Source organism: Chanos chanos, chromosome 10, assembly GCF_902362185.1.
Source record: "Chanos chanos chromosome 10, fChaCha1.1, whole genome shotgun sequence".
Classification (NCBI taxonomy): Eukaryota; Metazoa; Chordata; class Actinopteri; order Gonorynchiformes; family Chanidae; genus Chanos; species Chanos chanos.
The window spans coordinates 35,642,062-35,714,150 of NC_044504.1; the positions used below are offsets into that span (position 1 = coordinate 35,642,062).

A 72,089-nucleotide genomic window follows, 5' to 3' on the forward strand; every position below is an offset into this window, starting at 1 on the left:
CCCCCGCCCCCCCCCCATCCCCCCCCGCAACCCCAGGGGGACACAGCTGCAGTACTTAGTCTGGGACAGGACGGTGGTGAGACTCCGTGATGACAGAAGGCCTTTGAATGTGAAAGACTGCTGAGATAAAAAAAGACTAAATATTACTTTAGGAAAGTAAAAGAACGCTGCCTTCATCGTTTGCTGTTTCCATTCCTTTGTGAGACATCCGTCTGTTTCACGTAGATTATCCGTGATCTATGGCGGGAGTTGATTTCGCAGGTTTGATTTCATTCAGAGCGGAACATTTTATTCACTCTCATGGATGACTGTGAATTTCACCATGGAGACGCCTGTGGGCTAATGCCACAAAACATTCTAACAATGTGCACTATGAACTTTTCACACAGGTTTTGTGTTCCTTTAAACTGAACAAGCCATAAATGTAACATGTATTTATGATATGTTTAATGATGTAGCTCTTGGGTCACTTGGCATCATTTAAATGTGCAAACAGCGCGCTTGTAAGGAGACTGTATGTGTGTGTGTTCGTGTGTGTGTGTGTGTGTATGTTTTCATGTACGTTTTCAAATTGATATGTTTTAACATTCACAAACTTGAGGACTCACAGAAAATGTTAGTAGGGAAAAAGAGAAAATCTGTGTAAGATTATTATTGACCTCTCATTTTACATATAACCGTAAACAGCTGTCTGTCTGGATGTGAGTGGGTAAATCAGATTTGTAATGGAACATGTAGTGCATATGAAACGTTTAGTTTTGGACCTCTTCAAAACTGAAATGAAATCAAAATCCAAGACTATTTTAGCGACTAAAACGATCTGTCAGGAGTGTGGCAACAAAGTTTATTTATTCAGTTTATTTAATGTCATTTCCAGATGAAGAGATAGGTCAGTACATTTAGACAGGTCTTCAGCAAGACTGGAGTGCCTCCAATGTAAGACCATGAGTTAAGCTGTGTGTGTGTTTGTGTTTGTGTGTATGTGTCTGTGTATCTGTGTGTGTGTGTGTGCGTGCGTTAATGCGTGTGTGAGGAGGCTTCCGCTCACATGGTGCCAAATACCCATCTTAAAGAAGATGTTTGTTTTTGAAAGCTGATGTATTATATTTGTAACTGGTCTTCACCCTGTTCATGTCAGAGTAACTGTTTAATATTTACCAATGTTTCCATCCCTCATGTGGATGATCTCTGGCGTTTTAGTCAGAACTGTATGTGTAAACAATAAAGCTGGAAGTATGTTGACATATGTTATTGTTCCTTTATGAGTTTTGATTCGTGAAAGGATGAAGAACTGTGTGAGGTTCCGTGATGTGGTTATGTGTACAACACGAAGGTTCTGATTCTCCTGGGTTTCTGAGACAGTGACAGGGTTCATTTAATCTGCTACTTTGTGATAAATGTTACCCAACAATCGGTACCCTTCATGTATATGATATAACAGTTTCTGTAGTAAACTCTCTGATGTTAAAGTTGTTTTAACTCACTACATATTATTTTCACAATGTCATAGGAAATAGTGGCAGCAAAGGAAAGCATTCATTTTAAACATACAGCTGTAAAAAAGAGAAGACACTAGCAGTCTTTTCTCGTGGGCGAAAAATATCATTGATAGCAAAGTGATAGATAAAATTGAATGTTTAATGGTAATCTAGTCTCTCTCTGTGGTGAAGTGTGGTGTGGTGTGGCATTATTTAGACATGCTGATATAATTTACTCATAGGGGAAGAAGGTGGAGAAACGAAAACAGACACACACAACGTTTTCTCACTTAACCGTGGCCCTCACAGGCAGCTCCTGAACTAATGCTGCAGTCGGTGAGATTGAGAGAGGAGGGCTGGATGGGAAGACAAAGGGAGAAGGCTCCCCACTAACAAAAAAGACATGGAAACGTACAGACACTAGAGATCGTTTTCAAAGTTCATACAAAAGTTTAGCAAGTGTGACTGGAAGGAAAGCCACGTATTTTAATTGTAGGACACCTCTCTTTAGTCTGGGTGTCCGTGGGGCCTTTGTTTAAAAAGGATTTTCTGGATCGAGAAAACCGCCTTTCACGTTGCTTAGAATACCAATGTGGTTTGGCAGTGTAACACAATATACTGAAGATTATAAGGAAAGTAATGACCAAAACCACAAGCAAGCCAAGAAACTCTTGTAAAGTAAGCTAACGACCTATGAAATACACGACAAGGTGAGGGAGCCCAAAAATATTCTCAGGATGTAAACGACAATATTGTATAATCCCATATGCAAAGGGCGTGGCTTGTCCTCTATGTAGAACTTCCTTTCATCCAATCCAATGTCAAGGAGCAGGGGTAAGCCCATTCCTCAGGCAGTATATCTGTCCTGACAGGCGACTTCCTTTCCACATCAAACGACGGATCGCGTGAATTTCCGATCTTGCTGCACCTTGGGACTCTGAGACTTTGACTGAAATGGCTGAGTCCAAGGATTTCATTGTTGAAATTGATCTCTTGCTGTTCGCTTTGTTCAACGGGTTTCTGTGTGGAACAAGTATCTTCATGAATTCACTGTTTATTTTCTGGGTTTTTGTTCCACAGCATGGGCACAAAGGACTGAAACAGCCTCTTAAAATTTTACTGGGATCAGTTATAGGGTTCACCATAGCTCTTCAAATCGTTATATTGCTGGCTATTCTGGAAAAATTTGCTCCCTGTTTACTTTTTTACTATGCTTTGTATTTATTGAGAGGTTTCACTACTGAAACCAGCATGACATCCACCGTTTGGCTGAACGTGTTCTACTGCAGCCAGATTGTTCCTGCTCATAGCGCTTTCTTCATCTGGATGAAGAACAACATCAAAATGGTCATATACTGTATCTGGATCCTTGACAAAATCTATCTCCTTTCTGAATTTGTGGGAACGGCCGTCATGTATGGAACTGGTGTTCAGAGAGAGATAAATGATACAGCGATGCTTTACGATGCTACTGACCAAGGTCAGGATGAAAATGATTTTACGTTGACCGTATGGTTTTGGTTGGAAGTTGCCTATTTCACCCTTTGTTTGTGTCTAATGTCTGCATCAAGTTTTGCCACTGTGCGCTACCTCCAACATCACATGAAGAGCATGAAGACAAGTGGCAGTTCTTTCTCCTCTCCTCGTCTACGGAGTCAGATGAGAGTAACCATCACCGGCATCATACAGGGCGTCCTCTATTTTTCATGCTCTTGTGTTATCTTTCTTAAAGATATCCTTAGATACAATTTCTCTTACATTTTTGATGAGAACAACTATTACCTGTATACCGTTACTACTTTGTACAGTTTTGGAACAACCCTTAACCTTGGTTTTGGTCAGTCACTCTTCAGACACAGGGCAAAGGATCTTTGGCAAAAAACGCTGCAACATCTTCGGTCTCTGCACTCATAGTTTTTTTTTTTTTTATTCCAAATACAAAAAAAAGAAAAAGAAATTGTGCTTCTCTCTGTTGTAGACCTGTCTGAAGGATTTTGTTTTTCCTTGCTATGTGGTCTTTCCAGAGCCAAGACATGATCTCAGGCTCCTCTTTATAATGATCCATTGATCAGGTCTTAAGCAGACAGCTCCAGAGTCAACTCGTGTGCAGGAGCAGGATTCACAGTTTGAGATCCAAGTTTTATTTCTCTTACCGCCTGCGGAGAGGCAGACTGTAGTCCAAGGAAATGTAATTGACCATGTTCCATTGGGAGAGCGTGTTAACAAGGGTCACTTACCCTCCTCGTTGCTGAACGGTAGTTGTGCTAATGGTTCGGCGCCATTTAACTGCGGGTTAGAGTTGGCAAATAGCTCTGTTCCTCAAACGCGTTACATTAGTTGCTAATACTTTGCAACTCTACTGTGGAAAAATGGTGCTGTCGGAGGGAACGCGGGTTAACCTTGCTCACCTTGCCTGAGATGCCTGCCAAGCTGTGGGAGGTCTATAATAACATGAATAACATTCCAAAATCGGATGCGTCCACCACTGCCTACCAAGTCCCTTTTTACATCTTACGTTACACATGATTGAAACATCGGTTCCATTACCGGCATGTCATCATCTGTCTGACCGAACGTGTTCTGCTACATCCAGACAGTTCTTTTCAATCACATTCTTCTAATTCAGACAAACAGTAATATTAAAATCACCTGTAAGCCGATTTGTCTCTGTTCAACGTGCTGGAGTAATTCAGTGGGCTATTCAGTTATCATTTATCATCTACTGGTTTAAGACTTGAGATGGTATGCATCAGCAAATGTAGAATATGTATGTTAGTTGAAAACACAATGGGACTGTGTACTGTATGTATAATTTTTGTGTCTAGCTGTTCCACTGTACACTACTAATACACTACCAACTTATGCATGACTTCCACAAATCTTATGCCTGTCTCTCCCCACTCTGATTCCATGTTAGCTGCGTCTTTGTAATAGTTTTGATTTAAGTGGATGTCTTCCTGATTCGTTAGTACCTTTACATCGATTACAAATCTCTGTGCCACTCAAACACTTGTTGTTGAAGAGCTTTACCGTCATTTTCAGCACATCAGTAGATTTGAAACATGCCATGGGGTCATGAGGTTTTTTTTTCCAGTGTGCATTGTAAATGGGATCTGAAGAAAGGGAATCACATGCCTTGTTTAGATACGAAATCACACTGAATGCAATTTGTTTTCATATCTTATGCTGTTTCTTATCTTATGCTGTAACTTTCTTCATCTCGTAGAAATGCAGCCTGATAGCTCTCGTTAATGTATATGCACTTAAACCAAAAACAGAAATAGTTTTCTAGAGTAGAAACTTTATCAGAAATAGCTTTCTAATGACTAATGATGTTTCCTAAATCACCATGTTAAATATGTCATGGATGATGAAAGTGAAGCACTAATAAAACATGGGCTATTATCAATTAAATGTGTGGCTGTTTTTTTATTACTACGTCAAAAAAAAAAAAAAAAGAAGTCATGACTCATATTTTACTGTGTGAGCAACTTCTTAGCTGCAGCCTTTGTAAGTGTGTGGAGCTTTGACAAATGACTTCATACTGTATAGATTACATTCAGTCGAGCCACAGTGAGTAAGCAGGACAAATTATTTTGGCAGGATTTGTGAGTTTTACTGGCCTCCACCTTTACATTGCAATTAGAGTCAGACAGCGTTAGACAGAACACATTTCTGGTGCTACTGTTCCTGTGAATTTCCAGATGAGGGAAATGCCTGATTCACAGCACCCAGGAGAACTTTGCTTTTGAGATGTTTCATTTTCACATCGGCATCACTGAAACAGACTCTTAAAGTTTCACTGGCATCAATTGTCAGGTTTACCACCATTCTTCAAGTTGTTATTCTTCCAGTCCTTGTAGAAAAAAAAATGTTTATTTTCTTGCTATAAATTACATTTAATGGGGGTATTTATTACTGAAACAAGAATGATCTCCATTGTTTGGCCATACACAGTCTTCTGCAGTCCTGTTCAGTGTTTCTTCTTCGTTTAGATAAAGAGGAATTCCAGGGGGGTTATATGGCCATCTTTAATCATCAGGAAACTTCATTTTTCCCTGAATGTCTAGCAAGGACTTTAACTAATGCATATTTTTGCATATTCTAAAAAGTATCTGGAGCAGAAACTGGAGCACTGCAGACACACAGTGGATTGTAATGGCTTTGACACTGGCAATGAGGTTTAGGTCAACTATATTTTTATACTTTGCAAAGTTCTGACAATGTCAGTGTTGACAAAGTCAGTGTTTTGACAAGGTTTTGACAGTCATCTCTGCTTATGACTGTGCTCCTAAAATGCTTTCTCCACAGGCTATGTGTGAATGTTTTTGAATAAATGTGGTATTATTAGTGTAGCATTTAGACATGTGGTAATTAGGTTTTTGACTCAGAACAATGCAAGTTCTCTAGTTTGTCTTCTCACAGTTTTATTTTAAAACCATTTCAACAAACAAACAAACAAACAAACAAACAAACAAGCAAGCAGTGCTCATCTTTCAGTAATGCTGCATTAATATAGAGCATGTTGAGGGATGTTGCTGAGTGGAAACAAATACATTACAAGGATCAGTTGTTTTCTTCACCGCTGGTTTAAATATTTGTCCCTCTGTTTATTTGCAAAATAAAGTCGTATTCAAATGTACTCTGACTTGCTGTGGTACTCAGAGAAACATTCATAGAACAGAGCAGAATAGCATACTCTGCTTAGCTGACTCGTTTGTTCCTGCCCACCAGTAATTCTTCACTTGGCTGAAAAGAATCTGTAAGATTTGAATGAAATATCTTGATCTTGTTGTCTTTACAGCAATTTTAATGCGAATTATTTAAATTTTGTAAGGGTTTGATATTCACATGACACTTAACACAAGTCTGATTGTAAACTATAGATCCTTTGTTGTTTTTAGTTGATGTAAGACCCTACAATGAAAGAAAAAAAGTGACACCAAAAAAGGTTAATGCTCAAATTTTTTAAAAGGGGCGTCACAGAATGAAGGAGATTTTGGATGCACGTGCAGGTTTCTCAGTGTTATTAGAAATAAACAGCCATGACGGGCTGAGCCCGAGCCCTGTGACCTGGGACTGGAGACCCAGAGACAGGCAGAGCCTCTACGGTGACCGGACCAGAGGCATCACCAGTGTCCCCATGGTGACTGGGTCCAGAGGCATCACCAGTGTCCCCATGGTGACTGGACCAGAGGCATCACCAGTGTCCCCATGGTGACCGGACCAGAGGCATCACCAGTGTCCCCATGGTGACTGGACCAGAGGCATCACCAGTGTCCCCATGGTGACTGGACCAGAGGCATCACCAGTGTCCCCATGGTGACCGGACCAGAGGCATCACCAGTGTCCCCATGGTGACTGGACCAGAGGCATCACCAGTGTCCCCATGGTGACTGGGTCCAGAGGCATCACCAGTGTCCCCATGGTGACTGGGTCCAGAGGCATCACCAGTGTCCCCATGGTGACTGGGTCCAGAGGCATCACCAGTGTCCCCATGGTGACTGGGTCCAGAGGCATCACCAGTGTCCCCATGGTGACTGGGTCCAGAGGTGGGACCCCCGCTGCAAGAAAATTCCCCACCAAATCTGAAGCCCCTGCCATGAGAGAGGCTGCTGCTTCGACCGGATCCAGAGCTGGAGTCCCTGCCACAACTGGAATCCTTAGGAGAGCAGGACCAGGAACTGGATCTGAATCCAGAGCCCCTGAGATGGTGGGAACAGTTACCCGGAGAACTGAAGTGGCAGGTAGGACCAATGAATGGTTAGATGTTAAGTGGGCAGAGGGCGCAACCATGACAGGAATCAAATCCCACTCATCCAGTTCCCAGGGTTTGACTCCTCTCCTATGCCCTTGTGGTGGCAGAGTTCTCCCGGTCCACCTTGACTTCTCCACTGTCACCTCTATCTGGGGGTTCAAAGGTTGCACAGAACTGGAATATTAGCTTGTTGTAGTGCCTCCCCCCTACCACTCTCTGCCACCAGTCAGCTGTCCATATCAATTCTTGTCCTTCTAGAAGATTGATAAACACTGCCACCTGGGGATTGTCACTGTGGATCCCCTCTTGTGTGAAGTGCAGGGAACCCTGAAATAGAAACTCCCAGCACTTCAAAGTTGATCCATCTTACCTTTCTGGTCGCTGGGTGAACCAAGGCCAATCTGCTGCATCCATGGAGAAGTATGGAATTCTGTCATGGACTGAAGGAAATTCTGGGTGCATGTGATTAGCACAGAATTTATCAAAACAAAACAAGATGAAACAAAAAACTTCTTGGAACTTACAGGTTTGGGATTCAGACTTAGGTATACATGACACACTGACAACACAATTTCATACAACTGAACAAGGGAAAACTAGGAGTATTTATAAAAAAACATGTAACTAATGATTGACTAAGATGGTTAACTAAGAAACCAGGAAGTGTATAAACAAACCTAACAGAATGACCAGCAGAGGGAGAGAGAGAGAACCAGGGCATGACAAGGGTACGGGCACATGGAACAGTAGAGGCCAGAGATTATGGGTTAGTTGTTACACTTACAGTTTCTCCAGTTAGGACATACTGTGCAAGTGCTTAATTGTGTCCGTGTCTCATTTACTGCATGAAATGGTAAATCCCTGTAGAAAAAAAAACAGTGCTCATTTCAACAAAAATCTGCTTTTAGTATATAATTGTTATGATATGTCTAATGCAGATTCTTGGTAGATTTTTTTAAAGCATACAATGTAATTGCACCAACTGATTTGTAGTTACAATTACAATTATCTTATACGAGTCATATCAACAGTCTTCGGGGCTATTTGTAATGGTGTTGAAAAGTGTTAATGTCACAGTATTCAATCACAAAGTGCACCAATACAAAGCAGTTTGTTATTAAAGATTAGTATAATTTGTGATACCAGCAGATTTGACACTCCAGTGTATCCAGTCGTGGAGGGGCAGGGGGTGTCTCTGAGGTGGTCTCTGAGGTGAAGAACACACCTCAGAAAGATATGGGGTAAACAGTCTCTGGACCTAAACAGGTCCATGCTAAAACACTGACAGACAAAACAGCAAAAATCATTCATTTAACATAATACCACAGTTTGGTAGAAAAGTAACACTGTGTTAGGTACGGTAACATTTTGAGGCAGTTTTAACTTCATGAGCGCTTTCAGTCATTATGGTCCTCATAGTATAGAGCAGAGCTATTTACAATTTAAATAAAAATGGAAGCTGGTTGCTTTTTATTGCTCATCATTTTCATAAGGCAAAACAAGGTAAATGTAGTGTTTCTGATTCTGGGCAAGAGAATATTTTGCCAACAGAGTGAATACATCCTGAAGAGAAACAGACTATGAGGCTTTCATGGATGCATAAATACATTTTTTTTCCCCTTTGGGATAGCCATAGTCCCACCAGGTCAACACGCAGTGCATGCTGGGAGCAGAGGACCACCGGGGTAACTCCTCCTTTCCCCTGATGGACTGCTGCAGCACCAGGGAGGACAGACAGGTAAGGACTGCAGGTATCAGGACAACTGCTGTAAGTGATTCAGTCAGGGAGTCCAGACTGAGGGTGTTCCAGCCCAACCATATTTTAAGAGTCAGACTAGATCTCTCAGTAATTACCCATAGTCACTCTTCAGGACCACACTGTATCCTTAAAACAAAACTGGAAAACCATGAATTCATGTGCTGTTGAATATGGGAATTTGAATGGGAATTGCATTATAGTTAAACAATGTACAAATCTGGGGACTGAGCTCTGCTGACTCTACAAAGATAAAACAGAATCATTACGGAGAACTTAGATGATGACAAGATGTGGAATGCAGTCGTCCGTTAGAGATCATATAAATTTGTAGTCTATATGATGCTGTAAGCACAATTATAAACTGCCAAAATGAGAAGCCAGTCAAGAAAAAGGGCATGGTAAATCTGTACAAGCATCAGTTCAACATCTCAGCAAGTGTGTAATGTTCTTATATTTCCATTATAGTGTCCATTCAGCCAATCCAAGACAGGGAGGTGGAGCAAGACCATTAATGTGCATTCATATAGACAGGTTATCACAAGAGAGAGTAATTAAAACGAAAATCCAACCTTACTGCAGTAACATCAAGCTAAGTTTAGTGGCTTCAGTGGAGGATTTCAGTGCTGAAATGAATCTCACAACATTTGCTAGCTTGAATGGTATCCTCACCACTACTGGAATGTTTGCGAACATTTTTTTTGCTTTCTGCATTCTCTTTCCAAGACAAGAACAAGAAGAACTGAAACAACCTCTAAAAGCCTTGCTTGGATCGGTTGTTGGGTGTACATCCATTCTTCAGATCCTTGTCTTTCTGAGAGTTCTGGATGATTTACTACCCCCTCTAAAACTTCACTACTCTGCCTATGCGCTGATGGGTTTTTCGGCTGCAGTCAGCATGACGTCCAGTGTTTGGCTGAACGTGTTCTACTACAGTCAGATTGTTCCTGCCCATCGCTCTTTCTTCATCTGGATGAAAAAGAACATAAAAATGGTTATTTTCTGTGCTTTAGTCATCAACAAAATTTACTTCTTCTTTGATGTGGTTACAACCTCATTCCAAATGTCCATCATACAAAATATTCAGGGTATGGACATAAATGCCACAGACATAAACCTAGAAGCCAGCCTCAGGCAACTGGATGCTCTGAAAGTGATATCAAATGTAAAGTTGTGGTTGGATTGTGTCTATAGCTTTCTTAGTCTATATGTAATGTCTGCATCAAGTTTTGCCACTGTGCGCTACCTACAACATCACATGAAGAGTATGAAGATGAGAGGCAATTCTTTCTCCTCTCCTCGTCTACGGAGTCAGATGAGAGTAACCATCACCGGCATCACACAGGGTCTGCTCTATTTCGCGACCATGCTGTGGATTTTAATCAGGGGCCTTTTTATCTTTTATTCCTCTGACCAGTTTGATCAGAATGACTACATTGTGTACACTGTAATTACGCTGTATTCTTTTGGAACTGCAGTGAATCTTGGTGTTGGTCAGTCACTCTTCAGACAAAGAGCAAATGCTTTTTGGTGCAAAACTGTGCAGGCTTTTCAGTCACTATGCCCATAGATTTAATCTCTTTTTCTGCATTCTAATTTCATTAAACACATCTATCTATCTATCTATCTATCTATCTATCTATCTATCTATCTATCTATCTATCTATCTATCTATCTATCTAAGAATCTATCTAAGAATCTATCTATCTATCTATCTATCTATCTATCTATCTATCTATCTATCTATCTATCTATCTATCTATCTATCTATCTATCTATCTATCAAACACATCTATCTATCTATCTACCCGGTGTCTTGTGCTCATGCACAATATCAGAAAATGTCCAGTGGGTGATTTGTTGTTGGTAACTCAAAACTGACATTTGAAATTCACAATGGACGTCACTGCATCATGTATGGTATTTTTATATGAAACATTTTCTCTCTGCTTCTGATCACTAATAACCAGGGGTAGAAAAAGTATGAGTAGAAGTACTGTTACTGAAAAAAAAGCACTTTAAGTAGAGTTAAAATGACAACCGTTTTTGTAAATTGTAAATCAGTGAGTATTTTACTCTTACCTAAGCATTCTTTAGGAGGAATACTTTAACTGTACTTACTGTACTTATTTTTTTTAGAAGCAGTACTTTTTCCATGCCTGCTAATAACCACCTGCCACATATGCCTCCTTAAGACCCTTGCTGTCTGTCTAAACTTGGTGCATTCATATGTGCCTACCCTACTTTATTTCCCATGTGCAGTTGTGATGCTGTGTGGAAACACATACATTACAAGGATCAGTTGTTTTTAATCACTGCTGGTTTAAATATTTGTCCCTCTGTTTATTTGCAAAATAAAGTCGTATTCAAATGTACTCTGACTTGCTGTAGTACTCAGAGAAACATTCATAGAACAGAGCAGAGTAGCATACCTTGCTTAGCTGACTCGTGTGTTCCTGCCCATTGGTAACTTGGTTGAAAAGAATCTGTAAGATTTGAATGAAATGTCTTGATCTTTGTCAAAATCCATTTTGTAAAGTAATTTTGTATTTGGACTGTTTGTGTGCTTTTTCCCAGAGTACACACGAGCACTACAACAACTGCACAACAACTGTCAGCTGCCCCTCAATTCTTGTTCTTCTAGAAGATTAATAAACTCTGCCATCTGGTTACTGTCACCATGGATCCCATCTTGTGTGAAGTTCAGGGAACACTGAAATACAAACTCCCAGCACTTCCAAGGCCAATCTGAGGCCAATCTGCTGCATCTATGGGAAAGTATGGAATTCTGTCATGGACTGAGGGAAATTCTGGATGCATGTGATTAGCTCAGAATTTATTAGAACAAAACAGGATGAAACAAAAAGCTTCTTGGAACTTACAGGTTTGAGATTCAGACTTAAGTATACATGATACATTGACGACACAAGTATAAACAAACCTAACAGAATAATATACTGCGCGAAATGGTAAATCCCTGTAGAAGAAAAATAGTGCTCATTTCAACAAAAATCTGCTTTTAGTATATAATTGTTATGATATTTTTAATACAGATTCTTAGCAGATTTTTTAAAGCATACAATGTAATTGCACCAACTGATTTGTAGTTATAATTACAATTACCGGTCTTAAACCAGTCATATCAACAGTCTTCGGGGCTATTTGTAATGGTGTTGATAAGTTTTAATGTCACAGTATTCAATACAAAGCAGTTTGTTATTAAAGATTAGTATAACTTGTGATAACAGCAGATTTGACACTCCAGTGTATCCAGTCGTGGAGGGGCAGGGGGTGTCTCTGAGGTGGTCTCTGAGGTGAAGAACACACCTCAGAAAGATATGGGGTAAACAGTCTCTGGACCTAAACAGGTCCATGCTAAAACACTGACAGACAAAACAGCAAAAATCATTCATTTAACATAATACCACAGTTTGGTAGAAAAGTAACACTGTGTTAGGTATGGTAACATTTTGAGGCAGTTTTAACTTCATGAGAGCTTTCAGTCATCACGGTCCTCGTAGTATTAAGCAGAGCTATTCACAATTTTAATAAAAAATGGAAGCTGATTGTTCAGTCTATCAAGTCAGCCTGTCTGCACACTCTCTGTCACTGCGCCTAAGATTCATCAGGATGTGCACCTTTTAACTCAATTTAACCATTTCTCTCTATACGCGCTGTCCAAATTGGTGCACTCTGCTAAGCCAGCCTCTTGCCTTCTTGACCACCTACCTGCTAAGCTTTACATACAGCTTTTCTGGGCCCTTGGCCCAAGAATGCTTAACCTTCCAAATATGTCACTTAAATCTGGCGCTTTCCCCTCCGCTTTTAAAACGGCTGTGATCAGGCCTCCACTTAAAAAACCAAACCTTCACCCTAAAGCCTTAAAAAATTATAGGCTGACCTTTAATCTCCCTTTTCCTTCAAAAATACTTGAAAAAAATTGTAGCTGCTCAGGTTATAGCCCACATGTCCTCTAACAGTCTGTTTGAAATGTTTCAGTCAGGCTTCAGGTGTTTTCATTCAACTTAGACCAAGCTTACTAGAGTAACTAACGATCTTTCATTTGCCATGGACACTGGTGCTACCTCTACTCTTCTTCTACTTGATCTGTGTGCAGCATTTAACATAGTCGTCACACCATATTGTTAAAGCGCCTGGAAAATTAAATTGGCATGTGTGGCCTGGCACTCTCTTGGTTTAAATCTTACCTCTCAGAGAGAAAGCAGTGTGTCCACTATAATGATGTGACCTCTGAGTACCGTGAGCTTAACTGTGGTGTTCCTCAGGAGTCGGTCCTTGGCCCTCTCCTATTCTCTATTTACATGCTCCCTCTTGGAGACATTATTCATAGTTACAACATTAACATCCACTGTTATGCTGATGATACTCAAATTTTCTTACCTATCAAGCACAATGACCGCTCTGAATTGGCTAACCCTGTCTTTGTGCTATTAAGGGTTGGATGTCTTCAAATTTCCTGATGCTTAACGCAGGCAAGACTGAAATGTTGGTCGTCGGTCCCCCTATGCATAAGCATCTTTTTAGTGATCTTACCCTAAATTTTGACAACTGCATAATCTCTCAAAACACTACAGCTAAAAACTTTCTTGTGATTTTTGACTCTAGTCTCTCGCTAGTCACTCATATCAAAAACACAACTAAAACTGCCTTTTACGATCTCTGTAATATTGCTAAAATTAGGCCCTCTCTAAGTATGGCTGATGCAGAAACCATTGTTCACGCATTTGTCACATCTCGTCTTGATTACTGCAATGTTTTGTACTCTGCTCTACTTGCCTCTAGTACCAAAAGTCTTCAGTTGGACCAGAATGCTGCTGCCAGAATCCTGACCAGAACAAGGAAGTTTGACCACTTTACAGCTGTCCTGGCTTCCCTTCAATGGCTCCCAATTCATGCCAGGGCAGACTTTAAGGCCGTCTTATGGACATATATAATTCTATATGGGCTTGCGCCGGCCTACCTATCTGACTTAATTACACCCTATAACCCCCCTCGTACCCTGCGCTCTCAAGATTCTGGACTATTTGTCGTTCCAAGAGTTAAAAAGAAGTCTGCTGGGTACTAAACCTTTTCCTACCACTCTCCCATCTTCTGGAATGGTTTACCTACAGAAATTAGGGAGGCACTCTCTTCATTCCCTTTAAAACAAAACTAAAAACATTTATTTTCTCAAACTCATGGATAATATCATTTTGATTTAACTTTGATGTGGACATGTAAAGTCCTTTGAGACTATAGATAGGGAAACTGAGCTCTAAATAAACTTGTATTATTATTATTATTATTATTACTTTTAGCGACATTCCCACTGAACTCTATACAGCTGACGTTAGACAGCTAACATCAGAAACATAGGAAAGGCAAGCATTCTTGAAACTGCTCTCCCTGTTCTGAGATCAGTTGTGTGTTTGTGTTCTACAGTGTTGGGTGGTAAAATGATTGAAACGGTCCACTGGTAGAGGTTGTCATCCACTAGACAATTTTCATAGCATTTTTACTGGACTGAACAAAACTAATACATGCAGAAAGGAAAGTCCAGGGTCCTACATCAAATGGTAAGCATTTTGAAGATTACCACAAAAATTGTGTATTGAGCATGGAAGGTTTTCCTGTAATGTATTTTTAAAGCATGCTTCTCCAGATATGTGCAGTGTGTAGTAAAGTTTAGTGTCAGTTAAAATAAATAAGTAAAGTGAAATGACTTTGATGATAAAAGTAAAATGACTTCTGCTTGCCTAAGTGAAAAACTCACCGCATGCCACTGCATTTTATTACTCATCATTTTCATAAGGCAAAACAAGGTAAATGTAGTGTTTCTGATTCTGGGCAAGAGAACATTTTTGCCAACAGCCCATACAGGCAATACATCCTGAAGAGAAACAGACTATGAGGTTTTCATGGATGCATAAATACATTTTTTTTCCCCTTTGGGATAGCCATAGTCCCACCAGGTCAACACGCAGTGCATGCTGGGAGCAGAGGACCACCGGGGTAACTGCTCCTTTCCCCTGATGGACTGCTGCAGCACCAGGGAGGACAGACAGGTAAGGACTGCAGGTATCAGGATAACTGCTGTAAGTGATTCAGTCAGGGAGTCCAGACTGAGGGTGTTCCAGCCCAACCATATTTTAAGAGTCAGACTAGATCTCTCAGTAATTACCCATAGTCACTCTTCAGGACCACACTGTATCCTTAAAACAAAACTGGAAAACCATGAATTCATGTGCTGTTGAATATGGGAATTTGAATGGGAATTGCATTATAGTTAAACAATGTACAAATCTGGGGACTGAGCTCTGCTGACTCTACAAAGATAAAACAGAATCATTACGGAGAACTTAGATGATGACAAGATGTGGAATGCAGTCGTCCGTTGGTAAATGGTAAATCTGTACAAGCATCAGTTCAACATCTCAGCAAGTGTGTAATGCTCTTATATTTCCATTATAGTGTCCATTCAGCCAATCCAAGACAGGGAGGTGGAGCAAGACCATTAATGTGCATTCATATAGACAGTTTATCACAAGAGAGAGTAATTAAAACGAAAATCCAACCTTACTGCAGTAACATCAAGCTAAGTTCAGTGGCTTCAGTGGAGGATTTCAGTGCTGAAATGAATCTCACAACATTTGCTAGCTTGAATGGTATCCTCACCACTACTGGAATGTTTGCGAACATTTTTTTTGCTTTCTGCATTCTCTTTCCAAGACAAGAACAAGAAGAACTGAAACAACCTCTAAAAGCCTTGCTTGGATCGGTTGTTGGGTGTACATCCATTCTTCAGATCCTTGTCTTTCTGAGAGTTCTGGATGATTTACTACCCCCTCTAAAACTTCACTACTCTGCCTATGCGCTGATGGGTTTTTTGGCTGCAGTCAGCATGACGTCCAGTGTTTGGCTGAATGTGTTCTACTACAGTCAGATTGTTCCTGCCCATCGCTCTTTCTTCATCTGGATGAAAAAGAACATCAAAATGGTTATTTTCTGTGCTTTAGTTATCAACAAAATTTACTTCTTCTTTAATGTGGTTACAGACTCATTTGCAGTGTCCATCATACAAAATATTCAGGGTATGGACATAAATGCCACAGACATAAACCTAGAAGCCAGCCTCAGGCAACTGGATGCTCTGATAGTGATATCACGTGTAAAGTTGTGGTTGGATTTTATCTATATCTTTCTTAGTCTATGTGTAATGTCTGCATCAAGTTTTGCCACTGTGCGCTACCTACAACATCACATGAAGAGCATGAAGATGAGAGGCAATTCTTTCTCCTCTCCTCGTCTACGGAGTCAGATGAGAGTAACCATCACCGGCATCACACAGGGTCTGCTCTATTTCGCGACCATGCTGTGGATTTTAATCAGGGGCCTTTTTATCTTTTATTCCTCTGACCAGTTTGATCAGAATGACTACATTGTGTACACTGTAATTACGCTGTATTCTTTTGGAACTGCAGTGAATCTTGGTGTTGGTCAGTCACTCTTCAGACAAAGAGCAAATGCTTTTTGGTGCAAAACTGTGCAGGCTTTTCAGTTATTATGCCCATAGGTTTAATCTCTTTTTCTATATTCTAATTTCAACAAATACATCTCATCTTCTTTTTATCTATCTGTCTATCTATCTATCTATCTATCTATCTATCTATCTATCTATCTATCTATCTATCTATCTATCTATCTGTCTGTCTATCTGTCTATCTATTCAGTTTTCCAGGTATTGCAGTTGTGTAACTAGGTGGTTATTTGTATCTTGTTTTTCTGGTATACTTCTCATACATGACTTTTTGGTATGTTCTCTATTCCAATGGACTAAATGCTTTTTGGTCTCTACTCTGGTCAAATGCTTCATGATTACTTACATAATTTAGTTAATGTGTGGTCATTGCAATGCAATGAAATATGAAAATTATTTAAATGTATGTGTCATGTTTAAAAACAGATAATATGAGTATAAATAAAGTCATTTTGAACTGATAACTGTATTTGATTTCATTACACATAGGCCTTGGAAAACAAATATTACTGGGGGTGGGGGGGGGGGGGGGGGGGTTCAACTGTGCCATACCTTCTTATGCTCTCCAAAATCTGTGATATATATATATATATATATATATATATATATATATGTATGTATATATATATATATATATATATATATATATATATACACAATGTTTGAGATTAATACTTCACATTTTAAAACAAGTTTGGGATCTAGATCAAAAGGGGTTTTTTTCTGACTGTGAATTCAGGAGACTGAGAGATGCATTATAATCTCAGACATGACATAATGAAAAGAAAATGACAAACGTTACGTATCACTCTCAACTTGCAGATTCTTTGTTGAGTTGAAATCCCAGCAAAAGACAGTTCCAGAACATTACTTTTTTTTTTTTTCAGCTGCTCCAGTGTGACTTTGGCTGTGTTTTTAGCGATTGTCTTGTGATAATTTTATTCTGAGTTTTCTTCTCACTCAGACACTTCACACTTGTTTTAAGAGTCTCGCTCTCTCTCTCTCTCTGCTCTGCAAATTTTCGCTCTTGGGCCATATTTTCTCCATTATTCATCACTGATTTAACTGCACTGTCAGGAATATTCAGCATTAACATTTTTGTCTTATATCTGTCCCAAACTGGTGCTTTTTCAGTTCTATTCCAGCTTTGCATTGAATTGTCCGTAGTCCTGAAGATAATGTTTTGTTGGGAGCTGCCCAAATCAGTTATTTTACCTCATGTTTTTTTTGTTTGTTTGTTTGTTTTGTTTTTTACATGAAGCCTCTTAACTGGCAACAGTCATTCAAATATTTTTTGAAATTCAAACACCTTTGATTGCGCTATAGGAGTCTATTTAGAGGGAGCTGTCAAAATAAAGCACACACCTACATAAACCATTCCACTGAGGCACTGGACCAATCAGAAGCCGCCGGCTCAGCTGCAGGTTGCCTTGGCTTAAATTCCAGTGTCTGAAACTGTTAGAGGCATGAGACAGCCCTAATGCTGAAAAATGCTGCTCTGGGTACGCTCCTCATAAATGCTCAGTTAGGTTGAGTTCCATAAGGTCACTGAGTGCATGAGACCACAGTGTGCAGCTGACCTCATTTCCAGGCTAATCAAACTCTTCTGTAATCACCTCCACTCTGGGGTTTAGGATAGAAACTCATCAAAAGTCATCAGCATGACATTATATTTATTATCATGTCCTGTGTCGGCTATGGAGTTTAGCAGACTTAAATGAGGAATGCCAGGGTACTACGTGTTATACAGACTACAGCACTCTACACTGTATGATAGTTTATGTTGGAAAGTACATGGTATCTTAAAATTATGGGGCCACTGACCTACTTGTATCTATCTGTAGTTTGCTCTCTGACTTTCCTGCTTTTCTTGCATTTTGTTATCTGGTCTAATACTGAACTTAGTGGTGACACCTATGTCACAGACAACAACCTTAATGTTTACATGCTTGGTTTGCATTCTACCTCATTTTGGATAAAAGACGTTGTTATGGATAAAAGTGTCCGCTGAATGAATAAATGCAACGTAGATTTTGGCGTGTGCCAAACACGTTCTTGTTGAGGACAGAAAGAAGGACAACTCATCTGACCACATGACTTAACTTCTCAGAAGATCACAGCCCATGTTCTTTACAAGACTTTACTTACCAATGTACATTTTTAGGTGTCATTAAGAATTTATGCTGTTCAATCTGAATCACAGCATTCCTCTCCGTGTCTTTGTGTAAGCGGACTGCTTTTCATGGAAATGCCTGCTGCAGCTCTCAATATACAATTGCAGTCAACTGATGCAGACTTCCTCTGTTTTGCATTGTACCGAGAGCCATTGCACGGGTATCATCGTCGAAGATAACACGCTTTCAACCACAGTAGATCCTAGGTAGTGCTGTCTTTCCTTCAGTCTTGCATGCCAACATCATTGTTGCCTTTTCCTGAGAGACAAAAACAGCAGGTTGAGCAGTCTTTTTCATTAAAGTTCGTGTTAAATGTTTCCCAACAAATTGCCAGTGGTCTTTCAAAGTCACAGAGATTTCACCGGTCTCGTCACCACAGCCAAAACAATCCATGTCTGGGTCTGTCCAGCCCTTTTATATACAGTCATAAATATAATGGATGTTATATGATTCTCACACCAAGGCAAATGGAATTTAAATGTTGCAATGAAATTCATTTGACCTAATGGAAGTTTGACCAAGTAAAGTTATTCTGGACAATTACAGAGGTTTGTTCTGTGCTGTTACTTTGCATATTACAAAGCAGTGATTCAATAACATTTGCAAATCAAATGTCTCAAAATCCCATCTGACAATTTTTCAGGCACACTTGCATATAAAAACCACACAGTACACACAGGATGTAATGGGGATGGCAAGGTTTGGCAAAACGACCAGCGACTACTCATCAGTGAGTGATGATGATTTTACTTGGAAATGTGGTGTGTGAAATGCACTTACATCATACACAGTGCCAGAAAAGACTTTTGAAGATAATTCAAAGTAAAAAGGAACATAAACTAATTGATTAAATACAGAAATAAATAAACAACGACCATCCTTTGCGTCACATTACCTCTCTACTTCTCCAGAGAGTGCGGCAAACCAGTGTTTTTAAGTAAGGATAGCAAGACAGCAAGGGCCAGGACTTTTCAATGGGTTTAAAATATGAAATTTAAAATTGTTGGTTTTAAGAGATGTGCAGCTGAATAGGATGTTTTATTTTACAAGGCTATTATTTAATAACTTTATAGTGAAAGTGGTTTCAGATCCTGGGGATTTTTTTAAAGGAAATACTCAAGTTAAAACAGTGTACAGCTGCTAATTACAGCTTGTACACGATATCAGAAATTGGTCAGTGGTTGATTTGTTGTTGGCAACTCCAAACTGACGTTTGAGATTCTCAATGGACGTCATTGTATCATGTATGAAACATTTTCTCTCTGCTTCTGATCACTGATAACTACCTACCACAAGATGTCAGCATTGAAGAAATATTCACAGGACCACAGTGAAAATAACTGCTTTGCTGGGTCTGTCAGCTGGTAAAAACGAGGAGTTAAAACGCCGTGCAAACACCACATTTGATTAAATACTCCCTTTTATCGAGAAAAGTGGAGATCAACTGGAAATTGTAATCGTTCATATTTATTTACCGGCAAAAATAAGCAATGTATACTCAGAATGGGCGTGTCTATGTGGTGAGTGGAAGTCCAGGGTCGTTTTCCATTTGTCATAGTAAAAGAAATCTGCATAGCGAAACTTCCACGCCCGCTCAACGATGATCAGGCTCTGTCTTGAGCAGCGGTTCCACGACAGTTAGTTGCGGTCATGAGAAAGGGTGAACCGCAAGAAGGTATCAAGCCAGACAGTAATTTTCTGTCGAAAACGACTGGTCCGACGACAACTTTTTGGAATACGTTTCTGTCTAGAAGGAACAAATTCTTGATTTTTTCCCTTTAAAGCACTAATAACTGCGGACACGGCAACTTTTCACGGTAAGAGAGGTTTAAGACTGTGTTGTAACGTTATTTTCAGTTAGACGTTCTGTGACAGATGTAAATTAAACTGTCATAGCTGCCTTGAACCAAGCCATTGTTGAACTTAAGTCTCAACTTTAGCCTCAGGATTTTAGGAAAGTAGTTTATTTATTTACCATTTAGGTTATATGTCTCGGTTGCTGTTAATGACCGATTTACCTCTGATGTTGATTTATAATTGATGATCAGTCTCCTTTAGCGAAATAAGCTAATCATAATGCCATCCTTCGCTTGTAATTACCACTGGGTTCATTAGCTAGCCTGTAGCTATTAATATCGAACTTATCCAGCCGTAGACCAAGGAGAAATGAAACGTGTTGAAGTTGGGGTATGCATCTTAATTAATATCCATCCGAATAAACAAATAAATAAATAAACAAATGAATAAATAAATATCCATCCGAATAAATAGATAAATAAACAAGAAAATACATGCATAAAAATAAAGAGACGTACAGATTTAACTGTAGTGAAGGCAGAATTTCACAGGAAAATTGTCCTTTTATGAATCATTTAGTGTTGACTACAGTCTCTAAAGCACAACTATGTTATTTCATTTTTGTTTTTGCTAACTTTCGAGGTCAGTTTAAAAACATGTCATATTGCCTAGTGCAGAATGAAGTCATTCATTACGATGCCATCACATTACTGTCTTCTGATCTGTCGTCATCACAGACTTAACACATCTCTTTACCACTCAAAACTTGTGACAGCACTACGACAAGGCAATGGCCCCAGCTCTCACCAAAACCACTGGAAAGGACAACAGTCCCGTTGTTGGCATTGATAAGGACCCTCAGATAAAGCTTTTGGAGAGCTGTTATGCCCAAAAAGTATTACTTAAACTCTCCTCGTTGCCCTTTCTGGACACCTGCTCTCCCCAAAATTCCCTGGAAGTCCCAGAGATGCTCCTGCCACCTCTGTTACAAGATTCGAGGAATTATGTAACCGTGTTTTTGTCAGATTCGGAATCTCAGCAAAATCTCCTGCCTGTAAACAAAACCCAACCGAATTCTGAGAGACCTCGTCCAGGTATGCAGGAGCTACAGTTTGTTTCCTTTCCTGAACACAGCAGACTAGGAGTAACAGAACCACATGAAAACATGAACCCTGGGCAGGCCGGCAAACCCCCACCAGATTGTTATGGAGTAACCCAGTCCCATCTGCTCAAGCAGCACGTCTGTGGGGAAGCCTCAGGCCAGGACTGTACCTCTGCTCTCACACCGTCCACACTGTCACAAGACGCTGACCACATGAGGAGTGTAACTACGGACCTGTTGTGGAATTCCAGAGCCCAGAATCAGCTTGCAAGTGTGGTCACAGTAGAGGAGGCATTGAGATCCAAGACACTGTGCCATGTCTCGCAGCTTAGTGCCTTGATGGTTCGAGCGAACCGCATTCAGCACAGGCTGCAGGCATTGCTTGGGGAACATGCTCTGCATCACTACAGCTACCAACTGGAGGATCTGAGGAGGAAGCTGTCCCAAGGCAACTGCCCACCCAAATCCTTTGAGTCAGCAGGGGGTCTGTCCACCCCTTTGGAGAGCAAGCTCTTTGATGCTCCTGTGAAGCAGGAAGAAAGATATGTTTCTGACGTTCCTCAGAACTCTAGGGACGTTCAGAGATTTGTCCGCTGTGGTTCTACAGTGTTGCAGGGGCTGCAGAAAATTCTGGACTCAGATTGTACAGATAGCAGCTCAGATGAAGAATGGGATCGGGCAGACACAAAAGGAACCAGTGCTCCCTCAGTGTGAGTAAGAAATTCCATAAAAGTTTGCCAAATCAGCTTAACCAGTGTCTGAGAAGTATATCTCTAATCAGTCGTTACACAGGTTGTGAACTTGTCTTCCCTGTTACATTATGTATAGCTCTGTTCATATTATTTAAAAAGGCTATGAGTGTTCTTTAAAGTGGGAGACAGTTTAGCTTGGAAACATTCTAGCACTGAAGAAAAACATATAGCCACAGCTCAGGACCAGTATTCTAACAGGGACATAAAAGACAGTTCATGTTCAGAACCCATTCACCTTCCAGAGTGCATCTGTCACCTTAATGTGAAGGCTGCTCTCTGTTGTCTCTATGGTTACATAATTTCAGTTTCAGAAATCTTTTTGTGTGTGTGTTTTCAACATTAAAGCCCATTGACATGAAATGAAAATGAGGCATTGGCCAGAACTCTTGCATACTTTTGCTGTTTTTCTATTCCATCAATTAAGGCTAACTAGGGTTTTTTTTTTTTTTTGGCTTTTATGCGCTTTGTGCTTTTATGAAGGTCAACACCGAAGGCCGGAATTCTGCACTCATCCTTTTTGCCCAAACACATGACCCTTAAAACATTTCTAGCTCATAAAATGGAGTTGACGTCCAGTCAATTATGCCTTGTGAAAGAAACGGACCTGTTTATTAATAATGACGAAAACACTCTCCTAATGGGGTCTTAATGCACATATAACAGGTAAATAGATGTGTAGATTATTTTCAGCGTAGTAGCTGACTGGTAGGCAGCCAGGGACATGGTGGGCGCGCTCCGGATTCCATGACAGGCTTGGCTCGAGGCTTGGCAAGGAGAGAGAGCGCAGGATGGCAGGACTAGAAAAACAGCCTGCTGTGTGTGGAGGTAGAGAGAGAAGAGGGAGGCTCCACATTCGCAGTGCCTGGCAGTCCCATATGCTTCCTTAAGACCCGTGTTGTCTGTGTAAACTTGGTGCACTCATATGTGCCGGCCTTTTTTTTTCTTTTTTTTTTCTTTCCATGCGCAGCTGTTTAGACAGAGTTCCACTGGTTCCTCTCCCACAACTAGGACCTTTTTTTCCAGTGTGTTCATTCACCCCTGCAGCTGTGAATTCCTACATACCACACCTATGGCAGGCATAACAGAACACATTTCTACTCTGAATTTTTTTTTCCCTTTTTTTTTTTTTTTTATTGTCTGTTGAACCTCGTCCATCCTTGACAAAACTTTGTGCCAACTGGAAGAAGTGGAAGAGGAAGAACCCGATAAATTTTCTTCTGAACTCTCTGTCCACATATTTGACATTGTGAAGCTTAATAACATTGTTGAAGTGGAACATGGCAGAAGCCAAAATGGGGCATATGGTAATGTTGGAAAAAAAGGAAAAAAGCTTCACTGTTTTTTTCTTGTTGTTGTTTGTTTTTTCACTCTTGCGTGCTTACCTGAAAACAACCCTGTTGATGTGTGTATGATGCATTCCACTCACAGATAGCTGGTTTTCTAGAGCCTAACAAGGATATTTTTCTAGAAAAAAAAATGGGAAAGCATGATGCCTCATTTAGCTAGTTGAAATCCTCATTACTCCCATTGTATCCAGCCATAAAGGATCCTAATCTTCAAACTCAGCCGTCACAACCTGTCGACTGTGCCAAACACACTTCAGCAAAACCCACTGATAAAATTACTTTTCAGGTTAGAGCAAGATGTGGGAGAGCAAAAAAACCCCCCAAAAAACAAAAACAAATTTACAAACCTTTCCTTTAAAGATGTCTATACGGGTTTATTTTTCGCTCTTTTCTTCAACTCTTGGAATAGAGAGTCGTCACTGTCATTTGGCAATGCAAGAGGTTCAAAGTGCTGCAGTTGGACCCCCTAGTGCAAGAACAACCTGTTTTTTTCCCCCTCTCTCTCTCTTGGCCTCCTTTAGCCTGCACAGTGCATGGTTACCTGAGTGACCAGACTGGAATGCTTGGGTAGAGAGAGGCAGTGTTTGGGGTATTTGGGGCACAGGATACGTAGGTGGGATTCCTTTTGTGATTCTACAGTCTTTGTGGAATAAAAAGGGAACAGAATGACAAAAGCTATGGGTTTATGATCTCTTGGAGCTGGGATGGGATAGTATGGAGAGGATGTGGTTTGTTTGGCAAGCTCTTGGCATCATCTTGGTTGAGGCAGACGGTCATTGTTGGAGGGCCCCCGGGCCCCCCCACCCCCCGCCCTCAAGCTATGTCAAAATGATTTCAAAGCCCTTGTCTGTGGCCTGTGTGGCTTTTCCGCCCGTAACTTTTATTGCAGTACATGATTCAAATCGCTCCTCATTTTGTTTTCGAATTGGCCTGTCATTGTTCCTTTGAGTAACCAATGGGGTTACTGTGCTCTCCACATTGATGGGGAGTTTAAGGAGTAATTGTCAGGACCAATCCGGTGGTTCGGCACTGTTTGACGTCAGCCTGTTTGGTAGAGCTTATGCTTCACACATGTTTACAATTTAAAGTGGTGGAGTTGTGGCCAACTAATTCCCAGAGAGAAAAATCTCAAGGCACACCCAAGTGCACCCAGTATCCTGCAAGGGAAACCTGGAGAAACATCTCACCTCGAAGCCATGCTGGTCAGCTTGCCTATTTTGACTGTGCTAACATGGAGTAATCCATACAGAACACACAAGCACAGGTGAAACTGGGTGGGATTATTTGGCTGTACTCCCCAAATCCCAGATTTTATCACTGTGTTTTTTTTTTATGGTTGTTTTTGAAGATGAGAGATATAGAGGCGTATGTGTGTGTGTGTGTGTGTGTGTGTGAACATAAGGGAAACTCTAGCCGGACGTGTTACCTGAAGTACCTCGGAGTAGAGATAGGAGTTGAGTTTGTCTCTTGAGTCTGTGCTGAGGCAGTGCTTCTGGGAACTGTTTGTTTATGTAGAGACCAGCAAGGCTGCTGCCTCAGCAAGAGATACTGAGCCACACACCCCAGTGTGTGTGTGTGTGTGTGTGTGTGTGTGTGTGTGTCTGTCTGTGTGTCTGTGTATGAATGCGAGTGCACCGTTGCTCTACTGCACTGTAAATATTCCTGGAATTTTCCTATTAGTCTGTGTGGGCCCGGAGGCTGAGCAGTCTATTGTATATCCATGAGGAACCAGACAGGCAAAGGCAGCTGTTACAACCACAGCTCCTTCAAAAGGTGACCTAAAATGTGTATAAAAATATAAATATAGTTCTTTCAGTTGGTTTTTCTGCCCCTTTCTGTTCTCACTGACATGCTGAGTTCAATGTATTGCCAGTCATGTGAGTACATTAGCTTCTTATTAGTTTTGCTATATTAGCTATGTAAGTTATTTTTGTGATTCAGTAACTACGTTGAGAATATAAATGGGACTCCTGCTAATGTTATCAACCTGAGGAAGAAATAGCTTTGAAAAGTGGAGTTTTAGCCTGTGCCCGAACTGTCTTATGTGTAGGAATATAACAGTGGCTCCTTTTCTGGCACAAGGGAAGAACATTTCGTCATCTTGCTGGATTTCATTCCAAGTTTTTGTATGTCAGGGTGCTTTTTATTTCACAAAATGGCATCTGATTGTGCACCCGTAATGCTGTATGACCCTCGTCATCTCTGCAGTACAGCAGGATAAAAACTGAATTGAATTCTTAGTTTGATTAGGTAATGGAATGATTATATGGAAAGGTTATAATCTTTCTTCAAAAGCCTTGCACATTTGTTTTTCTTTTTCATTTTACTCTCATTTTTAAAGCACTTACTGACTTTGTGACTTTTGGAACTCAAAGACCATAATATGGCATAGTCCGTGTGTAGTTAAGATGTGTTCACCAGAATCAACAAAGTGAAAATCTTAAGGTACTCATTCCACATCAAACCCACTGTTCATACATTGTTTAGATTTTTGATTAATTATTTTGGTTAAGATAATATAAATGATAAAAAGAAAAGCATGATCTGATAGTGGGTAATGGAAAGCAGGTTATGCCTCTGAAAACCCCAGGAAAAGACAAAAGAAATTTTGGATGACATCATATGGTGTTATTGCTATCGCCAGTTCCCAACTGACTAGGACATCTGATGTAAAAGTGATGAATGTTACATTTTTTAACGAAATAATTCAGCTATTCGTTAAAGTGTTGCTGTTATGTAGGAACTGTCAGCATAAGCAACATTCAAACCAGCCGGCATCGTAAAAGATGAAATGTATGGCATGGCACAGTTCATCAAAACAATGGATCACGAGTGGTGTATTGCTTTTACTATGAGCCATGTGAGCGCCTTGTTTTTCATTAATTTCCTTTGTCTCTTTGTATTACCGCAATAGCCATTACTCGTATCTCAGGAAAGAGCATGGGCTCTCTGTGTATCCTCCCTGGCTGTCAGGGAAGAGAGGAGAAAATTGCATTTGTTATTCATCGGTTTCCTGTATTGTCAGTGGGGTCATTTTGCTGTTTTTAAAGGGTTAAGGTGCCACGGATAATTGTAGTATGTCATCTGATGTTTGTTTTTGTGTATGCACTGGGATGCCTTTAACCCTTTAAAGTGAAATAGGTTTGTGCTAAAAACACATTTTCCCCCCCTCGATTCCTATTATAGAACACTAGCTAATGGTTGGGAAAAAAATAAAAAAGAATTAAAACGCTATAAACAAAATGCTATTTTTAACCAATTTAATTTCTGGTTTTCTTAGATTTCATATGTCTGATTCAAGCCAATAAACTTGTTTTTTTTTTACAGTGTAACATGTGTCTGTTCCTAAAATGATTCATTACTGAATGAGAATAAAGGCCTCCTTGCTCCCTTTTTTGGGTGTGTGCTGCAGAAGCCAGAGTTGTCGGTGGAAGTGGCACAGAGAGAGAGCAGAGATTGGCAGTCGCTGGACGTGGCTACAGCTGCGTATCTCGGAGCTGGAATGCAAGATCCAACAGCTGGACGACCTTCACCGTCAGATCCTTGCCACTAAGGTAAACGAACACCACGTGTGCAAGAATGCCTGTGTTTTTAAACTTTTATAGACTTTTCCAAGAGTGACAATAATTACAATTCTGCATGTCTTCTTTTTCTTTTTTTCTTTTTTTTTGTTTAATATATTCCCGCACAGAGCCATGTGACAGGAATAATTAATCCCAGCTGTTCAAACTCAGAGTCAAAGGCTAATTCAGCCTTTTTTTCTTTTTTTTTCTTCAGAATTTCATTTTGTCAGCTCTGTCAGGAACACCTGCTGTGTGTTTAATGTTGCTGTGATTTCACGTGGCAAGTTCCAGGTCCGCTAGACCATATCTGCAAGTGAATTGCCACAGTTTAGCTCTTAGAGAGACTGAGTTCGGTGACTTTGTGGAGCAGGGTTGATCTTACTGCCCTTGTGCTCGGTGAGATATCGATATGAATGGTTGTTAAATTAAGCTGTATGCCTGGCGCCCCGTTCCAGGGAGGCGTGGTCCTGGCGGAGTCCCAGCCGTTGACGGACAGACAGATCCAGCAGATGTTGTTGACAGAAACGGCAGGGCTGTCGTTCACGGCAGGGAACGCTCAAGGCCTGTCCTCTGACACGGACATGGAGCCCAGCAGTCCTACCCATCTCCTCAGGACTATAGAGAGACAGGTGAGTGTGTGTAAGGGCAGAGAGACAGGTGAGTGTGTGTAAAGGCAGAGAGACAGGTGAGTGTGTGTAAGGGCCGAGAGACAGGTGAGTGTGTGTAAGGGCAGAGAGACAGGTGAGTGTGTGTAAGGGCACAGTCCTCATCTACAGCTGAGTAAAACATTTAAGAGTGTACAGTAACAGTCTTCATCTACAGCTGATAAAAACATTTAAGAGTGTACAGTAGCAGTCCTCATCTACAGCTGAGTAAAACATTTAAGAGTGTACAGTAAGAGTCTTCATCGATAGCTAATAAAAACATTTAAGAGTGTACAGTAAGAGTCTTCATCGATAGCTAATAAAAACATTTAAGAGTGTACAGTAACAGTCTTCATCTACAGCTGATAAAAACATTTAAGAGTGTACAGTAACAGTCTTCATCTATAGCTGATAAAAACATTTAAGAGTGTACAGTAAGAGTCTTCATCTATAGCTAATAAAAACTAGTGAGAGTGTGCAATAGCATACACTTCATGTATAGCTAAGAAAACAGGAAAGTTAGTGTAATCATTCAGACTTCATCTGCAGCTAATAAAAACAGATGAGTTTCTGCATAGTTATAGGCCTTTTCTGATCCTAATAGAGCTAGAAATAGAAAATTAGAAATAGAAATACATTAGTGTGGCACATCAATATACTCTCTCCAGTCTCCAGCCCCTAGGTGTGAATGTGTTTGTGTGTGTGAATATGTGTGTCTGCCCTGTGATGGACTGGCGACCCGTCTAGTATGTGTTTACCCACCTTTCGCCCAATGAGTGGATAGGGTCCAGTGACCCTAATTAGGATAAATGGCTTAGGAAAAAAAAAAAAATATATATATATATATATATATATATATATGTATGTGTGTGTGTGTGTGTGTGTGTGTGTGTGTGTGTGTATATATATATATCTCTCTCGCATGGTAAACCAATTGGCAGTCTATAGACTTCATATATATGGGTGAGTCTGTAACGGCCTGAGTAAGGTTATCATCCATCAAATCAGACTTGACCCTCTGGAGGGTCCAAATCAGATTACATGATTCATTTAACCCACTTAACCCTGCGGTCATGTATTAGTACACAGTTAGAACAGACTCAGTCAGATTACATTGGTTGTCTTAGACTTCTGTCACTGAATTGTCTCCACCTGGCCCTTCAGAAGAAAAAAAAATCGTGCGGTGGATAATAGTCTTACGAGGTTACGGGGTCAGCTGCTTGCTTATGGGACATGGGGCTTTCCTGCCTTTGTTTGTGGATTTGAGCTGGACTGCAGCTTAGCTGGAGTCCTGTTGACTTTCTCTAAAACTGCAGCACAGCCGCTCACAGCCACAAAAATCAGATTAAAAACATGAGAACTCAACCTCAGGTGCCTTCTTAGTGGGTGGGTGGAAGTCTGAGGCCTGGGGAAAGGATGATTAAATGGGGTGATATATTTGTATGTGTTATTATGTCTGAATGGTTGTTTTTTTTTTTTTTGTAATGTTTGGATGGATGTGAGGTTCTTGCTGTTGTTTTAAATGAACGTTCTGTAATCCGCTGGTCTTAGTAATGGTATGTTGTTACTTGGTTTTGGTGTGATTGCAGAGTGCCCAGCTGTCTCAGATAGTTAACAGTCTGATGCCTCCTCTGAGTCTGTCTCCGTCCTCCTCCCCCGTCTCCAAAGCCCCCAGCAGCCGCTGGAGGGCCCAGCAGAAAAGGGCCTTTATCAGGTCAGCACTGAAACACGTTAGTCAGATCTCTCTCTCTCTCTCTCTCTCTCTCTCTCTCTCTCCCTCTCTTATCACTCTCTTTCTCTCTCTCTCTCTCTCTCTCTCTCTATCACTCTCTATCACTCTCTCTCTCTCCCTCTCTCTCTCTCTCTCTGTCTCTCTCTCTCTCTCTCTCTGTCTCTCTCTCTCTCTCTCTCTCTCTCTCTCTCTCTCTCCTATCACTCTCTTTCTCTCTCTCTCTCTCTCTCTCTCTCTCTATCACTCTCTCTCTCTCTCTCCCTCTCTCTCTCTCTCTGTCTCTCTCTCTCTCTCTCTCTCTCTCTCTCTCTCCCTCTCCCTCTCTCTCTCTCTCTCTCTCTCCCTCTCTCTCTCTCTCTGTCTCTCTCTCTCTCTCTCTCTCTCTCTCTCCTATCACTCTCTTTCTTTCTCGCTCTCTCCTTCTCTCTCTCTATCACTCTCTCCCTCTCTCGCTCTCTCCTTCTCTCTCTCTCTCTCTCTCTCTCTCTCTCCTTCTTACTGTCTTTCTCCTACTCTCTCCGTTTCTCTCTTAAGCTTTCTCTCTTCAGTGTGTAAACACAGTAGTAGGTAAGCCTGTGAAGTAATCTATGTTATGTTACACTATGTTACATTAGGTACTGTATGACATTTTTGGTGTGCACCACTGGTTGACTATAATATGTATACACTGGGTTCTTTGGGGGCCTGTTTATTTGGAAGAAATGATTTCATACTGGAGTGTTGGTCTCTTGCCAACTGAATATTGAGACTTGTCTATGCGGCCCATATTTCTGATTAAAAAAGAAAGGCTGTGAGAGAAGCGTATTCATTATTAACAACCTAACACCGAGGACTGGTTGAGACATATTTACGTATAGACATATACTTAAACACTTATGGTTTATTGCATAAGGTAAACAAACAGTGAGATGCGTTTTATGTCCCTGTCACACTTGACAGTGGAAGAGAACAGGTTAGCCAGGTTAGGTCAGAGTGAACTGACCAGTGAAGGGGATGAGTCATCTCTGTCACTCTGTGCCCAGAGAACCCATAAACAGCCCAGGGGAACTGAGGAGCACAACCTCAGTGTAAACGTTTTACCCGTGAGCAGAATTATTCTCTGTATCAGAATGATGCGAGATAAACGCGTTCTCTGTCATTAAACATGTCACAGACAATTTGCATGCTGTGTTGTATGAATTGTGACGAGCTCGTTAACCAGTGCAAGCTCCGTAATCTGCTGTGTTGGTAATAAGGTCAGGTTTTCGCTTTTGTCTGAGTGACCTGGGCACAGTTACATTATCATCTGTCTTTGTCACCGCTCAGTTCAGCGAGGGAATTATTCATCTTCAGTGTGTTTTTGTATGAGTGTCATGTTGTCATTCATACACCTTACGTGGTATGAATATCATTCGGAAGCAGTTGGATCGTGTTTTGCTCTCGGTCATGGTTGCAGCTGTGGTCTAAGAGAGAAAATGATGTGGTGTAGCCCTGTACCTGTTGAATTTGATGTATGTCTGTGTTTCTCTGAAGCGATGTGGCAGGGGGAGAGACGGAGCTTAGGCGGAAACGCAGGAGGCAGCACGCCCCCCAGGACGACCTGACCTGCATCTGCGCCCGCACTCGCCCCCTTCTGACCTACCACAAACCCCGCCTCTTCACCCTGGACCTCTGCCCCTCACACACAAAGCAGGTTGGCAAACTCATTTCTCTCAGCCCGAGACTCGGAATATTCCACTTTTCTTCTAATCGTTTCATCTCTCAGAGTGTCTAATCAGTCGGGTCGGCCCATGAAAAATGATAGTCAGACGCGTAATATCGTACAGAATCAGTTAACTTAGTTAGCATCTGAACGACATGTCCTGCTTTTTGAGACCTTGCGTCAGAAAGCCATCAGTCATGTGGCTTTGTATGAGACATGAAGACACTGGAGCATGAGTCTTTGTGAAGAGATCCCTATGTTCCTCACAGTGGTGTTTAAAGCCCCTGCCCCCCAACCCCCAAACGAGCTGTAATTGTCCCATTATGATTCAGTAAGAAGTTTGACTCTGGGAACTAGAGCGCTCTAATGAGTTGAAGTGAAAATACGGAATGCCGTCTGGCATGTTAATGTCGAGAGCTCGTGGTCCCTAAAACCCTGCTGCTTTTTTAAAGCAGATTCTGAGTCTGTTTTGTTACGACGCAGTACGACCGAAGAAACTCCGAGAAAAAAAAAAAAGAAGAACTCGTCCTTCACACTATCCTGTCCCTCAGAAATCTGAAATACACGACCGGCGAGGCTCCCACGGCAGGTAAACGAGGCGTGTGATGGTTTGAAAAGATGGCCGGGGGCGAATGCAGCCTTCAGGTCCTCTGTTTTCATCTCCTATTGGTCATTTCCCTTCAGCATCAAGGACGAACCCAGTCCACATGCCGCTAAAACGGGCCAGTTCGGTTTTTATGAGAGGGTTTGTTCTATTTCTGTTGAGACGAACAGAGATGAGAAATTGCCAAAACATATGAATGCGAGAGATGAAAAAAAAAAAAAAGCATTTAAACTAACTTAATTGGCCCTTTTAAGGTTATTTGTGTACGTTGCAGACCCCCCCGCACACACCGACCCCCCCCTCCGGTTTCCGTGATGACTCATTCCATTTCCTTTGTCTTTGTTCGGGCTCCTGCACACGACCTGCCTTGTCTTCCTGAGGAAGATGAGTGACACAGTAATTGAGTGCCTCAATCATTCATCAAACTCCCTTTAATTGCAGTTTTAAAGCCTTCTGTACTATTCATCCCTGGTTATGCATTTGTCTGGTCTGTTGAGTTCAGATTATAAGCACCATGTCTGTCTGGTGGTGTCAGGGTTTTTTTTTGTTTTTTTTTTTTTTTTGTGGACCCAGTCTGAGTGTAGGCTATATCTGTCAGTCCATTTACAGGCTTAGTTAAATTCACTACGTCAGTTCAGAAGAGTACTTACACATATAATCACGTGGTGATCTTTAAAAAGTCGGGGCTTTTTTTTTGGTACAAGTCCAGACCCATCCTTATTTCTCTCCCTCTCTCTGTCTTCTCCCACCACAGGCGGCAGAAACCTGCTGTTTTAGCTGGGACTCATGTGATCCTGGGACCAAATACAGAGAGTTGGACTGCTCCAGCAACCCAGAGACAGCCAGCCGTCCCAAGCCACGACCAGCACGACCGCTCTCGCTCGCGTCAGGTCAGCAGGCAGAGACAAAAGGGAAAGCGTGCTAGAGGGAGGCGGGGGGGAGGTGGGGAGGGAGGTGGGGGCGGTAGGGTTGAAAACAATTAGAGAAAATGGAAGAGAGGGTGTTCCAGATTTGAAGAATACACAGGTTGCAGTGTGCTCATGGCTCATTAACGTGCCTATATCATTTATCTGCACGCTCAAACAGACTCCATGGTCTCTACCTCTTTAAAATTTGTATAGCTTTGCTTGGGCTGTGGGGCCTGTTTAGGAACACGTTCGTTTTTTGGCTGGAGAGATGGCGTGGCGTGCCCGTTTGAGAACGGCATTGTGGGATATGGAGGGATGCTGACGGTGTGAGCGTGAAGAAGCGTGAAAAGTTGTGATAAGATGTGATCTGTGGGTGGTTTGTGTAATCTCTGCTCTGTATCAGCACATGCTTTTTCCCCTAAGCCTCTCTCATTACAGCTGCCTTACCAGTTAACAGAGATTTTTTTGTTTTTGTTTCACTCCCACAGAGACCTCTCCACCCCTCCGCACTGATGACTGGTTACAGCGGCCTGTCTCAGTCAAGCCTGAGGAGTCTAGTCCACTACGCGACCTCAGCTATGAAGGTAAAGAACCATGTTGTACAACACTGGTCAGTAAAACCGAAAGCCTGTAATAGTAAAACACATTCTTCTGGCTTCTTTCAGTGTTACTTTTGATGCGTTGATTCAGTCTGTTTAAACTGCTTTTTTCCAAAGACTGTTGTTTTAGTTGCAGGTACTCTTAAAGCCCAGCTCATCTTAGAATAAGCTGAAAACCATTCATTTGGTTAGTTACTCTTTTATTCGATGAGGTTGTTGATTTACTGTGTCTGATGGTAAGCCGTTCTGTTTTTTACGGCTCAAGGCGCTCTTATTTTGGAATGGCTTTGAAGGTCAAAAGAAAGCCAGTGGTCTCTTTGTGATCTTAATGCCGGTGCGTGAGTGGAAGTGAGCTTATTTGGCACTAATTCTCCCTGGCATGCCACCAGGGGGGTTTCACACAAACCCTGACTCACCCACTCTAATCATTAATCGCCTGCCACTCCTCACTGCTCTGCTGGCCACTGTCGGAGGGGGGCTTAATGATCCCAAACTGCATGGCTATTCTTAACCCTGCAGACAGATTGAGACAGAGAGAGAGAGAGAGAGAGTGGAGAGAGAGAGACAGAGACAGAGAGAGAGGAGAGAGAGAGGAAAGAGAGAGGAGAGAGAGAGAGAGAGAAGAGAGAGAGAGAGAGAGAGAGAGAAAGAGAGAGAAGAGAGAGAAGGAGAGAGCAGGCCATGGGGACAGGCGGTAATGCATACAGCTACGAGCCCATGCAGAAGAGATACATCTCACGCTGTTTTGTTGATTTCCTGTCAGCCTTCACAACCCTCTTGGAATCAAGGATTGGCCTGAAAGCCTCAGATGAAGTGGAAAAACAATCTGAGAGAAATCTCTCCCCCCCCGCCCCCTTTTTCTATTCACATCTCTCAATATATATTTTTGGTTTGACCTCCTCTCTGTACTCTGGAGAGTTCTGATTTGTTTTTTCTCTGGGGGGTGGCAGCTTTGCGTTATGGACTGGAGGTGGCTGTATAATAGCATTGTAGGGGTTGATGGAGGGGAGAGTGTTGTTTGAGGAATACATGCGCAGGTATTGTGCCTGCTTATCTAAGCCAGTCAGGCAGTGTTTCTGCTGTCCTGTCTCTCTCTCTCTCTCTCTCTCTTTCTCTTCGTTGTCGTCCGATCCACTCTCTCACTCACTCACTCACTCACTCACACACTTACTCACTCTCTCACTCACTCACTCGCTCACTCCCTCACTCACTCAACTCACACACTCACTCCCTCACTCACTCACTCTCTCACTCACTCACTCACTCACTCACTCACTCACTCTCTGACTCACTCTCTGACTCACTCACTCACTCTCTCACTCACTCACACACTCACTCACTGACACACTCTCTCACTCACTCACTCACTCACTCATTCACTCTCCCACTCACTCACTCACTCACTCACTCACTGCCTACTGGACAGGCTGTGATTGAGAACCTGTGTTCATGCGTTGTGAGAATGGACATGGTCCTGTTTTTCTGCGAGGTTAAAGGAAAAGGGGATGTCTTGTGTCATAAGATCTTGTTAATGTGTTACTGGTTGGTTACAGAATGGAGCCATGGGAGGCATTTGAAGAGATCCAGAGGAGAGCCGTCATCAGGCAGGTGGCCCAGATTCACCCAGGGCTCATCCAAACAGACCTGCAGAGCAGGCAGGAAACAGACCCGTTATAATGGAACAGCAGTGGGTACGTTCGTGTCAAATCCTCAGTCGGCCGACGCCCTGCCTTGAAATGAAGCCATTCTGCTGTTTTTATTTAGTCAGTTTAGTAAAACCCTCACTATAGGAGAACTATGAATGATTTGCTGTGAAGTTTTGTTTTCTTCTTGTGCTGGGTAAATCTCCTGGGTAATTGTAATCCTAGACGCGGGGGCCTACCTGTCCTGTCTGTCGACCCAGTCCAGTCTGGCGCCTCAGAGCTCAGAGGACAGCGCAGACGAGGCTCCGGAGGATGTGGGGTCAGGGCAGACGGTGCATATGCGCCAGAGAACCTCGCAGGTATTAGCTCCGGTTTCACTGTACCGGGCACGTGCAGCCGCTCGCCTCGCATCAAACAGCAGTCACTTACACTCATTCTTCACCCATTTATCAGTCTTTTATCCTCTCCTGGCCAAGGAGAAGATATTTGCACATAGTTTGGTTGGGATATACTTGTATATGGGAGTATAAATCGTTTAATAAGCATTTGTATGCTTGTTGTGACTTCCCCAGGGTCCGGTGCGCAGAAGGCATGGAGACAGTGTTTACAACATTGATAACATTGTAATACCCATGTCTCTGGCTGCCCCTGTCAAACTGGAGCGACTCCAGTACAAGGACATATTAACACCCAGGTAAAGCGCTGTGCTTATGGTGAGCATTGACGGAACAGGCTGCAGGCTGTAGCTTCCTGTAACACTCTGTTTATATCTGCAGCTGGAGGGTGTTGGATATTCTCCCACTAGAGCAGAGACAGGATGGGGACACAGAGGAGGTAGGGATACAGTTTGCAAACTATCGTCGAAAGATTTCTGATTGGAGTGTTAGTATGAAATCAAAACAGCGCCTTTAAATTTGTAGTTATGTATATGTAGTTATAAAGTTGTATGTTGCTTCGCGTTCAAGGCCCACTGGTGTAAAATGCTTGTGTTGGATGCCCTGTCAGGTGGAGCTTTTGTCCGACGATGTGTTTTCTAAAAGGCACCAGGAGTGTGAGTGCAGGGAGAGACTCCGCTGGTGCTCATGGGAGGAGAACAGGAGGTGCAGACGCAGCACAAGGTGAACATGCCACTTCTAAAACTGTGTGTGTGTGTGCTTGTGTTAATCTGCACGCATGAACACGTGCGGGCGCGTGTCTGTGTGTGTGTGTGTGTGTGTGTGTGAGTGTATGTGTGTTTTGTGTGTTTGCCTTCCACTTGTGCCTGTCATTGAACGCCACAAGCTTTGCTCACCAGATGTTTCAGTCTGTTTGGTCACTCCATGGTGATATTGAACTGTTTGGCGCATGTGATTCACCTCATTTGCGAAAGGTGAACATCATATTTAGTCTGACATATGCCACCTCTGCACTCACCCATTTAATAAAATACATGCTACACGATCTCTTCTCTGAGCCTATTCATCCTGAAGGCTCTTAATGCTTTTAAGCATTTTTCAGCCTGGTTGAGGACTTAGATCTGAGCTCTGTTCTCTCTCTCTCTCTGTCTCTCTCTCTCTGTCTCTCTGGTTCTCTTTGTAGGGCCAGCAGCAGTAACTGCCTGGCTGTGTTTGTGAGAGATAGCCCCTCTCAGAGCCACCCACCTGCACATCTGCCCTGGAGGAGCTGCAGCCCCGTGCCTGACTCAGAGGGAGGTCTGGAGGAGAGGGAGGTAAGGACAGTGCTCCCACTAACCCCTGCTGTACCGACTCCCCCACTCACCACTAACCCCTGCTGTACCAACTCCCCCACTCACCACTAACCCCTGCTGTACCAACTCCCCCACTCACCACTAACCCCTGCTGTACCAACTCCCCCACTCACCACTAACCTCTGCTGTATCAACTCCTCCACCCACCAGTAACCCCTGCTGTACCAACTCCCCCACTCACCACTAACCCCTGCTGTACCAACTCCCCCACTCACCACTAACCACTGCTGTACCAACTCCCCCACTCACCACTAACCACTGCTGTACCAACTCCCCCACTCACCACTAACCACTGCTGTACCAACTCCCCCACTCACCACTAACCCCTGCTGTACCAACTCCCCCACTCACCACTAACCCCTGCTGTACCAACTCCCCCACTCACCACTAACCTCTGCTGTATCAACTCCTCCACCCACCAGTAACCCCTGCTGTACCAACTCCCCCACTCACCACTAACCACTGCTGTACCAACTCCCCCACTCACCACTAACCACTGCTGTACCAACTCCCCCACTCACCACTAACCCCTGCTGTACCAACTCCCCCACTCACTCTCACTCTCTCTCTCTCTCTTCCCTTCATTCACTGGTTCCAGTCCTCACTGAGTGCTTCACAAACAATTTCTCTGCCTTTCTGCTCGCCACAAGTTTAGTCCTAAATATTTAAAACGCGTAAATGTGTAAAACGCATAACTTTGTGGTCATGTTTGGAGGAAGATGTTATTACAGGGCTCTTTCAGGCGTTATACGACTGGTTTTACGGTTATGAGCTGTGGTGTTTGTCTGTGTGACACGGTGACGGTGAGGGTTGGGGAAGACAGTCAGACAGACGCTGTGTGTGTTGTAGTGGAGGGTTATGGGCAGTGTGTGTTTAAGGACCCTTCAGGCCCTGCAGCTGCACTCTGGGTGATTAAACCTCGCCTGATTTGAGAGGCTGGTGATTGCAGTGAGTCAGATAAAGACACTCAATGCCCGTGCCTCAATCAAAACGCTCTCCAAAGACCTCGGCAGCCTGCTTTATATCAGCACTCCGCACAGATAGGCAAACAGACAGAGAGAGAGAGAGACTCTAAACGCCAGTCACCTGGCAACGCTTTCTGCCCTCTTCTCCTGTCATGTATATGTTTTAACATTCACTGTTAACTGGACGGTTTAAGAAAGTACATTAAGAATCACGTGTGTTCTACAGTTTGTCATTGTCAGTATGATGTTGGTGTCATATATAGTTTTTTATCTTAATAATTTGAAGAACTGAGGTGTGTCGGAGTTAACTGAGTGAACCTTAGTGATTAAAATGGAACGTGTGACGCTTTTTTCTACGACACCTTTGTGTTGTATGACGCTTTTAACAAGTTGTGTTGGGAAACATTACGCCGGTAGCTAAGCGTGTCACAAATAAAATATCCAAACTGAAATGGGTTATTAGATTATGGTGCTGAGTGTTCTTTGCAGCACCTTACAAACACTTGTCACCTTCCATAACAGCCTTATGTCAGAGCATTGCTCCTGTTAGATGGCTTAGTTGGTAACAGCATATACAGCAGTGAACTGCAAAACACTGCCCATTGGAAAATTTCGATAGCAATACTGCCAGGTCCACATCCAGATAATTCCAAGCATAATTCCTGATCCTATTTAACGCCCGATTTCATTTTTCGATTGACGTTGCAAGGACGTTCAGAATGGACCTACGAGGTCAGTAGACCATAAAAATAAACATCTTTTTTTTTTTTCTTTTCCTTTTTTATTCAAACACACCATACCTACAAACAACTACGGTGTTTACTTACCGGAAATCTCTTTGTTAGGGCTTAATTTGACAAAAATGAAATTCTAACTGAAATTCATTGTCATAACTGCACATTTCTGTAGTTTATAGGACTTTTTGTTTTCTTTTGGCAGGTTTATTGAAATTTTTTTTGTAGATAGTGTTTCCTTTTCATGGCACTCCTAAGAAAAAAGTCACAAAGCAGTTATTCGACAGCCTTGATTCAGAGACAGAGGGACCTGAGAATGGACCTGTTGATGATGAGTTTTATAAAGGAACATTGGCAAATTATTAATACTAGTATTAATAAAAAAAAGTGTGTACATAATCTCTGCTTTGCGCGTGAATCCTGCCAGGGTCACATGGAGAAGTGTATAGCGTAGATTAAACATGATCATAATGTGTACACGGCGGGGGAAAAAAACATGAAAATTTATTTATTTCTTTATTACTTCAGTACCACCTCATAAACCCACTCTCCTCCATGTTTGCCTTTGTTTTTTGCTTCATTTTGTCTTTGACAGCCACACACACACACACACACACACACACACACACACACACACACACACACACACACACACACACACACAGCCACCTGTGGCCGTTGCTTATCCGAGTCTTGTCTGTGATGGGAGCTGTGTCATTAAAGGTGTAGGTAGAGTCCATTATCTCGGTGGTACTGCGGTAAAGGCCATCCATGCTGAAAGACTGGGGGGGATGGACATCACAGAGAGAGAGAGCAGGAAAAGCTCTCAGCCCCCCCCCCGCCCCCACAGCCCCCTCCTCCTCTGTGAGGGATCGTGAGTGTGAAGGTCAGAGAGAAAGCCTTCCTTATGCAGCTGGCCTCTGCATGACACGAATGTTGTCTTCCTCAGTGTTCACTCAATGTCCTCTCTGTCACTTTGTCACTACAAAAAACTCTTTTATGGGTGTGTAGCTTAATTTGGTGGGTTATTTGTGTGTGTGTGTCTGTGTGTATGTGTGTGTGTGTGTGTGTGTGTCTGCGCGAGTGTGTTTAGGTCCAGCAGCCGTGGGAAAGACGTGTTTTCCCTCTCTGTGAGGAAGAGGAAAAGGCCCTGAAATGTGATGAAGACAGTGGTCAATGTTCAGCACCTCAGTGGTCATTGAGGAGGGACACAGACAACTGTGGCTCTGAACACAGCATCTTGTCGGTTAGCTGCAGTGCTGTGCTGCCCTCTGCTGGAGACAGAGAGAATGACATGAAGAAAGCAAGGGGCCAGTCAAGCTGACCTCTGTGGTCTAAGCCCTTATCACTCCCACATACAGAGCTCAGGTACTTCTCCTCACACTGGTGCAGCCCCTAGGATTAGTGGTTGTGTGAGGTTTCTGTCTGATAGCTACCCTTACACTTCTGCCCCTACAAACGTCAGTACCATTTTGTTAAATGTTTGTTGATGGTAATCATATTTAGAGATCTGTATTCAAGTAATACTTTCTATCCATCTTATTCAATCTCATATGAACACATTTTGTGTTTTTTAGGATGTGAAGTGCTGTGTAATCTTTGCGATTTGATAGTGGAGAGATAGTGGAGAGCCATTTTTTTTGTTTTGTTTTGTTTTGGGGTTTTTTTTATGTATACTGCTGGTCACTTCAGTACTGCTGAACCAAACCTGACTTACCGAAAAGCTATGTCATGCCAAATCAAATATCCCGACAGTTTACATGCACAAATATCATATGTAATAACTATTTTGATAGCCATCAACAATGGAAACAATCTCTTTTTTTATGTAATTTTTTTTGATGTTTTAAAAGCAGCCAGTCAGAGGGCACTGTGTGTGAATTATCCACATTACAAGTGGCGGGACCGCTCAGTTTAACATGTGTGTAAGAAAAACACTGTAAATCTCTAAAGTATTTATTGTTGCTGCAGTGTAACCAGTGTCAGTATAATCTCTGTACTTATGTCTCTTTTCAACTATCTGTCTCCTTTTCAATCCTGTTTGTCCAAATGAACATGTAGGTTTTTAGACCTTTCACCTCTTCCCTTTGTGAAAAAGGAAAAAAAAAAATTGTTAATGGTTTTGTGATTCTAAAATTGCTGTTGAGACGTTCTTGATTTGCTCAAACAAAGTACTGTACTAAACAAAGTGTATACTTGCTCAAGGAGTCTGTCAAATTGACATCATTAAAGAGATTTTGCTTGTCGTTGCCAGAGAACTTTAATTTTCACTAATGCTGTAGCTAAAGATTAATTCTGTCCACCAGACTCCAAGTACTGTCATTCACTTCTACAATCAGTATTTTGGGATATTGCTATTTTATTGTTTAAATAAGTAAATTACACTAACATGTTGGACTCAGGTGTATTTTATAATAACCCCACATTAGTTGTCATGTTGTATGTGATGGTGTTCGTATGTCATTTTTTTCCACCAGTCAGACTTCCACCGATACAGTTTTGAGAGAGGATAATGCTGGGTGTGTAGTTCCATTGTTGTCCACATGGGACACCGTTGAGCTACTTGCGTGGCTGTATAAATGCTGACGCAATGGTGTAGTTGCACATACCCGCAGCCAGAGCCGTTGAGAGAGAGAGTTGCGACACTGATTGATCTCGCCGCTACGCGATCACGTGGTTCATGTACACATTCAATAGTTCCAAAACATACCACGCGCTGTCAAGTTCTCTATAGGACAGACAGCAGCGTAAGCGACATCAAACGGTAAATATTAAAATATTAAACCATTTGTGTGTATTATTAACTGCCTTTACACTTACTGTCTATATGTTAATGTCAGTTTGGTATGTGGAGAGGCAGAGTGACAACTTAATCAGTTTATCATTTATTTACATCATTTTTGTTGTTGGAGGGAAAGAGCTCGTTCATGTTAACATACCTTAAGTTAGCATACCTTACATAACGCATGATCGTGGAGTAGTCGGATTTAACTATTTGGCGTGAATCGACCTCCCTTTACTTTCCTGAGGATTTCTAATATTAAACGGGTTTTGCCAGATACTAAGTATCAGTTATATTATTGGTTTCATAATATTTTTCTGCATTGAGCAGACACAAAAAGACACTACCCTACATCACTTACCTGCATTGTCAAAGATCAAACATTTGATGTTGGAATGTGTTACTGAGTGGGCATTCAGTCTGTTGGTGTCCAGGTTTTTGATGAGACGAAAATGGCAACCCTAGCTCCACCATGCATCACTGATATTATCTTAAGACTTTCACATACAACATAAGAATGTATCATAACAAATAAATATCAATGAATGCCAATAACTGCTCAAATTACATAAGCGAGTTTGGTCAATAGTACAAAACATACAATTGTTTTCTTGAATTGTTGGTTGCCTTGTAACACATGTTATGGCCCGGCTGATGAGACCACAACATAAAAAGGGAGACTGACAAATATTTAGGTTTTAAATAAATAACAGAATTTATTAATTTATCTCCCTGTTAGCACCACAGCCTCTGCACTGCCACTGCAGGACTAGTGGGGGTGCTGAGGGTTGTAACACCTCCCTCCCTAAAAGGGCTCCTTCATGGAGACCTACAACAAAACACAAAAAGACCTCCTGTGACCACTCCAGTCATACCCCACATCCCTCTTTTCCTCTGCATCCTTAGGAGCACAATCTAAATTATCACCCTCTGAATACCCAGCTTTGTGAGCGTCTCGAAGCCCAAAGAGGGAACTTGGACCATGGCATTATTACTGCCTGAGACAGGAATGCCCCACCTCTCGAATACAGTGATAATAAAGAGAAATCATGACACATACATGTTGCTTGTGGTATTGGTATTTATAAGGAACAAAAGTATATCAAAAGTAACAATATAACACAACTGATACACCATTTTTTGTGAGGATTTGTCCTGCTGGTCTTGTAACGAACTCAGGCCTCTCAAGTCAGGGAGACATGAGTGGATAGGAAGAGGCTGTCATCCACTCTCTGTGGTTTGCACTATTGTCTGAGGTCTTACAGCAATGACTACATCTAACATTTGAAACAATCTGAAAAGTGCCCTGGTCCGTGGACAGATTTTCATGGTTCCACCAGATGTGGTCGAAAAGGAGAAACTTACCTCCAATGAAGTTTCCATTGGTCCATTACAGGATCTAGTAACATTTCAAGAGGGGATGGCTTTAAAAATTGCTCCAAATCTGTCCGGGAACATACTTCAGCCCAGCCACTTTGAAAAAATGAAGGTGAGCTCTGCAATGCATGTGTTCAGCAAGGCAACAAGTGCTGGGCTGAGGTACCTGGTGGAAGAAGAGCAACGCCCCCAATCGTACCTCACAACATCTTGGTTCCTAGAGCAGGTTGACCACTGGTTTGACCTTATGTCCTCACGCCATGTCGTCACAGCCCTGAGCAAGTTCAAACCGGAGGAATATCAAAAGGCCATCAACTTCCTACAGGACATGATCCATCTATTTCGTGGCCTGAGGATCGGTCGTCAGGGAAGCTGGAAACCAGTACAAACCGGAGTGGTGATGGCTACGTCGACAATACCAGAAATCCAGCAAGACATGCTGAGCCAGGGACACAAGTTTGTGTTGACCAGCAGATTCACACAAGACTGCCTGGAAAACACCTTCAGCTGTGTTAGACAGAGGAATCCTGTCCCAACTCCAGTTGAGTTCTGTTATGCACTGCGAGCGATTACTGTTGGACAGTTCCTGTCGACAGTGAAAACTGGAAGCTACCAGGAGGATGATGGCGACCATTTAGCAGACTTCCTGGACACAAATGAAAGCTTCCGTAGCCCTGGCCTTAGAGTGGAGGAGCTGATGGAGTCAAGAGCAGCACCTGAATTGACAAAAACAGACACCTGTGTTCTGTACCACCTCGCAGGCTACATTGTTAAAAAAGTCATCAGCAACTCTACAGTTTGTCAGAAATGCCAGGTTGCAATTACAAAAAACAGCGAGAATCCTGATGGAGAGCACAGTATTTTACTGCGAAGTATTTTACTGTCTATTCCTAGCTCACCTGCAGCTTCAAGCTATGCAGGGTCGGTGAGCTTAGTTGCTCAAACAGCCTCATCATCGATCCACCAGCCTAAATAACCACCAGCCAGCCTGGTCATCACTCCACCAGCCTAAATAACCACCAGACAGCCTGGTCATTGCCCTCCCGGCTTCACCATCACTTTGGTTTACTGTGTGTTTTGTAGCTTTTATTACTAAGTGTTTGTATGTTATTTGAATAACTTTCCCATTTTAGTTTAAATGTTTTCTTTGATCATTAACTCTGTTAATAAAAAAATATTTTATGGATGGAAACACATCTCCTCTCTCATAGTATAATAAAGCTGGGTGCCTTTTTGAGTTATCCATACCGGACAAAGTAAATATCAGAGTAAATAAGCCCTACTTATTCACAAAGATTGCACCCCGACTGAACAAAATGCAATGATCACTTATGTCAGGGCAGCCTCTCCCACCGTGTGTGATGTTCACCACAAATTAATTGGCAAACAACAAATAGGCTATGTCCATAAAATGTATTTCATCAAGAACACATTCTCGTTTTTCCTCAATTTGTCTACAACCAACGAGCTAATAGCAGGTAAGCCAAATTACATTAGCCACATTAATTCTCATCAGGTGTACTAACATGGTAGTGAAATGGAAACGTTAGCTTCGATAGCTGGCTGAGCTACCTTCGATCATAACTATTAATTAGGATACACATTAACAGTTTATGCAGAGCACGTACAAAAAAAACAATATTTACTGCATTAATGACAGACAATGCATTAAATGTTTTTAAAAAATCTCCTATTTTATCAACTTACCGCTGGAAGCGCTTGGCAAGCAATGAAAATGCATGCGGTTCTATGCCGTGAATGTCAATGTTTGGAACTATTCGCTGTCCCCGTGACCCGGAAATTGGCCGGAATTGTGTCCGCCATTTTTTTACAATGGTTCCCTATGGGAGTGTCGCAACTCTCTCTCTCAACGGCTCTGCCCGCAGCATAACAACTCTTACACAGCTTAAATATGTTTCTGTATTTCTCACACAAACCTTGAATATTTTGTCTTCTGTTATAAAGGGCATTATTTACATTTATTTAAGGTTCATGTGATATTTATTCTGTATATTTTAGAGTAGACTTAATAATTCCCTTTTTTTTATTATTTCTTCAAAAAAATGTTAGACATGCTCTTTGATTTCTTTCTGAGGCAAGCTAATTGGCTGGCAGGGTTTAACTTTCTGGTGGTCAAGGAAAGCTGACTGTGCATTAGTAACGTTCAAGGTCATTCACTTAATGGGGACTGGATCAGAGAGGAGATCTAGTGAGTTCTCTCCAGCTTCCTTAACGCAGTGCCATGATACCAACTGTCGTTGTGCTGAACTGTCAAAGGGCGCCCGGAAGTTCTCGCTTCGCCAGACAAACTTAACGTGAGATGGGAAACATAAAATTTCGCATACAAGAAGTACTTAGAATATCATAAATGAAGAACACAGAACTGACGTTCCCACTTGGTTGGTTGCCATTGGTCAGTGACATAATGGGAGTGAAAATAGTAACTGCTGCTGGCACATGGTGGAGGTATTGATTAACTCTATTTGGAGAGCTTGTTAGACTGACTCTCCCTCTCTCTCTCTCTAGAACACCAGTCATTACTCACCGTTCTCCCTGCATACTTCCACAGAGTCAGGCCAGTGTTTTTAAGCTGCAGCAAAGGCTTAAAACCATTGAAAGACATTTTTTTTGTGTAACTCAATATCTCTTTCTTTTTCTGGCCTCCTGGCCCGATGCACAGGGGTGAACACACACAGTTGTCTGGTGTCATTATACATTCACATCACTACGAACCACAGGCATTTTCCCATTTATACCAATTATGTTGTTGTCAGCACTTCTAAAAACTCTGTCTGGCAGACGTGTGATGAGGAGGCGACTCAGTCAGAGACTTTTGGCCATGTCTAAAGAATGTCACAGTAGTACTGGAAACCAGTTTTTGTAACAGCAGAAATATAATGTTTTTGAAGTTGATTGACATTCTGTAAAATTACAAAGGATCTGTAAATTATTCTTTACCTGTTATTTTAACAAATGACTTTGAATTCATATAATATCTGTTTTGAGTAATCCTAAACTATCTTGAATTAGCTTGAATTTTAGCTAATGACAGTTACATCTTATCTCAATTTACATTTGTAGTTTATATCTTGTAGAGACCATATAAACTGTTATGAAAACCACTAATATTTGTTTCATTACTTTTAAGTCTGCTATAAGACACCCAAATCCAACATTAGCCTTGGAACGTATTCCAAGTAATGCTGGGCTAATTTAGCCAGAACACACAAACAAAATTAACGTAATTAATCAGACACACATTAGCAACGCTGATCAAAAAAAAAAAAAAAGAAAAGAAAAGAAAAGAAAAAAAAGTTTAATATGCATAGAGTCAGCGGTTTGAGTTTTGCCTCTGCTCCTGATTAAGGCTCTGTGAATTATGTTGTAAATTACATCTGTCTGTTTGCATGCAGCTGTGGGGTGTTGTCACTAATAAGACCCTTGTGAACATTAGCATCAGAACTGTTTGCAGCTCTCTCTCACTCTGCTTCCATCTCAAACTGTTGTGTCTGTGGAGCTGGCTGTCTGGTCTTCTGTTGTCCTCTTGCCAGATGCAGACCTCTAAATGGTGTAAGAGACTTCTCCATGAACAGATGGTTTTTTTAGTGAGGAAAAAAAAAAAAAACTGCTGCCAACATATGGCATATATCATATGCCTTCACAAGACGCTGATTCTCTCACTAACCCACACACACACCCTCACACCGTGAACAACAGGGATCAGAATCTCTCTCCGTACCGACGCTCTCACAGGTTAGGTTCTTGTTCTCCTTGAGATTCTGTCGACCTCCTCTTCACTTGCCTGCCAGTTCTGATATAGAGTGAAAAGAGAAGACAGAGACAACCACCCCCTCCTACTCATTACTCTAATTCATAACTCCACAGAGCACAATTCATATGGATTGTTTGACTCAACATCAGGTTTATAAAGATGATAGTTAACAGTAAATCCTCAAATTTTCCTTTTTTTTTTTTAAATTTAAATGAGCTGACAGCCTAACCATGTCTATTAAACAAGTGAGTTTCAACATCAATTTCTTCTACTAGTATACCATATTATGCAGAATTTTTTTTTTTTTTTTTTTATGCAGGGAGCCAAGTTGGCTGAAGAGGACGTGAGATTATTACAATTTGGTGATAAAGAGTTGTGCTGTAGCAGAATGAGTGTTACACTGTAACATTGCTTAGCCAAACAAACCCACTTTGTCTGAGTTATTCCTTGCGGCACAATCTGTTTTAATTTCTGTAGGTCTATCAATAAACGTCATGGCTCTCCGTGTAAAGTTTTGGACTGAATCTGTGAGGGTGTGAAAGAGGGCTTCTTTAGGGTAAACGTCCGTTGTCGACTTTAGTCTAATATGTGATCCAAGTGTGAATTTATGAAGAGCAAGAGGATCCAACTGTCCTCCCGGATTTACTTGGTTTACTTAGATAGTTCGGCGCTCCCCACCCAATGGGAAAAAAAGGCGGCGACACAAAAATAAACTTATGCAAGATTTGTTCACTTGCCATTTTTAAACATGGGTGTCACAGCATACCAAAAGAGTTTTCTTTATTCTTTATTGTTGTTTTATTTTAAAAAATGGGTAACCGTTGTGTTTTGGAGGAGAGCGTTTTCAGGGTGGTGATTGTTTGTCATATTTGGACCAGAAACCGGTTGTGGTGAACAGTTAAAATGTGTAATGAACATGTTTGCACAGCATTTACAATCATTCTGAAACAAACAAACAAACAAACAAACAAAAAACAACAACATCTGTCAAGCACAGATGTGGCGCATGGATTGAAACAATCACATTTGTCCGGCAAGGCACAAAAGAGGTTTTCTGCGGTTTTCGAAGTTTAAAATTTTTTACTCATAATTTCTCGAAATGATTAATCACTAAACCTTACACGACTGATCACATGTGTTCTATAGGACTAGTCAGTAAAACCTTAGACGGCCGATCAGATGTGCTCTGTGAAGTACCACTGGGTTAAAAACGGACGCGGATTCCGTGTTGACACCTTACTGGACATTCATACATGTTCTTAACACTATATGTTTCAAGGGCCTTAATTATGAAGAAATTTCACAAAAAAAGAACAAAAACAAAAAAAGTGCAAAGGTCTCTTCAACTTTCCAAATCATTGTGTGGCGCAAGACTATTCTACATGCAAACATGTTCATCAAGGTTCATGCGTTGTGGAGTATGTCTTCCGTGGTTACAGTAGCCAGCTGTATACTTGTAATGGTGCTTCCTTTGAGTTATTTACGGTACAACGATAGTTGTGGGCGGGGTTTAGGGAACCCAGGACTCCACAGTGTGTCACTGCGCACCGAGAGGTAGTCTGCAGCGGACTGATTACGCCGAACAGGTAAGGTGCAATATTTAATTATTTTTTTAAAAGAAAGCCATAATATAAGAGGAAAATTGTCATCAGAATTTGCATTATTTGTTTTTGCGTACACTGTTTTAAGTAAGTACAATTTGATATCTTTTTAAATTATCCAATACATTTTAAAGGTATAAACCGAATGTCTGACTAATCCGGAGTCGTGGAGAAAGGACGCATTGTTCGTCCCAGTGTGATGGCTCTGCCACAGAATGTCGTCAAAAAATCGTATTTCTCTGAAAGGATGTTATTATCAGCACACTTTTTGTGTTTAGGGAGATTATGCTACGATGCACTGAAAACCTAAGCTTCAAATAGGTTGTATTAATGTCTCTTTTGTGCTGTTGCTATTATGGTAGAGTCCATTGATATGGCAGATGATTATAAAAGGTAGAAACAATTTTCAGAAGTTCTGGATAATTTGTAAAGTAAAGTTACGTGTTAAGTTAAACTTAAAGAGGCATTGTTCAGTACTGGTTGACCAGCTCCGTGAATGTCGAAGAACAGACGTGAAACAGGGGAGCGCAACAGAGGCTTCGCATAGCCAAACGAAAGCCGCTTGTTCAGGTCCAGCGCTAATGGTGCTGAAACACCAGTAGCGCTCTGACGAACTTGACGATTCCGTATTTATTTTGAGTCTGTTTCCTCATATTTGCTACTTCTGTGTAAATTGTTATAGTAGATTAATATAGCCTAGATTACGCTAGGACTGTTTAAGGGCCCCTTGAGGAGTAGCAGCAGAACATAACCAGAATTTTCTCTGATATTCCTAACACCTGAAATATAAAATGCCTGGGCAGTCGCTCGTATGAAATAACCAAACCCCATGCAATCACTATATTCAAATAACTTTTAACACACAGTAGCCGTGAGGTTACGCATTTCAACGCAATCACAGACCTGGATGGTTTTCCGATAACACATTTTTTCATTCCTGTGTCACAAGCCGGCTACCGCAAGCATGCAGTCGTGCTCCCATAAAGTCGCATACATTACATCCCCCTCCCCACTCCGAAAAAAGGAGTAAGGCTCTATTTCTCTTTTATCGCTTTACAGTTCTATAGCTTTATCTACAGCTTTACTATAGAGTCGAGAACCGTATGCGCAACCCTCAGTTCGTTTTTTATTAAGTGTCCCCCTGCTCGCCTTTATGGCTGATGTGAGCATGTTTTTGTTTGTTGTCATTGTTCAGAGCGTGGGATCAGTTCAAAGCTTCGTCACGTATGTCTTGCAAATGTCGCACTTCGTCATCCAAATACCAGTTCTCTGCTGATGTTATCTAACGGAAAAGACGCATTCAGTGCATAAAGCAGTGCAGACCGCAGTGATTTTGGAAGTTCGTGCTGGCTCCTCATTTCTAAACACACGCACACACACACACACACACACACACATATACACGCACACACACCACAGTTCCATAAGCGCACAGGCCTGAGACATGTTTTCAGATTTTTTGTTTTTTTTTTCCACATTAAACATGTTACTTTTTAAATCATAAAAACGCATATTTTATTTGATTATTGCATTTTGATTTTTTTTTAAACCATGGAGAGAAGAAGTGTAGAATTGCCTACCAACCCAGGCAACAAAAGAACCTAAGCGAAGCCTGAAAACCATTATCTAAATGATTCTTCACTTTCCTCCCACATAATGATAATGAATACATTAACATTTTATGATGCATTGTGCCCATGTCGCAGTTTTGCTCTGGCGAAGGCTTGGAGTGTGCCTTTGAATGACAGCTCATCCCAGTGAAGTGGTTTTCGCGTTGTTTTTGAATCAAACAAACGAGTGAGGGTTTGAAGCCCATTGCTGACTGAGTGCTGTAGGCTCTTTTGTATGCTGGAGGAGTCATCCATTTTAGTGTCCTGGCTCGGGCCAGCTCCCCGATTGGAACCATGCAATATCTGTAAGAGCCTGAGGTGCTGCAGTCTAGGACAGGGAAAGAGAGAGAGAGAGAGAGAGAGAGAGAGAGAGCGAGGCAGACACAGGGACCTAACCTTAATCAGATTTACCTGATATTGTGTTGTAGGCATTTATTTTCAGTTGTTGAAAATACCCGTAATGGTGCAGGTTTTGCACACACACGCACACACACAGACACACACACACACACACAGACACACACACACAGGCACATGCACATGTGCACACACACACACACGCACACACACCGTACATCTCTAATGACACAGGAGTGACTCAAACTGGGGCTTTAATCTCAGGCCTCCAGCAGCACATAGAGCCCAGATGAATCGATGGAACTGCAGGACATTCTCTCTCTAACGTAGCACATTCCCTGCCTCGGGGAAGCTGGTATTGCTCAGGTCCTGACTTGACGAGTCCCAAAGGAGCGTTCTGTGAAAGGCACCTGCAGGTGCTCGAACTCTGATAGGAATCTGCACGGATCTCGCCCACCGTGTGTACTGCACCGCGGGTCTAGATACAAGTCATGTCATACTGGTAGCATGTGACCCAGCTTTGGTGTATCACTCCACGTGACCACTCACGCCCTGTTTAATACACCCTATCAGACAGTGTGTTAGTTTAGTTATGGGTCATTGTCGATGCTGTGTGATGATAGACAAGTGTCTATATTGCAGTCATGTGATTTCCTGCTGCAGTGCCACAGTTTAGTGAAGAGTGAGAAACTTCAGACAGTGCTGTAGAAGTCCTGTTGGTGTAATCATGGTGCATTCTGACTGCAGGACTGAACATAGGCTTATGTTCACAACAGGCTGGCATAGACTGAAGCAGCTTCAGTCTGCACGTGTGTAAGTGCTTTATTCACCACTCTTAAGGTTCTTGATTAAAGCGCCTCCTCTGATGCTGTTGTGATTGAGGTTGATGTAAACATTCTCTTAAATACAACATACGAACACACTCTATAATCTTCATCTGGCAAAGATTATTTTTATCCTCTCGAAATCAGGTCCTGGCATGAATCTTGAGTAATTTCTTTTTCTCTCCCCGAAATATTTTGACGTGGATTGATTTGGTTCTGGTGGAATGCACAATGCACATGCAAGTTATAGTTCCACTATGGCAGATTAAATGAAGAAATGATGGAGTCAGCATGGTGTGTGTGTGTGTGTGTGTGTGTTTGTGTGTGTGTGTGCGTGTGCATGTGTGCGCGTGTATTTGGGGTGGCAGAAATTCAGTCTGTGAAGCCTCTTTACGAGGGAGGGGCAACATGCTTCAGTGTGGACTCAAAACAATGACCTCACTGTTCTCTCTGTGGGCTCCTGGAAACAGGTCACTTCCTAAGCAGCAAATGAGCCCTGGCATAGTGGCCACTATGTAACACACATTCCACACATGCCCCGCACTTACAATACTGTGAGAAATATCTATTTAGTTATTTATTTATTTGTTTGTTTGTTGCGTATTTGTTTAGTTTGTCGCTATTTATTGCAGAGAGTTGCATAGAAGATGCAGGACTAGGATTGTGGCCGGTATTATATCTGCTCATATGTATAACTTATGCTCCATATACACTCTATTAAGACTCTGGGTTAATTCCATCAGGGAGGATTCTCTCTAAACTGTCTGGTGGTGTAATCCGTCCGCCGCTGTATGACTGTGGGACAGCCAGCCTTTTCCTCAGGCTGGACGACCAGCACCCCTTCCTCCCCGTCACCGCGGTGATACCGGCCTCATCTCTGACGGGAACACAAACCCACCTCGTTTCACACAGATGTCAGAACATCTGCAACGGCGGAGCTATGAGGTCGAACTCTTGCTGGAAAAAAAACCCCCCAAAAAAAAAAAAAACCCCTCCTGTTTAATGGAAGCCAGGTCCCTGTAGTGCCCCTGAGAAAGAGGAGAGCAGGATTGTGTCATTAAGTTTACATCCAAGCAGTTTACCCCAGGGGACAGAGGTACTATCCTGCCGGCAGCAGTAAAGAGAAAGCACGTCCAGGCTAGTGTCCAATCGTTGCAGCTTCTGGTGTGTGTGTGTGTGTGTGTGTGTTAGCTGCAGAGGATTGTATGCACACTACTGAATGTCAGAGGTACAGGACGGTGGACAGGGAGTAAAACCATTATTATCTCCAACATCCATTCTGCCAGTAATCCCCAATGGCCAAGCTGTGTTGTTTGTTTGTTTGCGTGTGTGTGTGTGTGTGTGTGTGTGTGTTTACAACAAATGCACGTAATTTATACATTTACTGTGTTCCTTGTTGCTCTGGCTGGAACCATGCACAAGCCCTCGGCAAAATGTTCCCAGGGTTGTGTCAGACATAAAGATACAAATATGCAATGGATACCATATGTATAATTCAGCGGACTTTTGTTACACAAATCAAATTAGTTACTGTTTAAAAATAGTCATCGTATACCAATGCAGATTCGGATAACCCAAAAGTTGCTGTTACAATGTCAGAGTAACTCAGTATGAACAAAACGAAGAACCTGCGAACACGCTGGTCATGAAACAGGGGCGTCACAATAATGTTGTGTTGACTCATTGATGGCTGATGATAAAACGCGTACGAGTTAGTAAAAACATAAAAACAGCGATTGTTTGGAATTAGCCAGCTGGGTGGTAGGAGGAATTTTAATTCCATTTGACAGTATTTTGGACCTATATCTTAGTCAGTTGACTGATGTGTTGGTACTTGTTTGAAAGGACAGGTGTGTCCCCATGTCCTGAGTTGGACAGATTTATTGGACACACTAGGCAAACTATGGGCTTTCAATGCCACTGATCTCACAGATGGTTCAGTGACACAATGATATTGTCTGCAGTGCTATTGTCCACTGTTTCTAACCATCTGTGCATCTGTTTACAATATTAAGAATGACTCACTGGTTTCATTTGGTAAGAGATACCACTTGTAAGTACTCCTCTGTATGATCTTGATAGTGTTATAAAAAGGTTTTTATTTGTGGTTGTGTGTAGAGACCTGCGGTTTATCCGTCGTTTATTGTGTAAGAGGACAACAGACAGAGTTATTTGTAAACAGTAAACAGTCTGGCAAGTTTATGTTCTCAGGGCTGGTTCTCTCGCCTCTTAAGACCGTGAGAAGAGTCATTACGCTGACGTATTTACACACATAGCCGGCCTCTTTAAGAGGGAGTGTAACTCCAGTGTGGGGGGGGGGGGGGGGGGGGGATTGAACTCAGATCGAGGGATAACCTCTGTGAGGTCAGGTATTGGTGGCAGGTCCCATCAGCCCTGCAGATTTACGTAACCCGTCACTGTGATGTATCCCTAATCCATACGCCAGCCCTCCCGTTCGGGCCTGAGAGCAGCGGGGCTTACTGATCGGCCTGGCCAAAAGGCTGACGTCATGTGTGTGGACTCAGGGTACCAGGCTCTGCTCCAACCCGTAGTTTGAGGCGGTCGTGCCAGTCGTGAGACTTCACCTTCAGAATAAATTATCCTATGGGACGGAGGAGATTTTAAATAGCAGCACTAGACTACAGTCTCTCTCTCTCTCTCTCTCTCTCTCTCTCTCTTTCTCACATTTACCCCTGACTGTCACTCTCAGTAGTTGGAGAGTAGAAGGTGTCATGACAACTTGCTGGTTGCCGTAGTGCAGGCTAATGCTAACAGGGAACAGCTAAGACTTAGCTCGTCAGTGCTTGGGACCCAGTTTGCTTCATTTGGCTGTTGCTTTGGCTTTGATTGGAAAAGAGCTTTTTTCACGAGGTCTCTTAATGGCCGGCCCAGACCGTAGATATGAATGGCGAACGGGCTGCTGGGCAATTATGCAACGTGTGCATGCGTGTGCGTGTGCATGTGCATGTGCGTGTGCGTGTGTGTGTTTGTGTGTGTGTAGATGACTCACCATTAAATCTCCTGTGTGCTGGTTTGATAAGGTGCAGTAGTAAATGATTGTATGGATCATGTTATGATAATACTCTGGAGACGTGGTGTATGAAAGCTTATGATTAATCACATGATTAGCTGATTTGCTTTCACTTGTTTGATTCCTTATTCAAACTCATCCGGGACTTTTTTTTTTTTTTTTTTGTACTTGCATAAAACTACATTTGCAATAAATTGATGGCTCGATGCCTGATCTAACCTACATGCATTTGATGAATTCTCACTCCATCTCTGCTTCGTTCATAAAAGATAAAAATTGTACAACACACAGACTAAGCAGACGTTTTTCTGAGGTATGACTTTTTAGTTACAATAGCAGTGGAACAGGAACAATGTATGTGTGTGTGTGTGTGTGTGTGTGTGTGTGTGTGGAAAGGATGAGTTAGTGAGCCATGCCAGGTCACTCATGGAGGTCAAAGACCTTACAGACCTAACAGGTTTTTTTTATAGCTGACTCTGTAGGAATTATCCACGCTGTGGAGAATGTGTGCCTCCACGCTCAGTGGTGGAAACCTTCGACGGAAACCGAACACTGCATACTGAATACTGAATCCCCCTCACCGTGACCTCTTTTGGCACGGAAAAGGTAGTCATGTGATCGCAGAGGGGTAATGAAGACCGTGAAAAGACACAAAAGAGGCTCCTCGGAGCTCAGCCCATGTGGAAGTAACCTGGGAGGTCCTGTAGAGGAGGGAGAGAGAGGGAGAGAGAGACCCAGCCTGGCAGCTCACACAGTTTCTCCTCCCAGGCCAGTGGGAGCCCTGTCTGGCTTATAGCTCCAGGGATCTGCTGCAGGCCTGGATATGAGAGAGAGAGAGAGAGAGAGAGAGAGAGAGATCCATAAGCTCAGAAAGAGACTCCTCTAACACAGAGAAATGGGGTTAAAGTACAGCACTACTGACAGCTTTGACCCATAAAGCGCTAGTAAAGTTGACTCTCATCAGGATAAATCGACTAGATGATTTGCCCCAAGGGCGCAGCCATGTTAACAGGGAAATGGTTAACTGCTAACTGCTACTAGCAATGCTGGTAGTAGGCAATGAAGCCCCCCCCCCCCCCCCCCCCCCTTAGCTTGGTCTTATCACCCACTTCCTATGGTGGCTCTGTGTACTGTGATTTGTTAAATTAAGCGTGTAAATTTAATTACGTGTGTTTGTCAACATAAAATATACCTTACCCAAGGACATGAGTCAAGCAGACAAACACTGTCTATTGGACTGTCGCCACTACTTAGTGATCCTAAAACAAAGAATTACCATTTCATGTGAACACCAAAATGTTGATCGATGGCTGGACTAGTTCGTCTCAACCTTATGCCGATATAAATTGATAATCCCCCTAGAGTCAGTCTGGTCTCTTTAGATGCGTGAGTGATAGCACTGATCGAAGCCACTGAGGAGTCATAATGTTAGGTGGCTGTGAACGTTTAGGGCTAATATTATCTGAAAATCAGATAAAAGAGGCCCTGACCGTCTGCGTTAGAGATACGGGCAGCTCATCGAGGAGAGAAGACAAAAGAGGGGCTATTAGACCCCTCCAGCTCTCTCTCTCTCTCTCTCTCTCTCGATTTGGTGGGATAGCAGCGGCCTGAATGATTGACAGCTGAAGGAGAGGTGGAGATTGTGAGGGGTAATGACAGTGTAGGAGGAGGAGGAGGAGGAGGAGGAGGAGGAGGAGCCCTCAGGAACAAGGACGGAAATTGGAGATGTGGGCGGGGGAGACGTGTGTGTGTGTGTGTGTGTGTGTGTGTGTGTGTGTCTGTGGCTGGCAGAAGATGCGTGTGGGCTGAGAGCGAACGTGTGTGTGTGTGTGTGTATGTGTGTGGGTGGGTGCGTTTGCATGCACGTATATGAGTTTGTGGGATTGTGTGGGCATGTGCGTGGGTTTGTGTATATGTGTGTGTGTGTGTGTGTGTGTGTGTGCGTGCGTGTGCGTGTGCGTGCAGTGTCGGTGTATGAGCGGTGAAGAGGTGTAAGTGGGTTGAGCCTGAAGGCTACTGAATGACCACGGTGACTCACGCTGCCATTAGCCAGAGAGCTGGACGCCCCGGCGCATCGCGGTGCTTTGACGGCTCGCTGTCTGGCCTGCAGAACGACGGGGTAGAGCTGAGAGGGGGGTGTGACGTCTCCGCGTGGGCAGAACTGTGTGTGGGTTGCTCCCTCTCTCTGTGAACTCCTTCTCTCCGGCTGCGTATCATGAAAGCGCTGCAATGCCCAGGAGATTGTTTCTCTGCTATCTTACGGGGGCGGATGGCTCTCTAACGCGCCGCGGGGGGAAAGATGTCCATAGGCACCTGCAAATCGTGACAAATCCTTTCTCACAGTGGAGAAAGTTTTTTTTTTTCTCCCCTCTGTTGACACATTTTAGTTCAACTGCAAAAATAATTCTCTCTGAGATGCAATGGTCCCAAGAGTTTCCAGTGGAAAAATGGTTTGAATTTTAGTGTCTTTTTGAAGGAGCTTATTAAGCATGTTAAAGTTTTGAAAGACTCAGCTTCACGGTTTTCAGTACTTGTCTGCTAAATTACCGTGGGTTTTTGCTATGAGTTCATAGTCTCTCAGAGGCAACAGTGTAGTGCAGGTATATCTCTTTAGTCTTTCAACCCGGATGGTGTATATTTCTTTCTCCAGTTTAAATCATTTTGAAATATGATTGTGGAATGTATGGATACGTGTTTGTAAGTGTCATGGTACTTCAGCCAGGTATTTCTTTTTTTTTTCTTTTTTCTTTTTGTCTGTTCTTTTTTAATTGACTGTTTGCTCAGAGTTCACTTGTGCAGATTTGTGCATGGTCAAATTCTGCGTGTCACAAGAGAATCTATCTATCTATCTATCTATCTATCTATCTATCTATCTATCTATCTATCTATCTATCTGTCTGTGTTTCTGCCAGTCTCTCCATCCATTCACACACACCCTTGTGGAGTTGGACATGGCTTGTGCTATGTGGCATTTTGGAGATCTCCCGTCTGCGTCTTGTCTGCCCAGATGTGAGACGCTGGCTGCTCTTCCTGTCTTCTGTTCTTCTGTGGGATCTCACCCAGACTGGGAGAAGTTCCCCAGTCTCTCCCTGGCCAGCAGAAGGACAGGAAACAGAGAGAGGTTTTAATTTGGGGGAAAAAAGGAGACTATCACGCCTCCTTCCATCCCTTCATTTCTCTCAGGCCAGATTGAAGTTTACCCCATCACTACAGGAAGGCAGGCAGTCACACCTCACTTTAACAGTCAAAAGTTAGATTGGAGCCATTTCACACACTAGAGAAATGTGAACAAAATGGTACTTTCTGGAGCAGTTTTTATGAAGTACTAAACAACAATCCATCTTTAATTGCATTTTTTAAACAGTGTTTTCTTAGAAAATCGAGTAGTACAAAAATGTCACATGATTTTAACCTCCGTCCGGCTCTGAGTAGGATCCAAAGGAGCGAAAACACTTTAGAGCTGTGAATGTGTTATAAAGACCTCGTCAAAAGCATTGGAGTCAGTGGTGAAGTGAATTATCGTGAAATCATATAGTCATATTTGCATTCTTCAAATCAGATAAAAAAAAAAAGACATGACAGTCATTCTCGGTTGATGCCTCCAGATTTTTTTTTTCCTTGATGCATTAAAGGGTAAAGGCATAAGATATTATTTATTCCTGTTTTCAATATTTGTAGAGTGATAGAGAGAGAGAGAGAGAGAGAGAGAGAGAGAGAGAGAAAGAGAGAGAGAGGGAGAGAGAGAGTGAGGGAGAGAGAGAGAGAGTGAGGGAGGGAGAAAGAGAGAGACAGAGAGAGAGAGAGAGAGGGAGAGAGAGAGAGGGAGAAAGAGAGAGAGAGAGAGAGGGAGAAAGAGAGAGACAGAGAGAGAGAGAGAGGGAGAAAGAGAAATAGAGAGAGAGAAGGAGAAAGAGAGAGAGAGAGAGGGAAAGAGCAGTGTCTGATGCTATCTTTATTTAGCTCCCTTGACTCCCTTCATCTGCTGTCGGACTTCTGTGACATCGTTCTTTCAGGTCGGAAACAATGGACCTATCAGTGTTTTCAGTCTTCTTCATCGACTTCCTTTTATCGGTGAAAGGAATGCCCGCATCCAATCTGAAAACCTGTTGATGATAAGGGACTAAGGCCAAACCAACATTCCTTTGGTTTTCAGTCTTCAGTGAAGGAACTCAGTGAGATTCAGTTGAAACAGGGAGCTTCTGGGACAAGGGACAATGTTTATGTTTTGAAATGATCTAAGAGAGGTTACGGAGGTCAGCAGAAGATGTAGGCTATCGTCTCTTAAGATGTCGTTCTTGACCATTCACCTGTGTCGTCTCTGAGGCTGAATCACCCGTCTGGATTCGTACCTGGTGCTCTCGGTGTTCCCTGTGCTCTCCATTTCAATGTTCCAAACATCAGCGTTGACCAGTCCGGGGATGAGGTTTTAGCTACATGTCCGTGGGTCGAGTTTATTCCAGCCTGAGCCTCTGTGAGCGGCTTGAGAAGAAAGAAAATCTAAGTCTCGTTTTAGCACCACTCTCACCCATGTTCTTCACCCCGGTCAGGCCCCCATCCTTTTCCAATTCTTCAGAGTTAGAAACAGAGCTCTACACAGAGAGAGCGAGAGAGACTTTGTGCCCCTCTCCCACACCCCAGTGCTTAGTTAGTGGAAATGGAAACGGGGTTATCTCCTAATATTGCTCCCCAACCCTCTTTTATTGTGGGGTTGTTGTTAGATGGGTGGGGGGTGGGGGTGGGGGGATGAGACCCGATTTGTATGGATCATGCTGTTTTTGTTCTTATGTTAATCTCAGGCCATCTGCTGTGGAAGACTGTGGCTGATGCAGGGCCACTGGTGACCTGCTCTCTCCCCAGCCTTCCCTGTACAACACCAGCGGGGAAAACCTGCCTTAGGCTAATCCTCTCACTCACTCAGACGGCTGGTATTACGTATGGGGACTCGCCCCAAAATGAGATTACCTAAGTGCTCTTCCCAAGGAGTACAGTGAGGAGACGTGATCCTAAGAAATCACACACAACTAATCTGTTAATAGATTACGTGGATTAGTCCATCTTGGATTAGTCATGTCAGTAAAAAAATTTAAGAATGAAAGGAAATCACAGGATTAATATCAGACGGTCGAGAAGGTTGTTAATCTTTAAAGAATAGCCGGAGTATACATGTGCCCCTCTCAGTGGAGAGGTTTTGTCTCAGGAGTGTTACCTGTTAGAGTGAAGAACTGTAGCTGGACCGTAGTGTTTCATGGTTCTTGTCTTCACATATTCCGCTGCGTGCAAGAAACCATGGCTTGTGTTTTTGATTTGTCAACCGAATGTTCTGTTCTGGTTTACAAAAGTACGTGTTTTTTCTCTGTTCATTGTCTTTGTTAGACTTAAAAGTTTGAAGGGGGAATACCCATTGGACAGAAATGTTTGTATCTTGTCAGATCTTATATTGAAACCAATGATGCGTGTTGCGGATAGCTTTGAAAATGCATTGTAACTGTAAAATCTGCTGGATTAATGTGTGTACTTGGTGTGTGTGTGTGTGTGTGTGTGAGAGAGAGAGAGAGAGAGTTCTCCATCCCTTCCAGGCCCCTTAAGAGTGCTTTCCCACTCATAGCTTTGATTGTATAGTCTCCATGACAACCAGCCACAGAACTAATCACAGCCATTGGGATGTCTCCATGAATTACTATTGGACGACCCCCACGGAAGCTTAAAGAACCTATCAGTCTTTGACGCTGAGAGAGAGACAGAGAGAGAGAGAGAGAGAGAGAGAGAGAGAGAGAGAGAGTTTGTGAGGGGAGGGGGATTTCCCACAGAGTTTTTTTTTTTTTTGCTGCTCTCCAAAGACACAAGTCTGGAATGGTTCAGAATGATGGAGAGAAAGCACAATGGGATTAGCCGGGTTTACCACAGAGATTATCTGCGTTCCTATCTGTTTGTGAATGCACTACTTGACTCTAGTCTGCACTGTATCATCTGCTTTATGGTTTCAGCATGAATCAAAAGTGACGGAATCGCTTGTAATGTCACACTGTAGTTCTGACACAGCAACCAATGTTTGCCTCATCCCCTCTCTCTCTCTCTCTCTCTCTCTCTCTCTCTCACTCTCTCCCTCTCCCCCCCTCTCTCTTTCTTATTCTCTCTATTCTTTCAAATTCAGAAGCTCAACCAGCCATTGCATAATGAGTTTGGGCTGAATGAACATACTGAGATGAGAGAGACAGAGGGACAGCCGTGTCTTCATGAAAAATTTCTCCCATAAAAGATTGACTTGTAGTGACTCATTGTTTCTGCGCCTGGCACCGGAGACACATTTCCACATGTTTCCCATTGAGCAATAGGGCAGCGAAACAGAGGAGAAAAAAAAAAAAAAAAAAAGTCTATTTTGGTGCTGTTTTCTAAAAAATCCATTTTACTCAAGCAGGGACCTCCTGTTACAAAGCTTAAAAACATAAAAAATTCCCTTGAAGAGACTTAAAGTCGGCCCTTTTTTTCTGGAAAAGACATTTCGCATTGTTCTCTAGCTGCCAGGGTGACCGTGGTGCGCCGGGCTTGTTTTCCTGGCCGCGGTTATTGACATGTGCGTCTCAGAGCCTCGGAGTTCCACTACTGTGAGAGCTGTTTTGGCTCCTGAACAAAAAAAAAAAAAAGAGACCCCCCCCCCCCCAAACCGTCTTTCTCTCTTCGGAGTGCATGTATAAAAGCAGCCAGGGGTCGCAAGTAACCTGACCTGCCTGCGTGACCACGAACCCCTGGTGACGTATACTGTGAGGTGTTGAGTTATTTCCTCCTTCTGTTTGCTGGACTGCCAGAGCTTTGTGATCTTTGGAAGGAGCCAAGACTACGATTTCTTCCCAGATTTCTTCCACAGCAGCAGCAACAACAGCGTTTTGTCCAAAGGCAGCAAGAGAGCTTTTTCATCGTGTTTCTGGCGCTGTCTTCCCTGGTTGACAGGTCTTATCTGCCTTAGCAGGTTGATTGGAATGTGGCTGTACTGTGAACACTCACCGGGGTTTCCAACATGGCCATGGTAATGGATGGTCTGGAGACATCTTAATAGTTTACTGTAAAAAGAAAGGGGAAAAAAATGAATTTTTTCACTGTGAAAATCATTATACAAACAGAAATGCCAGTATATGTCGGTATGGGACTGGATGGGCCAGTTAAATATGTAAATAGACCCTCATTAGATTTAATCAGTGGAAATTTTCCTTTGATCCTTAAATGGATTACCACGCTGTTACCTCAGAATACAGAATGAATTTTGTGTTGGGTTATTTTGTCTCATCTGCAGGGCTTGACCTGAAAAAAAAGGGTTGGTACGTCACTTTTATTGCTTTGTGTGTGTGTGAATGTGTGTGTGTGTGTGTGTGAGAGAGAGAGAGAGAGAGAGAGAGAGAGAGAGAAAATGTCTTTTACTATAATTGCTGAATTGTGCATCATCGACACACTATTCCATCCCTGAATCCACAGGAAATCACATAAAGAGACGTATGAAAAGCATTTAGTGCCCAGGAGAACAGACTCGATGCGTCCACACACGTACAGCTCTCAGTTATTGCTGTTTCTTCCTCCCCGTCTCCTCGCTACGAAGCCCTTCCCTAATGCTGTTATTTGTTGCCATGGAGACTGACTCTCATTGCGTTGCTGTGGAAACAAGAGTTTTGGTTGCCAGCCTCTGGATGAGCCACCCACAGTTCTTTTGCTGAAGAGGTCCTTCATAAAACTGTGTGGCGTTGGCCGTGTGGGAGGAAGCAGTGAACATCCCATTTACCTCAAAAACCAATCTGGAAAATTTAATATGGAATGATATGTCATCACTTGTCTGATTCTGTTGCGTCTAGGTTGCCTGAATCTCGTTCACAGACAAAAAGCTGGGAAGTTAGGGGCCGTAGCCCCCCCCCCCAGCAAATAAAAAGCTTGCATGGGGGCTGGGGGGGGGTCTGGGGAAGGGGAGGGGGTCTTTGATGTCTCACGTGGAGATTTTTATCATTCGACAGTTCCCAGCACAAGTCACACTGTTAATCTGATAATGTGATGAGTAATGAGACAGACCGTTAAAGGAGGCGTTCTGTGTGCGTTTGACAGCGTCCTGTCGATGTTTCGTGCCTCCCACGTGAAGGATGTAAGCGATATTCCAGCTGGGGTCCAAACATTGACAGGAGAGGATGAGAAGTTGCCGGCACGTTGCCTGTGGACGGCCGCGGCTGACTCCTGGATGGATACGCGAGTCAGAGGAAGTCGTTTGTAACGCGTAGAGTTATGTATACATCCTGTGCCTCGTTCTAGCAGCAGGAAAGCTGCTGCTGACGTTCAGAAGTCAACCCCCCCCGTCCCCCCAGATGAGGTCCAGACCTCTGAGCTATACCCCCCCCCCCCCCCACCACCTCCCCGCCCAGACTCCACAACCCAAAGAGTAAAATGTTCTCCCTCACAACACTCGTCCATATAGTCATGGTACTCCCTACCCATTTAAGATTCGGCCTGTAGTTTAAACCGGTCCACCCTGTAATGAACTAGAAACATAAGAGCCAGTCTGTGATGACTGGCTTGTGCTGAAGTGCCCAATTTTCTGTCTTAAACATTTGCTTCCCATGTGTAGGAGGGAGCAGGGAGTTCATTAACCTTGGATGTCTCTAATTGGACGGCGCTGTTTACACTGAATCCTTCACTGGCTTGTTAAAAAAAAAAGCTGCGAAAAGTCCCAACTCCTCTACAGTAGAAACACACCCAGTGCTTCAGAGGCCCTGTCCCTGCCAGGCAACAGACTGAATCTTGGTTTGTTTCTTTTTTTTTTGATGCTCAGGAGTTCACAGACCGTAATATTTTAAGCAGAAGCGTGGAAACATTAGCAGAACCTTTCCACAGCATTGTGGGAAATGTTTTCGCTGCTTTCGCAGGACCGGGCTGCGGTTCCCGACATGCCGCTTAACGTCCGCGGTGTTGGGTATCTGATTTGCATCAGTCCTGAGGAGGAAAGTGACTGATGAGAGATTTAGAGCGTTTTGGTTTTGTTCTTTGCATTTCGAAGGAATACGCGAGAACAGTGATTCAGTTTCGCAGACAGAGCCCCCCTCCTACGATTTGCTAAAAATATAACCATTCCAAACCCCCTATCTGGGCTCAGTCTGTTTTCCTTTCATTCTTTTTTTTCTTTCTTTCTTTTTTTTTTCTAACTGTAATGTTTTTGTTACAAAAGCTCTGTTACTGAGTCCAAAGTCTCTAGATGTTTCATTAGGATGACGGATGGTTGATAGTTTGTTCATAGCCATCATTCACAGCTGTCATTCTTAGTCATAAATAAGCTTTGAGCTAAAAGACCTGGGTTTTATGAAGGGGAGAGGGAGAGAGCTTGGGTCTATGCAGGAGAGAAGATGTCCTTTGGACCCCACCATCTTATAACTGTTTTACCCGTCTGGTCCGCTAATGGACATGACATCCTTTCCTTTCCTTCACCTTGTTATTTCTGCTCCTTTGTCGTGTTTAACACTCTTTATCGAGACCCCGTGGAGCGGATGACAAATGAGAGAGAGGAACAGGGGAAAAAGAAAAAGAGATCAGCCAAATAGGAGGTCCTTTTTTTTTTCTTTTTTTTAAAAAAAGGTTTGTTGTTGCGGTTGTTCATCTGGAGTAGCCGTCTCCTCTGACGGTCGCACTCATTGATTTCTAATCCTGTCCTCACCCCCACTCGCCTTCAGTCCCGGCCCGGTGTTACGCTCGTGAGAGAAAGAGTGATCACTAAAACTATTTTATTCTGAAAGGAAGGGATATCTGGCACAATTGTACAAGGGTACATGTTTTTTTTTTTTAAATTTTGTTTATTCAAAGTCAGTGAAAGACAGCTGTTTACAGCTGACCACCTTTTACTCACACACACACACGCACACACACACGCACGCACGCACACACACACACACGCACGCACACGCACACGCTCATAGAAAGTAGTTGTAGCTGTCTGCTGCCTGTCTGTTTTGGTTCTCTCACAGGCCTGAGTTGTAGTCGTGGGCCTGTTGAGATGATATTGGATTAAGGGCAGTGATGAGGAGGTAGGCGTCAGGGCTGTTGCCTGTCTGAAAACAGGGATCTTCAGACATGGGATTAGGTAACCTAGTGCCAGCCTGGAATGAGGTAAAAGAAGGGGGAAAAAAAAAAAAAAAGAAGAAGGTGGGAGAGAGAAATCAATCTGACAGACTGTTTTACACGCTCAGTGACAGGAAACGGAGAATTCAGATGACTTTTGACCTGTTCTTTTAATTAAAGAGTCATTTTCACAGGGTTCCATCTCAAATAACATCCATTTCAAATAACATCTGCGAGAGTGATTTTTAGATTCTTTTTTTTCAGGGATCTTTTCTAGCGCTCTCATGCTCTCCTTTTTTGGCTTTCTTCGGCTGGTCCCCGAGTCGTTCTGGGGGGGGTCAGAGGTGGAAACCCTGAGTGGTACCTAATTTATTCGGGAGGGGTGAGCTTGTTAATGAGGGGGAAACACAGTCTCTGTGAAATACCCCCTTGTCTCCCAATGCACCGTACACTGACAGACTGGTAAACCATTACACACACACACACACGTAGGACAAACATTACTGAAGAGTGATATGTACTTGCACGACGACATCAGAGCAGTTGGGCGATCACACTCCTGCTCTGACACAGCTCTGTGGTTGCGATGGTAGGGTTGGGGTCACCCTTCCTGCTTCTCAGAGGACCAAGAGTCCTCTAGTCTACAGATTACGTCACACAGACCGAAATAACCTCCTATTTCCCCCACTCTAAAAGAAAAAGAAAAAAAAGGCACAGTTCAGTATGCGGCCCCACTTATGAAATTGGCGCTGCTATTTTCAACTAATCTGTTCACTTGTAATTTCCTTGTTTTGCGTTTTCTCATTTTCCCATAGTAATTAGACAGAGACGAGAAATGGCCTTCATACGGTCTGAGTTCCCGGAGTGGTCCCCGGAGCTCTAGCCGTCTACGTAAGGAAGACTTTTGTTAGTAACTGTGCGTCTCTTACAAAATAATTCAAGCTGTGAAGCACCAGGTTATTTTTTTGGCAATGGAGTTTGCAGAGTTACAGAGTCTATGGTTTAGGGCCTGTGACTTCCCGTGTTAACCATGCTAAAAGCTCTTGGGGTATGTTTCGGCCTCCTTACACACCAGCCCTCAGTCTACTCGGCCCCGACGCAGAGGAGACGGGAGGAAGATTAATCCTGAAGGTGGTGACTGGAGAAAGAGGGAGGGCAAAGCTCACGCGGTAGAAGCCACGCGAACAGAGCTAAGGCGATTCGACGCTACATGAGGAGCGATTCGCCCTGCGCTCCGCTGGCCGCCTCCTCAGTTCACAAACCGACTGTCGTCGAAACACACATGGCTTCACGAGCCTGTTCTCCTCCCCCCTCAGCTTTACCGACACACGTCTCGCCCCTGTTTATCACGTTTTTAAAATCGTAGAAAACCGTGGTCTTTAGACGCGGGGGAACGTTTTGCTCTCAGTCGTGTTGTTTTGGACTGAGTGGTAGAGTTGTATAGTAGATGTTGCTGTGATGTCCTTCTTTCCGCATGAATGAATTTTTACTGCGCGTCAAAAGTGATTTTGGTCGGGGAAGCGCTGGACCCCACCCTGGAGAACGGCCCCTCCCTTTCTTTCTGAAGTGGTTTGCGTGAAGGACTTTACTGACCACAGAGCCTTGGGCTGGCACCAGAACCGGCACCGGCCCGCGCGCTTTTTCCAGCCCATCCGGATCTGTTTAGATTCACTGACAGTGCTGTAGCGCTGTGAACCGAGGGGAAAGCGAAAAGCCTGAAAATTCGCTCTGGGACTTTGTTGGAGCCAAGCACAATGAGATAACCAGTATGTTGGATCCTATATAACAAAACACAGACACTTGCTGCAAAACAATGAACGCATCCCCATACACTCTCCCTCTTTGGATGGCTCCGCTGCTTCTCCACCGCCCGATACATCCCTCCCATTTCTCCAGAGTATTGCCCCTCATCGCACTTCCTTTCTCCCACATTACTTAAGCATGTGTGCTAAATTTGCCCATGGGAAGCGTATTTCACACAAGAGGAATTTCCTGTGCTCTTCAAAACAGCAGGATGAAGGGGAAGAGGAGGGAGAGAGAGGGAGAAAGAGAGAGAGAAGGGGGGAGAGAGAGAGAGATGGAGAGAGAGAGAGAGAGAGAGAGAGAGAGGGGAGGGATGAGACTTTGGAGCTTCTTTTGACACCTCAGCCAAGAATTTGCTCTTTCTCTCTCTCTCTCTCTCTCTCTCTCTCTCTCTCTCTCTTTAAGCATGTACACATGGGGAGAGCTGGGCCTGCTGATGCTGAGTAGACAGGATTGCGTCTAATGCATGTGAGCCCTTTGACATGCGCTAGCCTGTCTGTATCAGCCAGGCGTCTGCACGAGGACTCTGCCCCTGCTTACACACTCTCACATCTGTCAGAGTCCCTCACACACCCCGCTCTAATGGAGATCCGCACTGACATTTTCAGCTTTCATTTCACACACCACTCACTCCGTCAGCATGGTGTCAACAGAAAATATCACCCCTATTCAGGTTTTTTAACACTATCTGGGGTTTTTACGTTTTGTAGATTGTATTGATCGCGCAGTGTGGATCTCCCCTCAGGTGGAGTATATGTACAGTGGCTGATGAGAGCAGAGTTTGGAGAGGGCCGTAGTTCTGCAAGCGTGCAAGCACTCAAGCCTCCAGAAGGTTTTTTTTTTTTTTTTTTCTACAGGACTACAGTAGCTCATGAAACAAACCACACCAGAAATGGAGGGAAACTAAGGAGACACAAGGCTGAGGTCCTCTAATTTTCAGGAGTCTTAGATCGATGCTATCAACACAGCCCCTGGTTATGCAACATAAACACCACTCTGCCCTGTTGGCTGTGTTTCCCAGGATGTTCTCCATATTAAATGGTACCGAAAAAACCTTGAGCTTAAAGACGCAGCATTGAATTTGCTCATTCATTATGTCATGGGGAGTGTGATAACATGTTTGTTTCAGGTCTCGTACTGACGTAAAGGTGAAAACCTGCTGTTTGACTTCATCAAATAAACTACTAACAATCAGTAAAACAAAAATAAAATGAATGAGCCATGCATAAATAAGAAAGCCACAAAACACGTAATCAACATGTTCTCCACATGTCAAGCTTTTGGGCGCTTAAAATATTCTGCTGATTTGTCTGTAGCCCTCTGCCCGCCCACTGATAGCACATGCTATGCTGGGGGCAGTGGTTATCATGAAATCCGATTGGGGTTTATCCACTGTGGTGTTTTCTCAGACTTTTCACGTCTGCCACGCAGCGCGATGCTTTCATCTGGATCTCGGTAGGCTGTTACAGGGCTCCGTGCAGTTGGGAGCTAGCCTCACCGCGGGCGGTTTTTCTCAGCCCGACGTTTACATCTTTAGAGGCAAAAATGCACGGGGTACTTGGGCTCTCCCCCCCGGTAATGAAAAATATGGCCTAACACTTATTTTCTGTGTCTGTTTTTTTCTTCCCCTCTGTTTTTCTCCAAATGAATGTCTCATAGTTCTTCCACTGCCACTGCTTCCTCTAGCTCTCTATGGTCCCTCCACTGGATGTCTTCTTCTTCTTCTTCTTCTTCTTCTTCTTCTTCTTCTTCTCCTTTTTCTTCCTCTTCTTCTTCTTCTCCTTCTTTTTCTTCTTCACTCTACATGGGGCACAGACCCATAAGTAGCTTGGCATTGTAATCCCGTGAGATGGTGTGATCGTAAAGCTGGACGGACTGTAGCGTGAGTTGGCTCCTTAATCGCGGTGGAGAACAGCGTGCGCTGTCCGAGTCCGAGAAGGGATCTGTAATCTTGATTGTCGACTGATAGCTTTTGACTACTGCAGCGTCTCTGCCCATCTGCCGCCAAGGATGCTTTAATGTACTCCCTCACATCCTGCAGGCCACGCGCTCCGGCCGTCCAGGAAAACCTCACTGGAACCCAGTAATGACCAGTACTATTCTTAGTTGATCTGACTTTGGAGCAGGAGTGAGTGAACTGACACGATAGAATGATAGCATTAACAGCTTAATGACCGACATTCGGAACATCGCCCTGTGAAGATTGTTTTGTTATCCATTAATGTTCTTTTTAGTTAAATACATTTGTGAGCATTTTAGGAGAGTGGAGATACCCTCCACTCCTCTCTCTCTCTCTCTCTCTCTCTCTCTCTCTCTATATATATATATATATACATGTGTATGTGTGTATATATATATTTGTGTGTGTGTGTGTGTGTATGTATGCATAAGTATATATATGGTTGTAAAAGTTGGGGAGGAAGGAAGGTGCGCTCGGTGAAGTTTTGTGGTGGTGGGGGTGATGGTGGTGCTGATGGGGTGATGTTTAGGGTATATGCAGGCATGTGAAACCCAGACACATTTAAAGCAGCAGTAATGAGTTTTGGTCTAAAACTATCCATCCATCCATCCATCCATCCAGTTTCTGCCGCTTATCCGGGACCGGGTTGCGGTGAAAACTAGTGAGCTAACTACCTAAAAGACACACACACACGCGCGCGCACACACACACACACAAACAAACAACTTCTCAACTAGACACAACAATTCTTATCCTTGCTGTATGACTAATGACACAAGACAAGATTCATGCATGATATCATTGATACCCCCCTCCCTCAAGACCCTGACTGGGTATTCACATGCACAGTCAGCTCTGCCGATTGGTTCACTGATGTTAGGCGCTAAATCCAGAGCCTCTGGCTAGACCTGCCCAAAGGGAGGTTCGTCCTCCTTTCCTGCCATTCACCCACATGTTAAAAGCCAGGACTCACAGGCCGCTGGGGAAACAACCGTTTATAATGGACATCAGTGGGAGGCTTGGGGAAGTCAGACCTCCATACAGTAATTTAGTAGGGGGTGCTGTCGCTATTTTGGCATGGGGAGACGATTTCTATGACTTTGAAGTGTTAAAATTTTAATTTGATTTAAAATAGTAATATTATCAGTATTTTAACAGATTAGTCTGTTAAATTTACATGTATTTATTTTTCTCTTTGAAGTTTATTTTTCTCTGAAATTTTAGGGAGGATCGTCCTCCCTCTCCTCAATGGACGAGTCACCTCTGGTATACACATAATATATATATACATACAATATATGTATATAACCACATACACATGTAGTCAGATGCTGTCAGGAGACCTCTATGTCAATTGTAGCCATTCTGTAACAGCTCTGTCTGTTATATTAGATGCTTCCAACTGACTGTGAAGGCAAAGGCAGTTGCTCCTTTTCCGGATACTGAACCTCCAGACGAAAGTTATCCAGACAGAAAGATTGATTTTGTGAGTGGGAAAAAAAAAGGAAAAATTAAGATTTTGTGAAAACACAGAGGGTCACACAGCTCAGTGTAGGGTGCGTGTAATGACAAGATGGCCATTTTCCAGCTGAAATGCCAAGCAGAAGGGAGACCTTCTCCAGCTCTGAGGGAGATGGAGCATCCACACGCGGGGGGGGGGAAAGGATAGAGTGGCTCATTGTCTGCTCTGTGGCAGTGTATTGACAACCTAAGCTAAGATCATCACACATGATGCACACTGACCCTTCTGAGGGATACAGCCCCCACCCCCCACCCCCTCAAAAAACAAAAAAAAACAAAAACCCTGAGTAATGCATTAAAATGAGGGCCATGGGCTTACCCTTAGCCCACAGTGGATGGGAAGAGATGGCAAACTTGGCAGTGGTCATGTTACATTTACCAAGCCTTCGAGCTCTACACCAGATAAAAGGACGGTCGTGGAAGTCCAGCCAACTGCTGGAAGTAACCGTGTGTTTAATATGGGAGGAGTAAGATTGTATTTCTGTTTACACAGGCAACGCTGTTAGCTTCTGCCAAGAGGATGTAGCTCCTCTTCTATTATCATGCCAATGAACACGATGATTTCATTTTTAGGCCAACATCTATGGGGAAGAAGTCCAGGAACAAATCCTGGACAAAGTTGCACTGTGCGTGGAGATTCTTCATCTGTACTACAGTTTAGTCTGGGACTAGGTTTAATCCCATTTTTGGTGAAACCGACGTCTACCACAGTGGTCAACCTGCAACTAGGGAATTTCATCTCATGGCTGAACATACATACATATGTACATTTACATACATGCACAAAAACACACACATACACACTTATTACATGCATTTGGGTTTGAATTAGTCTTGTTTTGGCAGTCGTCTCTGTCGGGTAATTGGCTCGTTAATTATGTTACCTTGGCAACTATGATAATGATCAGACAGCAACGCTGTCACGTATAATCCAGTGAAATACTGCTTGTCCATTCTGGTCTGTACTGGGGAGACAGTGTCTCAGTTGGACACCATTAAGAGATTATGGTCAATCTGGCGCTGACCGGTGGCCGAATCTACCGTCGCCACAATCGTAAGGGTCTCTTAGAATTACTGTTCAAGCCAGGGACTGTGCTTTGGTCAGGCTTAATGTAAACAAACTCTTCAAACTCTGGATGATTGGAATGCAGGCTTTAGTCAGTCCAAATATTTTAAGTATGGTCTAGGCCTAAATATAAAGCAGGTCCCTTGGGCTTCAGTCTCTTGAGATTATAGTGGAATTACTGCCCAGCAATACTGTATGCATGTTTCGCTTTTTACAGAATGATGAGGCAAATGTACCGCAGATTATAGCACTCGGTATCAGTCCAGTTAGTCAGGTAGTTATTGAGAAGCACAATAAACCTGCCTTGCTTTGTTTTATAGACATTCACTCATAAGTTAGATTTAATCACGTTTATGGCGCATGACCAAAACTAATTGTTATTCTTTGAGGGACAGTCTGCCCAGATCAGCTCAACGCTATTTGACAACATTGATTGAAACTGTGATCTCATTTTGCGAGGGGTTATATTTCTTAAGTCCCATGTCTATGCCCTTAGTGAACCTCTTTTTCAGCCAATTAAAGGCAGTTACAAAAGGGGGGGTGGAGCCTGAGGCAACCTAGCCAATCACATTCATTCATCATTGTTTACCATCATCCGTGCCCCATTATCTGCACACCCCTCACACTAGCCATGCACAGGATATAAATCACTGCTGTACTTTGACAGTTCATTAAAATAATGCATTCTGCAGAAACATGTCTGCACTCACCAAATATCCAATATCTGTGCTAGTCACCCCCCCTGACCTTCCACCCAATCCCGTGGTGATAATGCGTTCCTCCCGACGGACATAACAACACACCTACACAGTTTGAAGCTGTGGTTGTGCACAAATGATTTTTTAAAAAATGTACCTCTAGTGTAGCGTGACCAGGTCAGTATGAGTTGTCAGTATGCAGGCCAAAAGGTGCCATGACTGGCCAGTGAACACCTGGCTGGCGTCTCCGTGTTTGAAAACATTCCTTTAGTCATTTGAGGAGAGAGGGAGGGCCTGAGGTGCCAGTGCTGATCCGGTGAGGAGTCATTTGTCGCTCCGCTCACGGCTCAAAACGAGATGGGTTACTCATTTTTTCGTCGGTCACAGGACTCTCCGTTCAGATGATGCGTGACTCGGGTAGATGCATTCTCGTTGATGTTAATCACTGAACTGTGTTCTGAGCTCAGGGTGAGGTGTGAGGTCACAGCGTCCTTCACAGTTGCATCAACTAGACGTAACCCTCTCAGTGACTCTTTCATTTTCTCCTTTTTCTTTTTTCTTTTCTCCCCCCTAAAAAGTTCTTTCTGAATTTACCTCAGTCCCCATTCACCAGTTTAAATGAACAGACCCGCACCTACTTTGTTCTCATATTACAGCTACCACACAGTTTAAAAAAAGTGTTACATGTTTGCATATCAGTGCAGTGTCATCACACACTGGCTTTTAAGTATCTGTGTATGGCATTGGAGCCCCTGACCAATCAACTCATCTGCCTTTAAAAAAAAAAAAAAAAAGGCTCTTTATATTCGATATTGTGCATCGTAGTTGGGCAGAGGGGAACCCATTTCAGTTTAGGGCCTGAGGCACACCCCCCCCCCCTTTCTTTTTTCGTCTATGTATCGACAGTAGCCAAAGAGGGAACGGATGCTTCTGACTCAATTTGGATTGATTGCAGCACCACAATCACATCTCATGTTGTTCAACTGTCTGGAGATTCGGTTCTCTCTCATCCTTTGAGAACCTCGTCTGCTTTGTAGTGCCTCTGTGATTAAACAGCTGAATGTGGTAAACCTGTATCAACTTATTCTAGGAG

At 42.9% G+C, this 72,089-nt stretch overlaps 2 protein-coding genes across 2 annotated transcripts; both read left to right on the plus strand.

Moving 5' to 3' along the window:
• Positions 1–10,205: 10,205 nt before the first annotated feature.
• LOC115823557 (taste receptor type 2 member 8-like) lies at positions 10,206–16,565 on the plus strand. Its single transcript, XM_030787618.1, has 2 exons — positions 10,206–10,485; positions 15,817–16,565. The coding sequence occupies exons 1-2, from the start codon at positions 10,206–10,208 to the stop codon at positions 16,563–16,565; spliced, it is 1,029 nt and encodes a 342-aa protein (XP_030643478.1).
• A 4,725-nt stretch (positions 16,566–21,290) lies between these two features.
• On the plus strand, positions 21,291–39,844 carry kansl1l (KAT8 regulatory NSL complex subunit 1-like). Its single transcript, XM_030787619.1, has 15 exons — positions 21,291–22,310; positions 24,276–24,289; positions 27,122–27,254; positions 27,719–27,892; positions 29,497–29,621; positions 31,152–31,311; positions 32,679–32,814; positions 33,321–33,416; positions 34,985–35,122; positions 35,300–35,433; positions 35,647–35,768; positions 35,851–35,908; positions 36,080–36,192; positions 36,653–36,782; positions 39,614–39,844. Exons 1-15 carry the CDS (start codon positions 21,291–21,293, stop codon positions 39,842–39,844), a joined length of 2,784 nt encoding a protein of 927 aa, XP_030643479.1.
• Positions 39,845–72,089: the final 32,245 nt, after the last annotated feature.

Excerpts from the sequence above, each read along its gene's own strand:
- LOC115823557 (XM_030787618.1), top strand. The coding sequence starts at position 10,206 with ATGTCTGCATCAAGTTTTGCCACTGTGCGCTACCTACAACATCACATG. Across the intron at positions 10,486-15,816 it reads TGCAGTGAATCTTGGTGTTG|TTCTGGATGATTTACTACCC; the intron begins GTCAGTCACTCT and ends TCTTTCTGAGAG.
- kansl1l (XM_030787619.1), top strand. The coding sequence starts at position 21,291 with ATGGCCCCAGCTCTCACCAAAACCACTGGAAAGGACAACAGTCCCGTT. Across the intron at positions 33,417-34,984 it reads ACGCGACCTCAGCTATGAAG|AATGGAGCCATGGGAGGCAT; the intron begins GTAAAGAACCAT and ends GGTTGGTTACAG. Across the intron at positions 35,123-35,299 it reads TTATAATGGAACAGCAGTGG|ACGCGGGGGCCTACCTGTCC; the intron begins GTACGTTCGTGT and ends TTGTAATCCTAG.